We start from the raw sequence: 72,089 nt of genomic DNA on the forward strand, positions 1-72,089 counted from the left end.
GGACCTCGGATTTGTGCGTTGGAGGAGTTCTCAGTAGGGTTAGGGTTGAGGGAGTCGCTGCCGAGGCCGTTGCAGCGGCGTCGCGTCTGAAAAAGTTTCCTTGGGCTCTGTTCGCGGTTAGACGGGGTCCTTGCCTTCGTCTAGGAGCCAGCAGGGTCAGGGTACCCCGGACCTCGCCGAGGTCGCGGGCAATTGTGTCTGGAGGTCCACCGGCACTGGCTTGGTTGGTCCTCGGATGGGTGTCGGTTGTGTGGAGACAGAGTTTTCTTCTTCCTCATCATTGGTATGATTTCCACCTGCGTTTCTTCCTCCTTCTTTGTGCTGCTGCTGAAGGGATATCCTGCTTTGCCCCGGCAGTTGGCTCGACCGTGTCGCTCGAACCGGATCCTAGTTCTCTTCCAGTTGGAAGGGGCACATACATCTCTACTCAAAGCCACAAATGACCAAGGCTGGTGCAGGCACGTTGGATTCATATGCGTGTCCTTGTGTTTTCGGCGTGGGGATGAAGAAAAGGGCGAGCAGCATGGTGGCGATTATACGCAGATGCTTGTGTTGTAGGGGTCTTCTCACAAGATTTAGGGATGATGACATAGAGCTCCTTAGATCTTTGTGTTTTTTTGTGAATTGAACATAAGCATACTTTCTCGAGAAAGACTAGTATATGAAATGCATAAATAAGTGACGTACCAAATTGTGCAAGGTTAAAGAGAGAAGGATTTGGGGGGGGGGGGGGGGGGGGGGGAAAGGGGGGCTAAAAAAATAGCCCACCGGAACAATTCATTAAACCGTGGGTCGCACGGTAAAGGATAGCGGAAGCATACAGTGCACACGAGGCGCAGAGATTACACGGGCGAAGGCTCAAACATACAGGACTTAATCCATCCACTTTCTGGAGGGTGGGACGAGCAAGTGATTTCTGATAATTTTTGGCCTGTTGACGCTGCAAGAATTTTGCGCATCCCATTGCCGTCTCACGGGCTGCCAGATTTCATTGCTTGGTCTTTTACAAAGAACGGTTGCTTTATGGTCAACTCAGCATATCGAGAAGTATGGCGGTCGGAGTACACAGCGAGGGCACATATTAATGAAGGTGTGGGAAGACTTGATCAGAATCTAGTATGGAAGTCTTTATGGGGGAGATGGTGCCTCCAAGAGTTCACATATTCACTTGGAGGGCATTGCATGGATTTATGCCTTGCCTTTGTGTTCTAGCTAACAGGCGAAGACTCCTCTCATATGTCCGGTTTGTGGTAAGGATCCAGAGGACTTACGGTCTTACGCCATATGTCGTTCACATGCGACAGAGCGAAGGAGGTGTGGGATGCATTGGGTTTACAAGAATACATTGACCCGTTGTTGGATGAGCGGGCGGGTTCAGCTATTCTTGAGGAGCTGCCGTGTGCAGAGATGCCAGGGGGTCGGCAACTTCCAATTGCGAATGCAATTGAAACAGTGATGGTGGCTCGGTGGTACCTATGGTGGGACCGATGCAAGAAGTCACATGCTGAAACTGTAGGTTCGCCTGAGAGAATGTCGCTGAGTATAAAAGGCATTCTGGCTTACTCTCTTGCTCTGAAAATCAAAAAACCGAATAGACAGAGTAGGTGGGTACGGCCGCAGCAGGGGTGGTAAAATTAAATGTCGATGGCAGTTTTCTTGTGGATCAGGTGATGGGGCCACAGGGGGCCCTGCTATTGATGCTCCATCTATGGAAGTGAAAGCTCTGATGGAAGGGTTGCGGCTTGCTGAAGATATTTGAATATTCTCGCTGATGCTGGAATATGATTCTATAGAGATTGTTAATGATATACTTCAGCCTTCAGAGTACCAAGCTTCGGGTGCAGTTATCACTGATGATTGTCGACAGACGATGACTTCTTTCGCCAGGGCAACAATTTCACATTGTGCAAGGGAGAGCAATGTCGCGGTGCATGCGTTAGCCCAAGTCAGTTGCCGAAGGAAACATACTGAGTTGTGGTGTGAGAAACCTCCTGATTTTCTTATTCCTTCTATTGTAACAGACATGATTTTGGTTTAATAAAGGTTGCCGAACTTCAAAAGAAAACCAGATACAAAAAAAAAACAAGTAGCAAGCCACGAGGAACATGAAAACGAGAAGGGGGGCGATCCGAAACCCTGGAAGCCGGCACCAAAGCCTCAAGACCAAGCTAAATGAGGAGCAACATGAGAACCTGGCGAACACCGAGAGCAAGAACCACCAGGACGGAGGAATCGATGGGATCAAGCACTAGCCAGTAATCATCACCGGCACGGCCGGAAGGCATCGAATAGCCGAGACCGTGCGACAACACAGGTGTACTATCCGCGAAAACCGAAAGGCGGAGCATAGCCGAGAGCCCGAGACCCCACGACAACAGTGTGCCACCACTAGGTCAAAGGGCGATGCGCAGCGGTAGCCTCCCCAAGACTTTCTATAGGTTGATGCCTAAGCCAGCACGAACACATAAGGTCAGTGCCGAGCCTTGGGCTTGCGAGGAAACCAGAAGGAAGAGCCGCACGATGCAGACCAAACTCCATGGCGATACCTCCAAGAAGAAAAATGATGTGCAAGATGCCGCCATAGGCCGAACTGGCCGGTGAAATTGGATTAGAGATTTTCCTCGGGGTATTGAGTGTGAGGTGGGGAGAAGAGCTAAACAGAGACGCCTCCAAGGTGGAGCGCAACGCCCACAGACACCGCTGTCCACAAAGCCCGACAAAGCTTGCTACACAAAACCGTGAACAACTAGCATCACCAACTCCACAACGACCACCCGATGGCGGGGGTGGTGGGGGTCGCCGCCCGAGTCGCTCAGGGAGAGCGACGAGGGGGCCCTTTTCCATGGGTCTCGCGAGAAGTGAAAGAAGGTTATTCTTGTCTATTATACCTTGCGAACCTTATATCCCAAATATTTAAAAAAACACGCGAAATGTCTTATATTATGGTATGGAGGGACGAGGGAGTATATGGGGCTGTTCGGTAATGCTCCGCTCCACAACTCCGCTCCGGGAGTTGGCGGAGCTCCAGTACAAATTCGCAGAGTTGCAGATTGGCCGCTCCGCAGATTCTGGGAGTGGATGACTACCGAACAGGGCCTATATCAGTGTTTCGGTTTATGCTACTCCCCATATGCAGCATACAAGTATATGCTACTCCCCATATGCAGCATACAAGTATATGCTACTCCCCATGACACTACACTAGTGTTGAAAAATGTCTTATATTATGGTACGGAGGGAGTATATATCAGTGTTTGATACAGTTATGAATTATTTCGCTGTTTACTTGCTTCGATCAAATTGGTAGCGCCTGACCCACTAAGAGGTAAATATTTAACCCATATTCACTTATTAGGAAGCACGTTGCAATATGGTTTGGCAAGTCCACCATCTATGGTGCAAACAGTTTGATCCCAATACAGATCGTTATTGTAGTTTAAAATGGATCATAGACGAGAAATACAAATTCAATGCATTTTGATAAACAAACACAATGTAAAGCAACTCCATAATTAGTTTTTTTAATGGAGGTTGAAACCTCCGGCCTTTGCATCCTTGTGAATATGGGTAAACTCAATAAGTAAACGTAAAATATAAGCATATAAAAAATCATTTGATGAATAACATCTGAAATGCATAGATGAGTGACGTAATAAGATCAAATCATATAAGGTTAAAGAGAAGATAATCAAACAAGTACTTCCACTAATTTTATGTAAGGTACAACACATACACAAAGCAAGGAAATATATACATGTTGCTTGAAAATCTGAGTTAGTGTAGTTACCTCAATTGTTGCTGGGAAACACAGTTTGGGCTTGTTTTGATTCATGGAGACCTCTTGCCCAACAGCATTTCTCACATTTTGCATTGCCTGTTTCTTGCCTTTGATGAATTTAACATGGATATGCTCAAGGGAAGAGAGGTTCTCTAAACCAAATACAAAATCACCAAACTGAAGCAATGTGCCCAGCACATTATTAAAATCTAATCTCAAGGTATGGAGACTTTTCATGGCTCCTTGGGAAAACCTCAATTCCATGGTGTCACACGTGAGACTGAACCTCGTGAGACATAGAAATGGGTAATTACTGCCAACAACCAACCGTCTGTCTCTGGCTTGTGTAGGTTTCTTCATTTGTATGTGCAGTTCAATAAGAGAGGGTATGCTCCCAAGGACTTGAAGGTCCTCCTCTCCCAGTGTTTTCACTGTGATACTTAGGGACAACAGGGAGCACATGGAACACAACAACCTTGGCATTGCACAACCAATGCTATTAAGCAAGTGTACTAACAACAATTGTGTTAGTTGTATAAAGGTTGGCGGAAACTCTGCTATTTCAGTGGAACTTATGTCCAACACTTGCAGAAACTGTAGATTTCCAATCTTTTTCGGGATCTTAGTGACGGAAGTGCTCTTTAAACTCAAATATCTCAGGTGAAACAAATTACAAATATCCTTCCAATAATTATTATCCACTTGCTCACAACCAGTTAAATCTAATACGCGTAGGACTGGTAAACAAGTAAGTGTTGGCAATAAACTGAAAGCTCGACTAGACACCGTAAGTGTCCTCACAGGGGACAAGTTCATGGTTGCCAGCTGATTAGAAACTTCGCCCTTTCTGGACTGCACTGAAAGTCGGCGTATCTTACTTGGTAGATATTTTGGATGCTGACAACCTACTGTTGTTATAAAATTCTCCTCATTTGATAAGGAAGTGATGAGGTCACGCACCATATCATGTATGCGACAAGACCGCACTTTTTTTGCATTGTCAAATTCTACAGGTTGGACCAAGCTTTTATTAATGAGCTCGTCCAAGTAATGCTCTCCTACTTCATATAAGCACCTCCCCTGTTCTATTTTCATAAAGCCTTCACCCACCCATTTCCATATCAATTGCTCACTTTCGATCTCATAATCTCCTGGATACAAACTAAGATGCAGTAAACAAGTCTTTAGGTATGGAGGTAGGTCAGAGTAACTAACAGATAATATCCTTCTCATGTTCTTCACATCATCATGACTATTGTCTAGCCCCGAACTGATAGATTTGTACACCTTGGACCAATACTCATGTGTATGTGCTCTTCCCTTTTTACTGGATAGCAAGCTACCAATGGTAATGATAGCTAACGGCACTCCACCACATCTATCTAAAATTTTCTCAGATACTTCAACCAAATGATTAGGTGGTGATTTGTTCTCGGTCTCATATATTCTTTGGTAGAACAACTTTCTTGAGTCAGCAACAGAAATAGGTTTTAGCCGATAAACACCCCCAGCTTGCTGGGCAACATCAAGAACCCGAGTTGTTGTGATTACTCTACTTGCATGCTCATTCGCAATCAACACATACTTGATATTTTCCCAGACAGATTTATCCCATATGTCGTCAATAACAATCAAGTACCTTCAATTAATAACAGAACACATATATTATAAGGCTATTTAAGTTCTCATGCATTGAGCAGAACTGAGCTATGTAATAAAGTTTAACTTAAATGACAAAGCAAATATAAAACCGCAGAGTTCTGCTTGTGGCGCGCATGTATGAAACATTGAGGAACACATATTCACATGCATACCTCTTGATTTCAAGGAATGTTCTTATCTCATTGATGAGCTGTTCTTCACCCCACGATGCCTCATTAATGTTCTGGTACGTGTGCTTGTCAAGTTGATGGAGCAAGCTCTTGAAAATCCGCTTCATGTTAGGATTAAGAGACACTGAAATAAAAGCCGCACAATCAAATTGCGGTTTTTGTGTTTTAATATCGACTTGCCCTTTCATCTTCTTATACACTGCATTGGCAAGGGTTGTCTTGCCTAATCCACCAAATCCAACAATAGAGACCACCTTGAGCTGTTTCTTCGAAACCTCGTCTCCCTCTGTCAACATCTCGACTACCTCAAGGCTCTTCTCGTCAATGCCGACGAGCTCCGTCGCCTTTTTATACAAGGTTGACAGGCGAAGGGTGTCAACAGTTGGACCAGGTGGCTTGGCAGGAGCCTTACCGTCAATCTGGTACCTTTTACGCCGCTCACTGATCTCCTTGATGTGTCTCTTGATGTCTTCGATATCGATGCCGACCTTGTGCCGAATCTTGCCCTTGGTCAGCAGGCTGAGGCACTTATCAATGAAACCCCTGAAGCTGTGCGACTTCTCTGGCTGTCCATGGGTTTCGATGTGCACCATGAACTTGTCAATGTTATCTTCGAGGTCGTATGATAGGTCCCTCACATCCTTGGCCCAAAGCTTGATCTGCTTGTCAGGCGGCTGGTCAATTGGCGCCTCAGAGATCTCAACCAGAGCCGCCTCCATATGCTCCATCTCAGCTTTGAGGAACATGATCTCGCCTTTGACACCCTTGTGAAGGTTGTACTCCTTGGTGATCAGGTTGGCGAGCTTGGGCAGGAGGGTGCCCATCGCTCCCGTCACGACGGCGGCCATGCTTGGTCGCACACGTTATCTCTCTTGTTTGTGGAAGTTGGCGTTGGTGATCTACTTGGTGAAGTAGAGCAACCCAAAGAGTGGCAGCATAATAAATTAGTCTGGTCCTTTCAAAAAATAAATTTAGTCAGGAATCAGGATGATGGCTAATAAGCCAAAACTTTTGTTAGAAATCCAGGACAAATATATTAAACGTCCTCGGGACCAAACAAAAGGGAGAGTGAACCTATGGTGAAATTTTTGGAAAAACCTGCAGCCCGGTCTTAATTAGTTACAGGGCAGATATACAGCAAATCTGCATTTTTTTTGAGGGCTGACAACAAATGAATCGTACGAAAGCAATGAGACATGTTGCTTTGCGTAACATGAGTAATCAATCCTGTGTAGCATGATGGAACTTAACAGCATCCTAAACAGGATTGCTTAAAGAGCAGCAGCAGATCGGGAGGAAAATTTGCTCAAGGGGAAAAAGAAGAAGAAGGCGATTACCTATCTACTTAGTACATACTACAGCAGCAGATCTGGAGGAGGGCACTCTTAACTTGGACTTGAGAACCGACCGCTCATATCGCCGTCGTATCGAGCCAGAGGAGGGGCGCTGACCGGCCGCCGGCGGAGACCTCGACGGAGAAGGAGGCGGACGCTGGATCTCGCGCGGAGGGTAGGGGGTGGAGAGTGAAGCAGCTAGCGAGTGAGGCGGGCGCTCTCATGAGAATCTAGTTTGGCCGACATGAAATGGTGGAGAGACTGTTGAGAGCGACCCTTTCCTTTCTTTTTCTGATTAGTCTCGCAGCAATGATGGAAAGAAAGATTCCGTGTACGTATCTATCCATCCATAAAGATAGATAGAGCTTTGCGCGGTGGAGTGGAGTGAGGGACCAAGGAACACTGTTCTCCTCGGTCGGAGCAGTCAGGGTCACATGTGCACTCTACTTCATTGCGTTGCATGCACACGACGAGCAGCAATGTTGACACATGGGCAGCTGGGGAGGTGATGTAAGAGGAATTTTATAGCCCTCCTTGTATTTAATTACCCGGAGACTACACGTCTTCTTGATATCTGGCAGTACGACCGGGTCGTACGCACGCACACATGAGACCACCCCAAGCACTTGACATCTGGCAGTACAAATCTCAAAGCATGCAGCATCACCTTATCTAAACTGGAGACCACCCAACCTCTCCCACGCCCCCACTCCTACCGCCGGTGTGCTCTGCTCCGGCTGCTCAACACATCGCCGCCGGTGATCGATGCTCAGGACAAAAAAAGCTCCTGCCGCCGGTGATCGCCGTCGGTGTGCTCCTTGACGCTCGGCATACTCCATTCCCGCATTCGTTGGCGACCCAGGCCGCGGCACCGTAGAAGCTGCTTGCCGCCGTTCTCCTCAGCCACCCTCGCGGCGCGATCGACGTACTATGCAGAACAAGTTCATGTAGATTTTTTTTTGTGTGTGATCTGAGCTGTAAAATATGAATAAAGGTTGCGCCTGTTTATTTTTCTTCTGAATTTTATTCCCATACAAGATGTGGCATATGATGTAAACAAGATCTGCAATGTATATATTGGTGTCCACTCTTGGCATAAGTGTGGTGTGACGTTTCCATATTCTGCTGTCAACTCTTGGATAAATGTACAGATGCATTTGCATTTGCCCTGGTAATCTGATACAGTGTCAACTGTTTGGCATGAACAAACATTCATGATTTGCTACAGAGGAAAATGATAGCTTCAGTTTTATATTGTAGCAAGTAAATAGCACCATTTGCCAGGTGAAATACACACACAGCAGCAGAAGAAAATGATAGCTTCAGGTGAAACACTAGCACATAGCAGTAGAAGAAAATGATAGCTTCAGTTTAACAGAATATATGTCTGATAACAGATGTTCAGCATTGTCCGGTGACACACACACAGCAGCAAAATAAAAGGATAGCTCCAGTTTTATGCTCAACCAAATACATAAACCATATAGCTGACATGCCCGGCTAACTAGCATTGAGAAACCAACAGGACATTATGCATCGACGCACGATCGGGCTCGTCACGGCTGAAACCTTGATGTACTAGCACCATCGTTGAAATCCAGTTGACGAGCGGCCGGCAGCGTTGTGCCATCTCCATGAGCTTCAACTAATAGTCTTGTGAATTCTCCTTGGATAGGTGGACCTAAAAATAATGGATACTCTCCAAATGCCATGGATATTGATGGATTTATAGTACCACCAAAATCATATTCTGAAGGGCCAGCTGCGGACGGAACAAACATGGACTCCTTTACTGGATAGTTTGTATCTTTTCCTGCAAATTGTATGTAGATATAAGAAATAGAAATGAAACATTGCTACTTATTCACACAGAACAAGCAAAGGGTACCCTTTTTTTGCCTTTCTTTGCTCCCTCTAGAACATCTTTTGATCTTTTTTGCTTTGAACCTTTTATTCGTTCAGGAGCCCTAAATGGCACCGTTGTTTTTGCAACTTATCCAGTCATTTCGGAGGAACTTTCAGAGTCCTCATCTTCACCCAAGTTTAAATTGCTAAGTAATTCTAGTGCTTCCAAAGCCAACTTATCAATACCATTGTTGAGATGTGTAAGAACCTCCTTTGATGTTTTGAACTTCAATGCAAGTGAAATCATCTTTCGAGAAGTATGTGCAAACATGGATTCTAAGCTATCATTGCAATTCAGTTTTGATGTAAAAAATTCTTGTTTTGCATACTTCGTCCATCTGTTCGATATGTACTGACTTGGCAGGATGATGATATTGCAGCATGTGAAAACCTTATGAGCGTGCTTGCACAATATACCTACAACATTTAGAACAATTTCAGAAGAATTGCACAATATACATACAACATTTAGAACAATTTTAGGCAAATGAGGAAGCATGTATTACGTACCTACACAACCATACAATTTGCATGAACAAGATATCTCCAAAGTAGCTGGGTTGAAAGCCACTATGGCTTCATCATTCTTGTACTCGAAAGATGTCACCTTGTAAGTGCTAATTGTGCCGTCGGTGCTCAGGAAGATACATGATAAACTGAATTGCTTCTTGAATTCCTCTTGGAACTCGGAATAGAGTGTCCTAGTATATGATTCAGCCGCAGTCTTCAACAAAGGTAGGTTTGGTAGGCAGGGTACTGGAATGGTATGGCGTGACTTGTAGTCTTCATATTTTTCTTTCCGGCAAAGACGAGCAATGGCCTTATCATATGCTTCTATCAATTCTGAAAGACAAAGCCTTTTGCGGAAAGTTTTCTTGAACACGGTGTTCATTCCTTCACTCCTCCGGGATGATGTCATATATGCACTAAAAGAATCCCGGCGATAGCTAGTAGCCCCCTTCTCACGCAACTTGTACAGATTGCTTATCCAAGAATTATCCTCAATCTGATACTTAAGCAATAGCTCATGCCATCTATTCTCAAAATGTGCCAGTGATCTATCTTCATACACACACCTTTTGAATTCTTTAAGAAAATTATCATTGTCGCTGATTATTTGACTTAGATGTTTTGCAGCATTTTGATACAAATGCCATAAACAAAGACGATGTCGTGTTCTTGGTAAAACCCTTCCAATAGCATTTATAATGGCGGCACATTGATCGGTGAATATTGTTTCTGGCTGCTTACCAGACATAGCTTGTAGAAAGGTTCCAGATTCATTAGATAGTAGTGCTGCACCAAAAAGAATAGTCTGCTTGTGATGATTAACACCAATAAACGGAGCAAATGGCATTTGAAACTTATTTGTTGAAAATGTGGTGTCAAAGGAAAGGGCATCTCCAAAGAAAGAATAGTCCATGATAGCTTGTCCATCAGTCCAAAAGATGTTCATTATTGTACCATCATCATCATCTAACTGCATGGCATAGAAAAACGAAGTGTCCTCAGCTTGCTTGTTATTTAGATACTCCATTAATGTTTGTGCATCTTTGGTTTCCAAATACTTTGAGCGCTCACTTCGCAAATAATTGTTGCAATCCATTTGCAAGAAGGGTATAGCATCTTTACCATTCCAAAGCTCACAGAAATCATATATTTCGGCTTGTTTAATTCTCGATGTCCTCATTTGCTTAATCATGTGGCGATCGGCATCTAAGAGTTGATGCTGCAATCTAAGCATGTGCCTCTTATCTGGACTTACAAGCTGGTGATTGTGGTCGAGCGTAACTTTTTGAGCAGTCCAAATTCCCTCTTGGTTGATGCTGAATTGAACTCGAGCCATACAATTAGTCCTCGAAATAGCTTGTTCTTTTGTTGGATTAGCATTTTTCACACATGCCTTGCTACAAACAAAATATCTGGAACTTAAAGTCCTATCTGCTCTAAACTTCAAGTGGCACTTCCTTATGCTAAATCCCTTGGTTTGAGCATAAGAACTGTAAAATTGGTACGCCTCTTCCTCAGACTGAAAGCACTTCCCAACTCTTGGAGCATTATCTGCATCTTGTATGTCTTGATTATTCACTGGTGTGTTGCTCATTCTCGGCTAGCCATTAGTCTCAATTCTTGGCAATTGCTGCAAGGTAATTGAATCAATCAAGAGATGCTTCCAGGAAGAGAGGATCGTGCTAGTTGTTGCATGCGTACTTAGTTACTGAACTTACCATGGTTGGAGTATGTTAGAGTACGTAATGGGCCTAATGGCCTTGGCTGGCGGTATAGCCCGTTAGTCTTAGGGTTAATTAGAGATAAGGGTCGCTTGCTTAGGGGTCAAGTAAGTCTTGCTTGGGAGTCAAGTAAACCTCTCTATATAAAGAGAGGAGATGTATCAATCTAATGAAGCAAGAATTAAGAAGGAAATCCCTTCCCTATTGCCCGGCCTGTGGGCAAAAAGGCCCCCGGCCGGCCCTCTCGCGCCCTCCTTCTAGCAGCGCCATAACAATTTAGTATCAGCTAGCTTCGGTTCAATCATGTCTTCCTTCGTCGCACCCGCCCCCGTCGTCCTCACCCCGGAGGAGGTGTCCGGGACGCTGCGGGACCTAACCCAGGCGGTCCAGGAGATCCCTATTTCTTGGCCGGGTCCTACGGGCCGCACCCGGCTGCGCCGCCCATCGCCGCCACCGTGCCGCCCTGGCTGCAGTGGCAGCGCCGCACCAGACGGCCTCCGCCGCGCTCACCGGGTCGCACCCGGCTGCGCCGCCCATCGCCGCCACCGCGCCGCCGTGGCTACTGTGGCAGCCGCCACACCAGGCGGCCTCCATCGCGCTCGCCGGGCCAGCTACCATCCACCGCCACCACCGCCCCGCCCTGGCTGCAGTGGCAACTGCCGCTCCTGGCGGCCTCCGCCGCGCCCGGCGCTCCGCCAACGCAGCCGTTGCCACTGTCCGGTGCGGCACCGCAGCAGCCGCTGCAACTGCAGTAGCCACCGCTGGTCAACTCCGGCCCCGCATCATCCGCGCCGGCGGGAGTCCCAATCCACCAGATCAAGTTCCCGCCGTCACCATCACCGCTTCCCCAGGGCGTCGCCATCCAGCAGATCAAGTTCCCGCCACCCCCCCGCCGTTGCCGTCACCGCTTCCGGCTTGGATCACTACCCAACACGTGTCGGCGGCGGTAAGACTGCAGGCTGTTGCCCGCGGCCCCCTAGCGCGTCGGCGTGTGCGGGAGATGCGTGATCTGCAGCTGCCGCTCCTCTCAGTTGCGCTTCACTGCGCAAAGGACCTCGCGATTCTCCATCGACAGCCCTCCACTCTTCTCTGTGCGGTCCAGACCAACAGTCGTCCGGTGGGGAGAAGGCATGGTGTCACCGACAAGAGCGCACCATGTAGCACCACTGCATTCCGCCGCTGGCCACCGCGAGGGCGCCTCTGCTGGTCGCTCTTGCGACCACTTCCAGGTGGCCATACACATGCATTCCTTTTGTCCAGATGGTGTCCATGGGATTCAGGCGGCTGTACACGTGCACGTCCGACGTGCGGATGGTGTCCACTTTTTGTTAAGGGGTCCAAAATAAACCACCCCAGTCCATTTTATGTTAAGAGTAATAAAACAAGTCAAGATTGTAAAAGGCTTTGCTTTTAGGTGTTAGGTTTGTGTTGCGGTCGAGTCATGATTAATAAGTTGGTTAGGTTGCAGCTCAAGGACAAGCTGGCATGTCAGGTAGGGTGTAGTGTTAAGAGTACGTAATGGGCTATGGCCTGGGCTGGCGGTATAAGCCGTTAGTCTTAGGGTTAAAATTAGAGATAAGGGTCGCTTGCTTAAGGTCAGGTAAGCCTTGCTTGGGAGTCAAGTAACCTCTTTATATAAGGGGAGGAGATGTATCAATCTAATGAAGCAAGAATTAACGAAGGAAATCCCTTCCCTCTTGCCCGGCCGTGGGCAAAAAGGCCCCCGGCCGGCCCTCTCACGCCCTCCTTCTAGCAGCGCCATAACAGAGTAGCTGTGGGCAGAGAGGATTCTGGAGCAGAAGCCGCCGGCGTGCTGCTCATCGAGGGCTGGCCATTAGTCTCAGTCGTCGGAAATTGCTGCAAGGTAATTGAATCAATCAAAAGAGGCTTCGGGAAGAGAGGACTGTGCTTGTTGTAGCATGTGTACTGATTATTGAACTTACCATGATTGGAGTAGCCGTGGGCAGAGAGGTGGTCTCCCGATCCAATGCCTCGTCGCCCTCGTCGGGCTGCGCCATCTTGGCACGCCGTTGCCGGCGAGATGGAAGAGACGGAGATGGGTTTTTTTGTTTTGGAAGATGAATCAGATTAGAAGCTGAAAGGACGGGGCGTGGGGCGCGGAAAACAGAAGCGGGGTGGGCTGGGCTGGAAGCCAGGTGAACGATGCATTGAGATTTGTATTGCCAGATGTCAAGCGCTCGGGGTGGTCTCATGTGTGCGTGCGTATGACCCGGTTGTACCAGATTTTCTTTTCCGATCATAGTGGTCGTACGTGGTTAGATGCGTGTCGTGTTCGTGTCTGCGTGGTGTTCCGCACAAACAAAAATAAAAATCAAGCTTAAAGTCTGTCTCCACCCTTTTCCGCGTCCCAAATTCTGGCGCCCGGGACACTACTTAGTAATCGAAAGAGGGAAGAAACGCCGAAGTTGAACAAAGAGGCGAACCGAACTTATCTTAGATGGTTGGATTCTATGTGGTCCAAGTTTTGGACATGGCATTGGTGGTCGCATTTTTCTTGATTTATTCCGGGCCTTTCGATAATATGTGTCCATGCCTGTGCGAAAAACACCCATGCGGGCGCGAGTGACCGGACCAACTGCGGGTGGTGAGCCCGCATCCACCGGTGAAGACGTGCCAGAAGGCGGCGAGGCTATAGCTGAGGCGGCGGCGAAGCGTGGCGCCGCGGGAGCCGAGTCCACGGGCGCGGCCGACCCGTCCGGGCGCCAGCAATGATGAAGCGGCGGAGGCCACAGGGCCCACTGAGTCGGAGGGCAGCATCTAGGCAGGGCCCGCGGGGCTGGGAGAAGCCCAGCGCTGGACCCGGAGGCAGCCGCAGGTGGTGGGTGACGCGCCTCAAAGCCAGGGGCGGGCCGAGGGCATCACGCGAGCGCCCCAAGCGAGGCGCCAATGGTCCCACATCGGCAGTGACTGGTGATGGAGAGACGGCCAGCCGGCCAGGGGTACCTGCTGAAATGAAAACACATGCTCATCAAAGTGAACGTGCCAGGAAGTGAACACGCGATGGGATACGGGATCGTAGCACCAATAGCCCTTGGAGTTGGAAGGGTAGCCGATAAAGATGCATGCAACAGAACGTGGTGCAAGTTTATGAGGAGAAGTGCCGGCATTGCTAGGATAACATAAACACCCGAAGACACGCATACCATCATAAGAGGGTGGCATACCGAAGAGAGATGATGAGGCGTGTAGTTCCCGCGCGGGCGACATGGCTGGAGGTTAAGAAGCGACGCGGTAGCAAGTGCGTCCGACCAAAAGCGAGGCGGCACGTTCGCATGAATCAGGAGCATGCGAACGCAGTCATTCAGAGTGCGAATGACGCGTTCGGCTTGACCATTTTGCTGTGAAGTATACGGGCAAGTGAGACGAAAAATTGTGGCATGATGCGACAGAAAAGTGCGGAAAGCAAGATTGTCGAACACTTTTCTATTGTCAGTCTGAAGAGCAAGAATGGGATGCACAAACTTCGTGCTGACACAGGAGTAAAAAGCCGTCAAGATGGAAAGTGCATCCGACTTTTGTCACAAAGGAAAAGTCCACCCATAATGAGAATAGTTATTAAGGATAACCAGATAATATAAAAACTCTGATACCATGTATGATGATGGAATTGCACGATGTATTGATCAGGTGCAATCACACGTATATATGATGTACAGCGGTGGACAACGACCTGGACTATACAAGAAACTAGGAGGTGGACCCAATACACAATATGCGCATAACACATATACTCAACAACTCCCTCTGCCATGAACACATGCCTAGCCTAGATCAATCACAATTTCAAAGTGGTGGCAGAGTTGGAGCCAATGCACCACCCAAAGCACGCTAGTGTGAACAAACCATCTGCAGTAAAGTAAAGTATATATCCGGGAAAACAAGCTTGATCCCCAATGCTTCCCCCCTGTTTCATATTCAATAGCTATGCTCATGAAAATATACAAGTGCTATGCTTTGCTAGTAAATGTTGACAAAAATTGTTCAAGTAATAAGATGACATATTGCCCGATAATTCGCAAACGTAAGAAAATATAACAATACATGGGGTATTTTCAACATCAACATCCGAAAACAACTCAATATGAACGTGGAAAAATGACAATTGTGCAGTCTGGATGTTGGAACAGGAGCACGCAGACTGCTTCAGCTGAGCCCTTGAGGCTATCCAGGGGCGGACTTACATATAGGCCAGTGGGGGCTATGCGCCTATGCCCCCACTCCATTTTCAAACTTCAGTAAAGTTTGCTTTTATTTCACTGAAAATTACTTCAGATATTGTTCAAGAAGTGATAAAACGCTGATTTGCCCCCCACTCCAATTTTTTTCTGGGTCCGCTCCTGAGGCTATCTATTTGTCCAGGTCCGTCCCTTAGGCTATCTTGTTTTCTGGGTCCGCCCCTGAGGCTATCTGTTTCTTGAGCTGACCAAATGACAGAATTACGTCAGTGCCTTCATTTCCAGGAGCAAAGACAGGTTTATTTAAGCTTCGACAGCTACCTCTTACCTGTGCTCTTCGTAGCGTATCGCGATACCGCATTAATGAATCTATCCTCTGCTGCTTCAACTGACCAAACAACACAATTAGGTGGTTTCTAGATAAATACAATCTTAACAAAATTATTTGAATCCACAAAAGCAGGTGTACACAGTAAGCTGCTGGTACTACACTATCACTCTTTCGTTATGTAGGCAGGGAAAAAATTACAATTCGTTTATCATGCATGTTGTTCTTTCCTTCCCTGGGTGAGGTGAGACCCCTTGCATGCTTATAACAAAATGCAAATGACATGCGTGTTGTGACAATTCCCATATCGGCTAATTAAAATTTATCGGTTGCTAGGCAACTACTGTTACAATAGCAAGCCTCTACAAATAATTGAGAGGCTATGTTCAAGCTTTCAGGAAGTTTTTCTGGCACATAAAAGGCTAGCCATGTACGATTAGCATTTTTCAATAATTAAGGAATTTCAAATATAAAAATAGAGCTAGCCATAAAAGGCCAACAAAAGCCTACTCTCCGTGCATGGGGTTACAAGTGTTTTGCCCCGTATTTGATCAGAAAGACTTCATTTTGAATAGAAAAGCAGAAAAGCATCTTCTCCTTTTGAATACAATATAACTGGCTTGATTTGGATGTAATGCTTTGAGAGGTTGTTGAGTTGTACCTGATCTCTGGCCTTATTGATGAAATCATCAGCTCGTGCCTATCATAAAAAAAAGAAACATTATAATGTTTTGTAGTGTCTATGTTTTAGTGTGATTAGCAGAAAACATTTCAGCATGCAATCAACAACATATCATGACAGTCTGGTTACGCATGTGTACTTGGTTACTGTAGATGTGTCAATCTTATGTGACGAGTAAGAACTTAACAATGCTCTATGATACCCTTCATACCTCCTCAGGCGAATGATGAGCACTTAATCTTAATCATGCATTGATCCAGGACAATTTAGCCATGTAAGCACACAAAGTATAACATGTTTTAAAAAGAATGCAAACAAATTTAATTATGTCATCATAGTGTATATGAACGACTTCTCCGGTATCCCTTATATGCTATATCTAGAAATATGTTTTTCTTCACTTAAATGTAGACCAAGCTTCAATGGTACAGTGACTTTGGCAGGTCCCCAAGAGAGAAACACTGGGGACGCGTCATCTCAGTGGTATCCAATCTAGCAGCAGCGTGTCTCCGAGCTTGTGATGGTGCTTCAGGGACCAGATATCAGGCAATAACAGCAGATCGAGCCCACAGCCAAGCTGTCTTGAAATCCATGTCTAGTGGTTTTATTGTTGCATTGTGATCTCCATATCTCGCATAGGTATCAATCATGGTTGTACTCATAACTGACAGGGATGTTCTAACAGTCGTGAAATCCGTCAGAGATAGAGGGTACTTCACCCATCACTAAAAGGTGTAAGTGTACCAGTGGTAATCACATGTTGCCTTAATATGCAGCAAAAAATGCACGATATAAGCATTATTTTATAAGTTATTTCCTTGTAACAAATCTCATGTAATAGAATTATTGTTTTCCTGTCTGATTAAAAAGAAAAGTTTTGCGCAGCAAAAACAAGTCAGAAAATAACTTCCTTGTTAGGACGATGTGCAAAGTCTAGTTAATAGTGAATAGGCTCTTATCCATAAGATATAACACTAGAATCATATTATCTCATTACAAAACATGTTATAGTGGGAATTTGCTAGTTGCTACCATATGGGCTTACAAAGGGTGGTCTGACTTCATTCTGGGTAGTTCACCACCCATTGTGCAACCAAGTCGATTCCAGTACAGTTTATTATTGTGGTATCATAGTGGATCACATATGATAAGAACAAATTGCATAGATAAAAAATAGAACACCAAGCTAAATTTATAGTGAACTTATAATGTAAATGATAGAAATATTAACTTATGAAAAAACACTAGATGACAATGTTTCAAATGCATAAATAAGTACCGTAATACGATAAAATTATGTAAGGTTAAAAAGAATAGAAGCAAGCGTATACTTCCACTAATTGCATATAAGGTTTAGAAATATACACAAATGTAAAGAAATATTTTACATGTTGTTCAAAAATGTGAACAACTATACTTACATATTCGTCACTGCCTGCTTCTGTGAATGTTAGTATGGGCATGTTTTGATTCATCTCGACCTCTTTCTGAATAGCATTTCTCACCTTTTGAGTCTCAGTGTCTTCTCCGTGGAAGGGTAGCTCAACAACAATATGCTCAAGCAAAGAGAGATTATTTAAACCAAATACAAGATCTCCAAGCTGAAGCATTGTGTCATGCACATTCTCTAAACCGAACAGGAGGGTATTTAGACTTTGCATGGTTCCTTGTGCAAACTTCAACTCCATGGTGTCACCCTTGACACTAAACCTCTTTAGACACCGAAATGGATAAGCATTGTCAATGACCAACCGTTTGTCTCTACCCTGTGTAGGTTTCTTCACTTGTATGTACAGTTCACTGAGAAATGGTACATTCCCAAGTACATGAAGGTCCTCCTCTCCAAGTGTTTCAAGTGTGATACTTAGAGAGAAGAGGAAAGACATGGAGCACATCCACCTAGGCACTGCACAAGAGATGCTATCAGGCATGCAGAATAACAACAGTTGTGTTAGTTGAATCAAGGTTGACGGCAGCTCTTCTTCTATTTCAGTGCACCTGATATCCAGCACTTGCAGAAATTGCAGATTTCCAATCTCTTTCGGGATCCGAGTGATACAAGTTCCCTTTAAACTCAAATATCTCAGGTGAAACAAATTGCAGATATCCTTCCAACTATTATTATCCACCTGCCAGCAGTCAGTTAAGTCCAACACACGTAGGACTGGAAAACCCGACAGTGTTGGCAATAAACTAAAAGCTGGACTAGACACACTAAGTGACCTCACATGGGCCAAGCCCATGGTTGACAACTGATTAGCTACTTCTTGAATGCAGGGCTGGATGGACAGTCGGCGGATCTTACTTGGTAGATACTCTGATTGCGGACCACCTATTGTTGTTAGGAAATTTTCCTCATTTGACAAGGAAATGATGAGGTCACGCACCATATCGTGCACACGACAGGAGCGCACTTTATTTGCATTGTCAAATTTTACAGGTTGGACCAAACTTTTATTAATGAGCTCATCCAAATAATCCCCTCCTACTTCATACAAGCTCCTCCCCTGTTCTTTTTTCACAAAACCTTCACCCACCCATTTCCATATCAGTTGTTCTGTTGCAATCTTATAATCCTCTGGGTATAGACTAAGATGCAGTAAACAAGTCTTTAGGTGTGGAGGTAGGTTAGAGTAACTGACTGATAATATCCTTCTCATGTTCTTCACATCATTATGATTATTGTCTAGCCCTGAACTGATAGATTTCTGCACCTTGGACCAATACTCAAGTGTATGTGCTCTTCCCTTTTTGTTGCACAGCAAGCTACCTATTGTAAGGATAGCTAGCGGCACACCCCCACATCTTTTTAAAATGTTCTCAGATACTTCAACCAATTGACTAGGTGGTGACTTGTTCTCCATATCATATATTCTATAATAGAACAACTTTCTTGAGTCCACAACAGAAAGGGGATTCAGCCGATAGACACCACCAGCTTGCTGGGCAACATCAAGGATGCGAGTTGTTGTGATTACTCTACTTTCATATTCATTGTCAATCAACGCATATTTGATGTTTTCCCAGACGGACTTATCCCATACGTCATCAATAACAATCAAGTACCTTCATTTAGTACCAAAACACATATATTATAAGGCTATTTAAGTTCTCATACATTAAGCAGAATTGAGATACATAATAAAGCTTAACTTTAATGGCAAAGCAAATAGAAAACTTGAGAGTTCTGCACTATTGTAGTTTTTATGCCGGTGACACATATGCACATACTTACCTCTTGTTTTCAAGAAATGTTCTTATTTCACGGATGAGTTGTTCTTCGCCCCACAATGCCTCATTGGTGTTCTGGATCCTATGCTTGTCAAGTTGATGGAGCAAGCTCTTGAAAATCTGCTCCATGTTAGGATTAAGAGACACGGAAATAAAAGCTGAACAATCGAATTGCAGTTCTTGATTATCGTCTTGCACTTTCAGCTTCTCATAGACTGCATTAGCAAGGGTGGTCTTGCCTAATCCACCAAATCCAACAATAGAGACCACCTTCAGCTGTTTCTTGGAAACCTCGTCTCCCTCAGTCAGCATCTTGATTACCTCAACGCTCTTCTCGTCAGTCCCAACGAGCTCCGTGGCCTTTCTATACAAGGCTGATAGGCGAAGGGTATCAGTAGTTGGACCAACGGGCTTGGCAGCGGCCACACCGTCAACCTTGTACCTATCACGCCACTCGCTGACCTCGTTGATGCGGCTCTTGATGTCTTTGATATCAATGCCGATCTTGTGGCGAATCTTGCCCTTGGTCAGCAGGCTGAGGCTCTTATCAATGAAATCCCTGAAACCATGGGACTTCTCTGGTCGGCCATGAGTTTCAATGCGCACCATGAACTTGTCGATGCTATCTTCCAGATCGTATGACAAGTCTCTCACAGCCTTGGCCCAAAGCTTGACTTGGATGTCCGGTGGCTCGTCGATTGGCGCCTCAGAAATCCTGAGGAGAGCTGTCTCCATGCTCTCCATCTCGGCTTTGAGGAACATGATCTCGCCCCTGACACCCCTCTGAAGGTTGTACTCCTTGGTTATTAGGTCGGCTAGCTTGGGCAGGAGGGTGCCCATCGCTCCAATCACGGCCTGGGCCATGCTCGGCTTGAGCTCTAGCTCAGCCTCTCAGCATGCTGCAGGTGTTTTCGGAAGCAGCAGGAAGGGAGATGGCCGTAGCAATCTGCTCCGTGGATGAAGCTTCGTCTAGCACTACAACACCTAAAGAATCACACATTGGGTAGTCAGGACCTAACAAGTCAAAAGTTCAGAATGAATTCAAACAGACCGACATCTTGCCTGAGAGAGAGGTGGAGAGTGAATGCACCGATGGAAAAAAATTGGGGAATCTAAAGCTCGGCCTTAGATTCAGAGAAGAGATAGAGCAATCAGAAAGAAAAGAAAAAGGTTGCAACTGAATCGGTTGCGAAAGCAATGATTTCAAGACATTCATCATATGACAAACTAACAACACTTGGGATCTTTCCTGGGTAACATGATGGAACTTAACAGCATCCTGAACATGATTAAGCAGCAGCAGCAGCAGCAGTTTCTTAAGTTAACAAGCTACAATCATGCAACAAGAGCATATGCAAGAGCACCCAACTTAGTTTATCCTGAGAGTTTTTCTCAAAGGGGAGATTACCTAGAGAAGCCCTGCAGCGTGTGAGCTCGGAGATAAGAGAACGGGCACTGTTAGAGGATGATGAAGCTGAGATCAGCCTCTCAGCCGGTTGCAGGTGCGTCAGAAAGTATCATTGGGAAGATGGCGTGTGGAAGAAGCGCGACCTTGGGGATGTACACCACACCACCTGAAGAATTGCGGCATAATCAATTGGTCAGCATGATAAATTAGTCAGGTTGGTAGCAACTAAGTCAAAACCTCTGTAAGAAATTCAGAACAAACGTCCTCTGGACCAAACAAAAGGGAGAGTGAGTGCAGAAGAGTTTGGGGAAATTTAGGGAACTTGCAGCAGATAGATATTCAGCAATTAATCTGTTTTTTTTAATATAGCTGGTAACAGAAAGAAAATTGTGAGAAAGCAGTGATACCAAAGACATTTTGCTTTGCTTAGCACGCCTGATTGGCAACAATATGGAACTTGACTGCATCCGAAACAGCAGCAGCAGATCTGGAGGAAAATTAGTAAGGGGAAACTTAAGTAAGAAGAAAAACGGTGCGATTACTTAGAGAAGGCCTGCTACGCTGCCATTGGATCGAGCGAGAGGAGCGCGCTGACCGGCGGCGGCGGGGATGGAGAGTCGGAGACCTCCGCTGGATCTCGGACCGAGGAAACGAGATGGAGAGTGGAGCAGTGGCTGACTGGAAGTTGCAATGATTGATTGGGGGAAGAGCAGAGACTCTCTTCTTCCCTTATCTTTCACCTGTAGCTACAGTAGCTGTGTGAGCTGTAGCAAAATCTGGTCTTGGTTGGTTGGCAAATCAATCGCCTGAGAAACCAATGGTGTCTTCCATGACGGCAATCTGCGAGGAGAACGATTTCAGCTCTGCCGCCGCCGCCATTGCTCTCCGGCGCTTGAAGTGTCGGCACGCGGCTGTGCCTAGGCGGACGACGGACGTCGAGATTAATTTCCCTCTCCTCTCCTCTGGCTCTGTCTGGGCTCAATCTATCACTGATCCTCCAGACCACCTAAAACCAGCCCGGCCCAGTGCCATTGTGCCAACTCCACCTGCTTCCGGACCCATGACACCAACGGAAGTGCTGCCATTGTCTCAAAAAAACGGAAGTGCTACCTCAAAAAAAAAGACAAAATTTAGGGCCTGTTCTGAACCTCTCTGAGCTTCTCAAACTCCACAAAATCAGCTTCTGGAGCTTGCTTCGAACTTCACATGGCGATTCCATTCGTTCGGCGATGTTCCTAGCTTCTCTCCACGATTTGGCCCAGCTGAGAGCCTATTGGGCTGTTGGGTGCCAGTTTAGGCCGGATGGAGGCAGCACACCTTGTATCGTTGTGTGGAGGAGGACTGGCCACGTGCGCTCGCACAGGATACGAGCGAGGCGAGCATCCCACGAGCGGCTGGGAGTTGTTTCGCGAATCGTTTTTTGCACTTCGCGGTGGCATCCTCTTGTAATTAGTAGGAACTTCTCGCTTCTTCGTATTGTGGAGCTGGGCTTTCGTTGCTTCTATTTTTTGCACTATGGGATCGCTCAGCTTCTGGTTTTCAGCTTCTACGAGCTAAATCGTTCGGGACTGCTTCACTCGAGAATTTTGAAAAGATAAAAGTTGAAGGAGATCAGAACAGGCCCTTACTACAGAAAGATAACAAAACAAAGACCGGCGTTTTTCCCTATGAAAAATGCACCCGGCTTATTGTTTTGGTTTCTGTTAAAAAAAAGCATGTGTTCATTCTTTAAGTAAAAACTTTCGATCTATTCATCGATAGTCATGATAGTACAAAGAACATCAGAAGTAACAGAAATTACGTCGAGGTCTGTAGACTACCTAGCGATGGTTACAAGCCGAAGACACGCTGTCGTCATCGCCCCTCCTTTATTTATAGTAAATGGCTGGAAAGTCGCCGTGCTAAGTCCCTATAGGACCAACACACCAAATCAGCAACCGCCGTTGGTGAAGAGAAGGGTAGATCAGAAATAACCAACATGTAGACATATGAAGGCCGATGAACAAAGATCGGATGCAAGTAAATCGAAGGCAGACACCGACCGAATCCTACCAGATCTTGCAGAGAAATGTTTTCGCACGTCCTTCAATGATGTTAAACATGTTGCTGGGACACGGGCTAGCCGTCTCCACTTGAGAGATAGCATGCCCATACGCATGGCTTCTTTGAATGATAACCTCGACAATATATCACGCGTACCGTCCTGTAGTTAATAGAGTGATAAGCCAAACATTGGTATACACTAGTAGAAAAAGGGTCAAACGTGAAGCACATTAATGCCGGTTTGTATTTGAGCCGGTACTAATGGTACCATCAGTGCCGGTTCGAATGGATTTGCATTAATGCCGGTTCGTGTTGAACCTTTAGTACCGGTTCGTGGCACGAACCGGTACTAAAGGGGTGGTGGCAGGCTGGCGTCAGGCCGGGGCCCCACGATCACCTTTAGTACCGGTTCGTGGCACGAACTGGTACTAAAGGGGTCTGACCTATAGTACCGGTTGGAGACACAAACCGGCACTATAGGGCAATTTTCAAACTCTACCCCCCCCCCCCCCCCCCCCGGCGGTGGATCGCCTTTTCAGTTTAAAAAAAATAAACGAAATGATGGAAATGTCAAAAAAATAAAAGAAATAAGTTTCCCATAGTGATATGTGGTCTAGTTGTTGGGAAATTTGCAAATGGTGAATTTGACTTTATTTGCAAATCTCTTCGAAATTTGTAAAATGGGGCATAACTTTTGCATTACTAACTTCGGATGAAAAAAGTTTTTTATATGAAAAAATCATCTACTCGAAAAAGTTACATCAATTTAACCGGGGGAACCCCGTTAAAACATTTTTAAAATCTCAAAAACCTAATAGAAAAAAGTTACGGGCTTAAGATTCTAGAGTTGGAAAAAATTTAAAATATTCAAACAGTGGGCCAAACTGTGGTCAACAATGGTCAAACTAATTACTCTAGAAAATATTAGTGTTACTAAAATAATATTTAGTTATTTCAATTTTGGGTCAAATCTGGGTCAACCTTGGTCAAAACTATGGTCTCAAACTAATGGTCAAAACTAATTATTCAAGAAATATTAGTGTTACTAAATAATTAATTGTTTTTTAAAAATAGTTTTAAAACTCCAAACAGTGAAATGTGTCCACTCATGCTCAAGCAAAATTCCTGAAAGGTTAATAGGATTGACATCTTTACTATTGTCAGGAAAACAATAAGTGCAGACTTGGAGCGAGGGAGAATAGAACTTGGAAATTAAGCGTGCTCGGGCTGGAGTAGTGAGAGGGATGGGTGACCGGTCGGGAAGTTAGATGATTTGATGAAATGAGTGATCCACACTTGAGCAATTAAGAGAGGTGATTAGAGACTAAATCTTCAAATAATTCAAAAAAATTAAAAAACAAATTTTTTTCCAAAATTTTCAAAAAAAAAACCTTTAGTACCGGTTGGTGTTTCCCCCGTACCAGGGCGCGAGCTCACGCCACGTGGTGGCACTTTAGTGCCGGTTCGTGCTGAACCGGTACTAAAGGGGGGGGGCCTTTAGTGCCGAAATAATAGTGCCGGTTCCATAACCGGCACTAAAGACCCTTACGAACTGGTGCTATTGCCCGGTTTTCTACTGGTGATATGCATGCACTAGCTTGACGACATCTTGTCAATGCCATGATATTGTATGGTTCAGCTACTTTGGCGCGGCCCGAGCGCTGTGAACAGGTCATGCCTTTGATTTCTCATCTATAATCTATAATATCTAAATAATTCATTCTTATTATATTATTTCTCTTGACATGCAGCCTATCCATCTCAGCACAGCTGTCACATCAACATTTTTTGATTGACCTACATATGGGACCAACCACTACAACACCCCTGCCACATAAGCATCAGTTACTTGCTAAGGACCCACCGCAACCAGCCGACAATCCTGTTTATGGCCTGTGGAGAGAATTCCCCATCTCATCGTTTTTTTTCTGTATATAGTACAACTCCACTCAATTGATCCCGACGCAACGCCTCATGTCTTCCCGACGACAGTGGATTTCGTTTGCTCTTCACCTCCCCATCAAATCCCACTACTACTAATTTGCAACAGAGACTGATCGATTTCCTACTCTGACGATTTGGTTGCACTTCCGGTCGTAATTTCCGGGGTTCCTTTTGATGATCCAGCGTGATCGGAAAACTATAGCTCCGTCTGATAAATACTAGCAGTGTTGTTATATTAGATCCCATCTCACAGAAAAACACTATGAGATGTCTCCCAGCGTCCGTCCCCGCCCTGACACCGGCCTCCCCGGCGCAGGCGCCCTGGAAGAAGAGCGCCTCGCGGAGGATGCTGCCGCCGGCATCGCCCCCGTTACTCTTGGTGATTACCTTGCGGTCGAGCGCTGGGTGCCTTGGCAGAAGGCCGGGAAGGCTCCGTGCGGCGGCGGCGAACCCTGCTCGGAGCCGGCGCGTCCTCCGCTCATCTTCCCTATCCCGCAGCAGGCGGTAGCGCAACGGAGATGTGGAAGCCTTTTCCTGTTTGCCGGAGAGGATAGGGGAGGTGCTAATGGCGGACGGCAGCGGTGATGATAGCGAGGTCTCGGAGAGAATGGAGGTCGAAGTGTAGGTTTTTTTTGTCTCGTGGTAGTAAATCACAAACCCACTGTAATTTACGGCTAATGTTGCACAACTAATTAAAACAGGCTTCAAGCATAGATTAGCGATTCTCGTATGTATGGATTAACTTTTGCTGAAATTTAAGAACCGAATAGGTGGCGATCATCCGCCACGGGGAGCAGCTCCCATGGAATGATTCGTTTGCCATGGGGCAGCTCCTAGTGATCATTTCTAACTGTTCGCTGAGGTGACGGGCCACGGGGAGCAGCTCCCATTGAATGATTACATTACAAGTTTATTTATACCCGTGCGTTGGTTCTGCCTAGAAAAAAAGGATGGTTTGATCTTCCCAACAAAAAAAATGGTTCAATCTTGCCACTAATAGAAAAATGGTCAAATGTGAAGCACAATAATGCAGGTTTGAATTTGAGCCGGCACTAATGTGTACATTAGTGTCGGTTTGTGGCGGCGATCAATAGTACCGGTTCGTGGCGAACCTTTAATACCGGTTCATGCCACGAACCGGTACTAAAGAGGCTGTGTCAGCCTGCGGTCAGGCTATGGCCCCACCATCACCATTTTAGTGCCGGTTCGTACCACGAACCGGTACTAATGAGGTTATGGCAAACTGTTTTTAGTCCCACCTCGCTCCCCTAACAAGCCTTTTACCACCTTAAATATGTTATTTCTCAAACTATCACAAGCACTTGGTCTTTATTGAACTCTATGTGTAGAATTTGTGGCCGCAATATGAGTCTTCATCGGTTTATAAATCGTTGATGACTCATATGGACAATTCAGATTGTACACACAAAGATCATTGATGATCAAAGTATTTTTTTGATGTATAAGATCATATTGACAATTTAGACTGTAAAAAAATATAAGATCATGATCTAAATGCTCTTATATTTTTTGTGTTCAGTATGCACCATTCAAAGCGACGCCATCAACTTTCAACCGTTTATGCCTTCATTTGCTATTTTTCATGCATTTAATAATTTGTTTTGAGAACTAAATGACCTGGAAATTGAAAAGCACTATAAATGAACTCTGAAAAAGTTGAAACTTGGCATGGTATCATCATTTCACCCGCATATCATGTTCAAAAAAGTAGAGAGGGTTACGGCAAAAACTGGATGCACTTCGTTTACAAACTGGACAATCTTTTTCGAAGTATTCGGGTTTCTGACGAAATTAAACTCATATGTTACAAAGGCATTTCATTTTTTTAAACTTATTACAACTCCAGACTTTTTGTGCATTCAGTATGCACCATTCAACTGCTAGGCGGGAGGAGCTCTTTAGTACCGGTTCGTGGCGAACCTTTAGCACCGGTTCGTGCCACGAACTGGTACTAATGAGGCTGTGTCAGGTAAGGCTGGGGCCCCACGAGCACCTTTAGTACCGGTTCATGGCATGAACTAATACTACAGTTTCTTAGTAAGCTGTTTTTTAGTCCCACCTCGCAAAGAGAGAGGGACTAGGAGCGGCTCACAAGCCTGAGTGCAGAGACGATGAAAAAGAGGCTCAATGCTCACGTTGCTTAGCTTCAAGCCTTCAGGAATATGGTAGACTGCACGAAGCTATGTGCAGTGTAGTTTACACTATTCCAAAAGGCTTGAAGCTAATTAACAAGCATTGCACCTCTTTTTTATTTTTAATAACTTATTACAACTCCGGACTTCTTCTGTTATGGCAAAAACTAGTTGCACGTCGGCATTTCATTTTTTTAAACTTTGGTTATAACTCCAGACTTTGACCATCAAGTTTTAACCATCAACTTGGCATGGTATACAAAAATAAATGAATAGAAAAAATAAATAAAGCAGAAAAGAAAAAATATAGCAGAAAAGAAAAAACTATATAAAAAACTACTCAGAAATAAATAGAAGAAAATAAATATAGCAGAAAAGAAAAAACTACTCAGAAATAAATAGAAAAAAAAATAAAGCAGAAAAGAAAAAAAATTATATTTGCTATTTTTCATTCGTTTACAAAATGACCGTAAAATTGAAAATCACTACAAAATGAACTCTGAAAATGTTGAATTTTGGCAAACTAGATGAAAAACAACTCACAAATAAATAGAAGAAAATAAATATAACAGAAAAGAAAAAAACTATACAAAAAACTACGCAGAAATAAATAGAAGAAAATAAAGCAGAAAAGAAAAAAACTATAAAAAAAATTGGGGCGCTGCCCTGTGGGCCTGCTAGGCCACGGGCGTGCAATTACAGGCCCTAAAGGCCCAGCAGACTCACAGGGCAGCGCGCAGAAGTTAGGCCAAGCCTGCTATATAGAGGAGTTCAAAGAGGCAGCCGCGGCTGGGTTTATAAACCAGTGCGGCTGCCCTTCGCCCGGCGAGGTGGGACTAAACTTTGGCGGTGGCAGCGCGAGGCCTTTAGTACCGGTTGGTGGCTCCAACCGGTACTAAAGTCTTAGTACCGGTTGGAGCCACCAACCGGTACTAAAGGCCTGCTCTTCCCGCCTCTTCGCCTGGCCAAAGTTGGCCTTTATACCGGTTGGTGGCTCCAACCGGTACTAAAGGCTCATCCTATATATACATCACTTTACGAAAATTTCAGTTACATCTCCCCACTTCGTCTCCAACCTATCGCGACATCGCCGCGCGCCGCTGATCCCGTCGTCGCCGCCGTGCCCGTCGTCCGTCGTCGTCGTCACTGTCCCCGCCGCCGCCCGTCGTCGTCGTCTCGCGCCGCCGCCCCGAACGCCGCGCGCCGCCGTCCGTCGTCGTCGCGCCGCGGTCCCGTACGTCTCTCGCTCTCGCGTACCCGCGCCGCGCGCGCACCCGGCCCGTACGTACGCCGCCGCCCCCGCCCCGTACGCCGGCGCCCCCGCTCGTACGTACGGGGCGGCGGCGTACGGGGCCGCACTGCAGTGTATACATACACACACACACATACACACACACACACACATTTTTTTTACATATTTTCTGTTTTCTGTTTTTTAGAAAAGTTAATTAGATGATCGAATGTTAGATTAATGTCGGAATGTTAGATGAATTAGCTAGATAGAAAAGTTAAATATATATTAATGTCAATTGTTAGAGATGAATATAGCTAGATATTAATTAGCTAGGTATATGAGATTTGAACTAGTTGAATAATTAATATAACTAGTTTATTTTTAGTAAGAAAATTGTCGAACTAGTTTATTTAGGTATATGAGATTTGAACTAGTTGAATAATTAATATAACTAGTTTATTTTTAGTAAGAAAATTGTCGAACTAGTTTATTTAGGTATTTAAGATTTGAACTAGTTGAATAATTAATATAACTAGTTTATTTTTAGTAAGAAAATTTAGGTATCTGAGATTTGATTATCTAATTAAAATATTATTTGTCAATGAGTTTTTCTGTTTATTTAATTTTTTATATATATTTTGAGTTTATATAAATGTTAGATTAATGTCGAATATTAGATGAATTAGATAGAAAAGTTAAATATATAGTAATGTCAATTGTTAGAGATGAATATAATTAGATATATTAATGTCAAATGTTAGATGAATATATATTTGAATTGGCTAGATATTAATTAATGTTAGATAGTAATATGTTTAATGTTTCACCTATATAAACATAGGAAATGTCATCTGACGACGAAAAAGATTTCATTATGTGCGAACACTGTGAAGACCAGCGCGGCCTGTGCGATAGAAATTTCCTTGTTGATGGTAGGCGCTTAAGCATCAAGCTGAATGAGACATTCGAAGTGGATACAGTAAGTCACAACGGCAATTATTATTTGAATGCAAAACTTATGCTTCATTTGCTTCAATTTATAATTTTAAAGCATGACTTATGCTTCATTTGCTTCAACTTATAATTTTAAATTTTCACTATTCTACTAGTGCATCCCCTGCCATGCAAGAATTTTTGTCTTGGATAAGATAGGTTTTAGTGCTATAGATGATATAGAGGTAAAGAGAGTTTACTTGAAGACCGAGCATGGGTATACTTTCAACTTCAAATTATATAATGGAGACACATACACCCATTTTGAATGCAAAACTTGGCAAGCACTATGCAAGGCTTATGCATTTGAGCCTGATATGGTTATCACCTTTGATATTCGTCCGGAAGATGATATTGAAGGTAATATAGACATCTGGGTCGATGTGCAAACGCCTCCAGTTCTACCATTATGTGAGTTTTTCTCAACCATGCATGCATATGTTTATGTCTTTGATACAGTTTATTCAAAAATAGTTGACAACTAATTTGTATTGTCAGCTTATTTTGGTTCAAGCAAACATGTCCGGCGCTTGGTAGACAGGACCTACTACTGCCCCGGGGCTCAACTAAACTGCGAGGAGATAAGTCATTATGTTTCATGGCTTGAGGATCTCCATACTATCAAGACAATTTTTTTTCCTGAACTTAGAAATGTTAGTACTCAAAACGTGCGATCAATGGTGATCGTATTGAACTACGGTCACATCTATAATCGAAAGATGGTAAGATTTTTACTATTTGTCCTTAATCAGTGCATCTTTTGCATACATTATTTTTGAAGCTAAACTTTCATTGCTAAGTATATTAATTACTATACGATGTTCTTCAACAGGGACTTCCGATGACAGTTGTGCCTCAGTGGATCGAGACAAAAGGTCGCATGTCAATGGTTAGCTTACGACCAGGATTTCCTACATTGCACATGAGTGCATTCAGGATTTTTGAAAGCGAAGAATGCTTAATAGTGAAAGATTGGAGCAAAATTGTTAACGATCACAGAGAAGTACTAGGGGGCAACAAGGAGAAGCGCAACCCAAGATTAGGAGACAGATTCATCTGCATGCTCCAGTATGATGAATCAGGAGAGCTATACATGTTCTATGCTATTCTACCTGAGAGGGAGCAGCAGGAGTGATTTAGCTAGTTCATGCTCTTAGTACTTGGGGCGATTTTATAATTTGCCACCCCTTACTTCCCCCTTTCACAATTTGTCACCCATTGTCTCAATGACGGGCGGGCCCGGGCCCCACCTGTCATTCTCGGGGGGGGGGGGAGGCAAATTATGAAAGGGGAGGTAAGGGGTGGCAAATTATCAAATTTTCCTAGTACTTGTCCTCTCTCATGTCCGTATTGTCCTGAACTTCGATGTTGGTGATGATTATGTTGAACTCGATGATATCTTTGCTTCTGTTACAAAGTGAATGTTTCTTCTTTAGCTAGCCAGTGTTGGTGATGATTAGATAGCGGTAATGACTATGATGATTAAATAGTGGTAATTAATGACGACTACGATGATTTTTAGCTAGCTAGAGTTTATTTATTTATTAATATGTGATGATGAGTTATTAATATTATATATATCATTTATGAAAGAAACCGCAAATTAGTTTGAACTGGATGGATCCTAGCTAAGTGATCTATATTGTTGGGGAACGTAGCAGAAATTCAAAATTTTCCTATGTGTCACCAAGATCTATCTATGGAGAGACTAGCAACGAGGGGAAGGAGAGTGCATCTACATACCCTTGTAGATCGCTAAGCAGAAGCGTTCAAGAGAACGGGGTTGATGGAGTCGTACTCGTCGTGATCCAAATCACCGATGATCCTAGTGCCGAACGGACGGCACCTCCGTGTTCAACACACGTACAGCCCGGTGACGTCTCCCACGCCTTGATCCGGCAAGAAGAGAGGGAGAGGTTGAGGAAGACTCCATCCAGCAGCAGCACAACGGCGTGGTGGTGCTGGAGGAGCGTGGCAATCCTGCAGGGCTTCGCCAAGCACCACGGGATATGAGGAGAAAGAGAGGGAGGGCTGCAACAACGAGAGAGATCAAATCGCGTGTCATGGGCAGCCCCTAGGCCTCACTATATATAGGGGAGAGGGAGGAGGGTGCACCCCCTCTAGGGTTCCCACCCCTAGGGGGGGGGCGGCAGCCCTAGATGGGAAAGGGGAGGCGGCCAAGAGGGGAAGGAGAGGGAGGCACAGCTAGATGGGCCCTAAGGCCCATACCCCCTTAGGGTTTGCCCCCTTTCCACCACTTAGGCGCCTTGGGCCCTTGTGGGGGGGCGCACCAGCCCACCTGGGGCTGGTCCCCTCCCACACTTAGCCCACGCAAACCTCCGGGGTTGGTGGCCCCACTTGGTGGACCCCCGGACCCTCCCGGTGGTCCCGGTACATTACCGATAAACCCCGAAACCTTTCCGGTGACCAAAACAAGACTTCCTATATATAAATCTTTACCTCTGGACCATTCCGGAACTCCTCGTGACGTCCGGGATCTCATCCGGGACTCCGAACAACATTCGGTAACCACATACAAACTTCCTTTATAACCCTAGCGTCATCGAACCTTAAGTGTGTAGACCCTACGGGTTCGGGAGACATGCAGACATGACCGAGACGTTCTCCGGTCAATAACCAACAGCGGGATCTAGATACCCATGTTGGCTCCCACATGTTCCACGATGATCTCATCGGATGAACCACGATGTCAAGGACTTAATCAATCCCGTATACAATTCCCTTTGTCTATCGGTACGATACTTGCCCGAAATTCGATCGTCGGTATACCGATACCTTGTTCAATCTCGTTACCGGCAAGTCTCTTTACTCGTTCCGTAACACATCATCCCGTGATCAACTCCTTGATCACATTGTGCACATTATGATGATGTCCTACCGAGTGGGCCCAGAGTTACATATCCGTCACACGGAGTGACAAATCCCAGTCTCGATTCGTGCCAACCCAACAGACACTTTCGGAGATACCCGTAGTGCACCTTTATAGCCACCCAGTTACGTTGTGACGTTTGGCACACCCAAAGCACTCCTACGGTATCCGGGAGTTGCACAATCTCATGGTCTAAGGAAATGATACTTGCCATTAAAAAAAGCTTTAGCATATGAACTACACGATCTAGTGCTATGCTTAGGATTGGGTCTTGTCCATCACATCATTCTCCTAATGATGTGATCCCGTTATCAGCGACATCCAATGTCCATGGTCAGGAAACCGTAACCATCTATTGATCAACGAGCTAGTCAACTAGAGGCTTACTAGGGACATGGTGTTGTCTATGTATCCACACATGTATCTGAGTTTCCTATCAATACAATTCCAGCATGGATAATAAACGATTATCATGAACAAGGAAATATAATAATAACTTATTTATTATTGCCTCTAGGGCATATTTCCAACAGTCTCCCACTTGCACTAGAGTCAATAATCTAGTTCATATCGCCATGTGATTAACACTCACAGGTCACATCGTCATGTGACTAACACCCAAGAGTTTACTAGAGTCAGTAGTCTAGTTCACATCACTATGTGATTAACACTCAATGAGTTCTAGGTTTGATCATGTTGCTTGTGAGAGAGGTTTTAGTCAACGGGTCTGAACCTTTCAGATCCGTGTGTGCTTTACAAATCTCTATGTCATCTCCTAGATGTAGCTACCACGTTCTATTTGGAGCTATTCCAAATAACTGTTCTACTTGGAGCTATTCTAAATTGTTGCTCCATTATACGTATCCGGTATCTCTACTCAGAGCTATCCGGATAGGTGTTAAGCTTGTATCGATGTAACCCTTTACGGCGAACTCTTTTACCACCTCCATAATCAAGAAAAATTCCTTAGTCCACTAGTTACTAAGGATAACTTTGACCGCTGTCCTGTGATCCACTCTTGGATCACTCTTGTACCCCTTGACCGACTCATGGCAAGGCACACTTCAGGTGCGGTACACAGCATAGCATACTATAGAGCCTACGTCTTAAGCATAGGGGATGACCTTCGTCCTTTCTCTCTATTCTGCCATGGTCGAGCTTTAAGTCTTAACTTCATACCTCACAACTCAGGCAAGAACTCCTTCTTTGACTGATCCATCTTGAACACCTTCAAGATCATGTCAAGGTATGTGCTCATTTGAAAGTACCATTAAGCGCTTTGATCTATCCTTATAGATCTTGATGCTCAATGTTCAAGTAGCTTAATCCAAGCTTTCCAGAAATTCTACATCATTTCTGATCAACAATATGTCAACAACATATATTTATCACAAATTCTATAGTGCTCCCACTCACTTCTTTGGAAATACAAGTTTCTCATAAACTTTGTATAAACCCAAAATCTTTGATCATCTCATCAAATTGTACATTCCAACTCCGAGATGCTTACTCCAGTCCTTAGAGGGATTGCTGGAGCTTTGCATACTTATTAGCATCTTTCAGGATTGACAAAACCTTCCGGTTGTATCATATACAACCTTTCCTCAAGAAAATCGTCGAGGAAACAATGTTTTGACATCCTATCTGCAACATTTCATAATTAATGCAGTAATCGCTAACATAATTTCAACAGACTCTTAGCATCGCTATGAGTGAGAAAGTCTCATCGTAGTCAACTCCTTGAACTTGTCGGAAAAACATCTTAACGACAAGTCGAGCTTTCTTAATGGTGATACTTACCATCATTGTCCGTCTTCCTTTTAAAATCCATCTATACTCAACAGCCTTACGACCATCGAGCTGTTCTGCCAAAGTCTACACTTTGTTTTCATATATGGATCCTCTCTCGGATTATATGGCCTTGAGCCATTTATCGGAATCCAGGCCCACCATCGCTTCTCCATAGCTCGTAGGTTCATTGTTGTCTAGCAACATGGCTTCCAAGACACGATTACGTACCACTCTGAAGTAGCACGCATCCTTGTCATCCCACAAGGTTTGGTAGTGACTTGATCTGAAGTCTCATGATCACTATCATAAGCTTCCACTTCAACTTGTGTAGGTGCCACAGGAACAACTCTTTGTGCCCTGCTATACACTAGTTGTAGTGACGGTTCAATAACCTCATCAAGTCTCCACCATCCTCCCACTCAATCCTTTCGAGAGAAACTTTTCCTCGAGAAAGGACCCGATTCTAGAAACAATCCCTTATTGCTTTCGGATCTGAGACAGGAGGTATACCCAACTGTTTTGGGTGACCTATCAAGATGCATTTATCCGCTGTGGGTTCAAGCTTATCAGCCTGAAACTTTTTCACATAAGCATCGTAGCCCCAAACTTTTAAGAAATGACAGCTTAGGTTTCTCTAAACCATAGTTCATACGGTGTCATCTCATCGGAATTACGTGGTACCCTATTTAAAGTGAATGTGGTTGTCTCTAATGCCTAACCCATAAACTATCGTGGTAACTCGATAAGAGACATCATGGTATGCATCATATCCAATAGGGTGCAGTTATGATGTTCGGACACACCATCACACTATGGTGTTCCAGGCTGTATCAGTTGTGAAACAATTTCCACAATGTCTTAATTCTGTGCCAAACTCGTAATTCAGATATTCATCTCTATGATCATATCATAGATCTTTTATCCTCTTGTCACGACGATCTTTCAACTTCACCCTGAAATTACTTGAACCTTTTAATAATTCAGACTCGTGATTTATCAAGTAAATATACTCAACATCTACTCAAATCATCTGTGAAGTAAGAACATAATGATATCCACTACATGCCTCAGCACTCATTGGACTGCACACATCAAAATGTATTACTTCCAACTAGTTGCTTTCCATTTTACTAAAAACAAGGCTTTCAGTCATCTTGCCCATGTGGTATGATTTGCATGTCTCAAGTGATTCAAAATCAAGTGAGTCCAAACGATCCATCTGTATAGAGTTTCTTCATGCATATCTACCAACAAACATGGTTCGCATGTCTCAATCCTTTCAAAAAATGAGTGAGTCCAAAGATCCATCAACATGGAGCTTCTTCATGCGTTTTATACCGATATGACTTAAGTGGCAGTGCCACAAGTAGGTGGTACTATCATTACTATCTTATATCTTTTGGCATGAACATGTGTATCACTACGATCGAGATTCAATAAACCATTCATTTTAGGTGTAGGACCATTGAAGGTATTATTCAAATAAACAGAGTAACCATTATTCTCCTTAAATGAATAACCGTATCGCGATAGACATAATCCAATCATGTCTATGCTCAACGCAAACACCAAATAATTATTTAGGTTTTAATACCAATCTCGATGGTAGAGGGAGCGTACGATATTTGATCAACCTTGGAAATACTTCCAACACATATCGTCATCTCACCTTTAGCTAGTCTCCGTTTATTCCGTAGCCTTTTGTTTCGAGTTACTAACACTTAGCAACTGAACCGGTATCTAATACCATGGTGCTACTATGAGTAATAGTAAAGTACACATTAACACAATGTATATCCAATATACTTCTATCGACCTTGCCAGCCTTCTAATCTACCAAGTATCTAGGGTAATTCTGCTCCAGTGGTTGTTCCCCTTATTACAGAAGCACTTAGTCTCGGGTTTGGGTTCAACCTTGGGTTTCTTCACTAGAGCAGCAGCTGAATTGCCGTTTCATGAAGTATCCCTTCTTGCCCTTGCCCTTCTTGAAACTAGTGGTTTCACCAACCATCAACAATTGATGCTCCTTCTTGATTTCTACTTTGGTGGTGTCGAAACATCGCGAATATCTCAAGGATCATCATATATGTCCCTGATATATTATAGTTCATCACGAAGCTCTAGCAGCTTGGTAGTAATGACTTCGGAGAACCATCACTGTCTCATCTGGAAGATCAACTCCCACTCGATTCAAATGATTGTTGTACTTAGACAATCTGAGCACAAGCTCAACAATTGAGCTTTCTCCCTTAGTTTGTAGGCTAAGAAAAATCATCGGAGGTCTTATACCTCTTGACGTGGGCACGAGCCTGAAATTCCAATTTCAGCCCTCGAAACATCTCATATGTTTCGCGACGTTTCAAAAAACCGTCTTCAGTGCCTCAACTCTAAACCGTTTAACTGAACTATCATGTAGTTATCAACACGTGTATGTCAGATGTTCGCAACATCCACAGATGACGTTCGAGGTTCAGCACACTGAGCGGTGCATTAAGGACATAAGCCTTCTAAGAAGCAATGAGGACAATCCTCAGTTTACGGACCTAATCCGCATAATTGCTACTATCAACTTTCAACTAAATTTTCTCTAGGAACATATCTAAACAGTAGAACTGAAGCGTGAGCTACAACATAATTTGCGAAGACCTTTTGACTATGTTCAGGATAATTAAGTTCATCTTATGAACTCCCACTCAGATAGACATCCCTCTAGTCATGTAAGTGATTACATGATCCGAGTCAACTAGGCCGTGTCCGATCATCATGTGAGACGGACTAGTCAACATCGGTGAACATCTTCATGTTGATCGTATCTTCTATACGACTCATGCTCGACCTTTCGGTCTTCTGTATTCCGAGGCCATGTCTGTACACATGCTAGGCTCGTCAAGTCAACCTAAGTGTTTTGCGTGTGTAAATCTGTCTTACACCCATTGTATGTGAACGTAAGGATCTATCACACCCGATCATCACGTGGTGCTTCGAAACGACGAACTTTAGCAACGGTGCATAGTTAGGGGAGAACACATTCTTGAAATTGTTTATGAGGGATCATCTTATTTACTACCATCGTTCTAAGTAAACAAGATGTATAAACATGATAAACATCACATGCAATCAAATAATAGTGACATGATATGGCCAATATCATATAGCTCCTTTGATCTCCATCTTGGGGCTCCATGATCATCTTGTCACCGGCATGACACCATGATCTCCATCATCGTGTCTTCTTGAAGTTATCTCATCAACTATTACTTCTACTACTACAGCTAACGGTTAGCAATAAAGTAAAGTAATTACATGACGTTTATGTTGACACGCAGGTCATAAATAAATAAAGACAACTCCTATGGCTCCTGTCGGTTGTCATATTCATCGACATGCAAGTCGTGATTCCTATTACAAGAACATGATCAATCTCATACATCACATATATCATTCATCACATCCTTTTGGCCATATCACATCACATAGCATACCCTGCAAAAACAAGTTAGACGTCCTCTAATTGTTGTTTGCATGTTTTACGTGGCTGCTATGGGTTTCTAGCAAGAACGTTTCTTACCTACGCAAAGACCACAACGTGATATGCCAATTGCTATTTACCCTTCATAAGGACCCTTTTCATCGAATCCGATCCGACTAAAGTGGGAGAGACAGACACCCGCCAACCACCTTATGCAACTAGTGCATGTTTGTCGGTGGAACCGGTCTCACGTAAGAGTACGTGTAAGGTTGGTCCGGGCCGCTTCATCCCACGATGCCGCCGAATCAAGATAAGACTAGTAACGGCAAGCATATTGTACAAGATCAACGCCCACAACTACTTTCTGTTCTACTCGTGCATAGAATCTACGCAATAGACCTAGCTCATGATGCCACTATTGGGGAACGTAGCAGAAATTCAAAATTTTCCTACGTGTCACCAAGATCTATCTATGGAGAGACTAGCAACGAGGGGAAGGAGAGTGCATCTACATACCCTTGTAGATTGCTAAGCGGAAGCGTTCAAGAGAATGGGGTTGATGGAGTCGTACTTGTCGTGATCCAAATCACCGATGATCCTAGTGCCGAACGGACGGCACCTCCGCGTTCAACACACGTACAGCCCGGTGACGTCTCCCACGCCTTGATCCAGCAAGGAGAGAGGGAGAGGTTGAGGAAGACTCCATCCAGCAGCAGCACAACGGTGTGGTGGTGGTGGAGGAGCGTGGCAATCCTGCAGGGCTTCGCCAAGCACCACGGGATATGAGGAGAAAGAGAGGGAGGGCTGCACCAACGAGAGAGATCAAATCGCGTGTTATGGGAAGCCCCTAGGCCTCACTATATATAGGGGAGAGGGAGGAGGGTGTGCCCCCTCTAGGGTTCCCACCCCTAGGGGGGGCGGCAGCCCTAGATGGGAAAAGGGGAGGCGGCCAAGAGGGGAAGGGAGAGGGAGGCGCACCAAGATGGTCCCTAAGGCCCATACCCCCTTAGGGTTTGCCCCCTTTCCACCTCTTAGGCGCCTTGGGCCCTTGTGGGGGGGCGCACCAGCCCACCTGGGGCTGGTCCCCTCCCACACATAGCCCACGCAAGCCTCCGGGGTTGGGGGCCCCACTTAGTGGACCCCCGGGACCCTCCTGGTGGTCCCGGTACATTACCGATAAACCCCGAAACCTTTTCGGTGACCAAAACAGGACTTCCCATATATAAATCTTTACCTCCGGACCATTCCGGAACTCCTCGTGACGTCCGGGATCTCATCCGGGACTCCGAACAACATTCGGTAACCACATACAAACTTCCTTTATAACCCTAGCGTCATCGAACCTTAAGTGTGTAGACCCTACGGGTTCGGGAGACATGCAGACATGACCGAGACGTCTCCGGTCAATAACCAACAGCGGGATCTGGATACCCATGTTGGCTCCCACATGTTCCACGATGATCTCATCGGATGAACCACGATGTCAAGGACTTAATCCAATCCCGTATACAATTCCCTTTGTCTATCGGTACGATACTTGCCCGAGATTCGATCGTCGGTATCCCGATACCTTGTTTAATCTCGTTACCGGCAAGTCTCTTTACTCGTTCCGTAACACATCATCCCGTGATCAACTCCTTGGTCACATTGTGCACATTATGATGATGTCCTACCGAGTGGGCCCAGAGATACCTCTCCGTCACACGGAGTGACAAATCCCAGTCTCGATTCGTGCCAAACCAACAGACACTTTCGGAGATACCCGTAGTGTACCTTTATAGTCACCCAGTTACGTTGTGACGTTTGGCACACCCAAAGAACTCCTACGGTATCTGGGAGTTGCACAATCTCATGGTCTAAGGAAATGATACTTGACACTAGAAAAGCTTTAGCATACGAACTACACGATCTAGTGCTATGCTTAGGATTGTGTCTTGTCCATCACATCATTCTCCTAATGATGTGATCCCGTTATCAATGACATCCAATGTCCATGGTCAGGAAACCATAACCATCTATTGATCAACGAGCTAGTCAACTAGAGGCTTACTAGGGACATGGTGTTGTCTATGTATCCACACATGTATCTGAGTTTCCTATCAATACAATTCTAGCATGGATAATAAACGATTATCATGAACAAGGAAATATAATAATAACTTATTTATTATTGCCTCTAGGGCATATTTCCAGCATATATATATATATATATATTATATATATATATGCCATATCCATATCATATCAAGTATAACAACTCATTATAACGTAAAACAATCCTAAATTAAATTGATAACACAAATTTAAATGAAAAAGAAAAAATAAAACAAAAACCCACAAACATTTAATACTGATTGGTGTTACCAACCGGTACTAAAGGGCTTCCGGCCCCCGGAGCTGGCTCGTGCCACGTGGTTGCCCTTTAGCACCGGTTCGTGCTGAACCGGTACTAAGGGGGGAGGGCCTTTAGTGCCCACACTTTAGTGCCGGTTACGGAACCGGCACTAAAGCGCCTTACGAACCGGTGCTATTGCCCGGTTCTGCACTAGTGTGCCAGTGAAAGAAAAAAACATGGTTCAGTCGGCGGTGTGCCTTCATCCCTTCTGGGACCAATCTCCCCGCCTGTATGACAAACCGACGTGATCCAGGCAAATCATGTGTGCTTGTAAATTGATTGCGGTATTACAGATCCAGGTAATTAACCATCAAGTAACAACTGTGATAGCTAGGTACAGTATATATATGATGAACGAAAATGTAGCAGCGCGCAAAGCCTCATGCTTCACTTGGTATGGGAATAAGGAAAGAGGAAACTGGTGTACTACACACATACATAACACTGATATGTAGTAGGGCCGAACACATGCCAGTATCAATGACGAGGCTGATGCGCTCCTCGTGCTGCTACCATGGAAGCAGAGTAATCCTTCTTGATATTCTTCAGCCTCACAACCACGTCGCTCATGCTTGCTCTCTGATCAAGGGAATCACTTGAACACTCAAGACCAGCTCAAATATCGACACAAGGAAGTCCCCGTTGCAGGCAGTGGAGGACGATGCTGATTCAGCAGTATTTAGTTGGTGATGGAAAACACGACTACTTATCTCATCATCTTGCAGCAGCTTTGCGTCGATGATATCGACAAGCTTAGCCGGAAATGATAGTAAAACCCACTGCCTAAGGCTGGATTCTCTGATGAACATGTGGTCCGTGGGCCTCTTCCCGGTGAAGACTTCCGAGAGCCATGCGCGGTCCCCCGCCCGATGCACCTGCCCACCCCCCACCCCCAACCCCAGCCCATCCCCCTCCACATTATGCAAAGCTAAACACGTCCTCTTCCGTGATGCCTTCCCCATGTAAGCAAGCTCTGCTCAAAAGAAAAATTCAACAGTCAGATAACCAAACTACTAGCTAACCTCTTGGCAAAGGAATTACAAGAGCAAGGTCGTAGCAAGTGCATACCTGGGGCCATGTACCCAATTGTCCCTGGCATACTCGCTGAAACCATGGAGTTGTCATCACCTAGAAGTAACTTTGCAATGCCAAAGTCTGCAACATGCACCGTCATGTCCTCGTCGAATAAGACATTGCTAGGCTTTAGGTCGCAGTTGTAGGATAACTTGATGGTGACGGTGGTGGAGATATTCCATTGCCTCCGACACACCAAGCATAATGTCCATTCTCTTGATGAATCCTAGTGGTTCACTATTTCCAGTGTGCAAGTATGCTTCCAAGCTACCATTGGGCATGTATTGAAGCAGCAGTGCTCTGAAATCCAAATTGGAACAGGTATTCAATATCTGTATCAAGTTGCGATGCCGAGCCAACCGCAACACCTGACATTCAACATCAAAGCTCCTCACAGCTTGCTCAAATTGCATATTGAGCACTTTTATTGCAACCATCAAACCATCATCTAATTGGCCCTTGAAAACTTTGCCGAAACTTCCAACTCCAAGTAGGTTGTCCTCGTTGAAATTTCCAGTGGCACGAGCAATCTCATTGTAGGATACCAACCTATGGCTGATCGGATCAGCCATGTCAGTAGGAGTCATAACATTTGGTTGCTTCTTTTTCTTTCCCAACATTAGGTATAAAAAGGCAGCAAAGGCAACAATTGTTATGGTGACAGCAGGAAGTATAAATTTGAGGAAGCGTTGACCATGAGTCTCGTCTAGACATGGTGAGAACCCTAGATGAGGAGCACCACACAACCCAACATTCCCAATCAAAGATTGCAGTGTGAGGTTTGTGAAAACACCTCCATATGGTATTTGCCCTTCTAATTTATTAAAGGATAGGTTCAGATAGGTAAGGTATGTGAAGTTGGCCAGGAACTTTGGAATTGAGCCTGAAAGATTGTTTGATGATAGGTCCAATGTGGCTAAGTTGGCTAAGCGTCTGAAAGAGTCTGGGACTAAATCCTCGAAAGAGTTGTATGAAAGATTTAGTCAGGTTAATGTCATTGCCCCGTAACAAAAAAAGGTTAATGTCATTGCAGCCACCTATCCAGATGAAATTGGGAGCCTACCAGCCATGAGGTTACAAGAAAGATCTATTCGGACCATAGTTTGTATATGGTTAAGGTAATGTACCGGTTAGGAGGTTATTGGACAGTTCGAGTCTGGTAAGGTTATTAAGGTAAAACAAGGTTGATGGTATGGGCGAAGATAGACGGTTATTAGATAGATAAAGGAAGTACAACATGGTGAGGTTGCCAATGCCTTCTGGTATGGAGCTAGACAATATATTGTCGTCGAGGTGTAAATGTACAATATTACTTAGATTTGATAGTGTAGCTGGAAGCCCTCCTGTTAGTTGATTGTTTTGAAGGCGTAGATCAGTGAGTTGTGTCATTTTGCCCAATTCCACCGGAATCTCTCCAGTTAGATTGGAGTATGAGATATCAATGAAGTTCAGCACGGTGAGATTACTGAGCACAACAGGGATTGGACCAACAATACCTTTGCAACCCATAGAAATTCCCGTAAGATGTGGCAGCTCACCCAACCATGTTGGCACGACATCCTCAAAGAGGTTTCCTCCTATATTAAGTATCCGAAGGTGCTTGCATGATGCAAGGCCCAATGGAATTTGACCTGTCAATCTGTTCTTAAAGATATCAAATGTTTGCAACATGGGGAGACTAAAACTTCTGTTGAAAGGTATAGGACCTATAAGATTGTTGTTTCCTAGGCGCATCTCCACAAGCCTGGACATGTTGAAGATGGTACGAGGTATCGGACCTGATAGCTGGTTATATCTCAAACCAAGAAACTGAAGCATGAGCAACGAACCAATACCATCTGGTATTGGCCCAGACAGATTGTTGTTCCCAATGTCTATCTGGCACAGTGAAGGTGTGGTGTCAAATGAGAAATTCGGTGTGAGGCCTGTCATGTAATTTTTTTTCATAGAGAGGTACCTAAGGCTACCTAGGTTGCGTAGCTCATCTGGGATTTGTCCAGAGAGTTGGTTGAAATCTAGGACGAGAAATTGGAGCCTCGAGAGGTTTCCAATTGAATGAGGGATGATATCTAATAAAGTATTATGGCCAAGATCCAAATATCTAAGGCGTGGTAACCTTCCAAGATCAGCTGGGATGGAGCCGGTGAGGGTCGTGTTGGTGAGGTTGAGTACATGGAGGAAAGAGAGGTTACCGAGGTGAGGGCTGAGCTCTCCTTGGAGGGGCACGTTCGGCAGCTCCAAAGCAGTGACACGCTGGTGGTGGCGGCGGCTGCATGACACGCCGGTCCAGTGGCAGAAGGACACATCACTTGTCCAGTTATTTGCAAGGATGCTCAAAGGATCGGATAACTGGGATCTGAAAACCAGCAGCGCGGCAAGGTCAGTGTTGTTGCTCGGAGCCGGAGATGAAACAACCATGAGCGGGGTCATAAACAAGCTGGTGGCCATCAGCAGCATGGCCAGAGTGTATGAAGGGATTGTCATTTCACTCGAGTGTCGGATGTGTGGTAAGGTCAATTGTGTATGTTCGTTGGCTCAGTACGGGCGGAGTCGGTCTATTTATGACGTGCAGCAACGTCTGGAGCTGTGGCCCATGTTAATCCCAGCTGATTCCTGCCCTTGCCCCTCGGCACCGGTACAGGGACATCGGCATGCCTAACCTCAAGTATATCTTTGTTTGGTTCTACCTAGACGCAAGACCTTGACCACGACCTTGATTTTAAACTCAAGTGAGACAAGTATGTCTTTGCTTGGTGACTGTAGGCAGCACGCATCAGGAAATGGCAGCCACATACTCCTGCTAACGTTCCTCCAGGAGCAAAGAATTTTCTACAGCAATAACGTACACCCAACGATGAGTTCTGTTTGGCCGGAATTTCCTTTTTCCACACATGATTCCAAAACACGCAGTAGGATATTTCATCGCCACTTTGCCATTAAAATGATGATTAACATAGTAAAGTAAAGCAAAATGTGTCGTTAGATTTTAGTATCAAACTGATCTCAACTTTAAAACCAACTTCTAGAGACTAAAACTGAACCGACTGTACCAAAATGTGTTGTTAGATTTTACTAGTACCATACAGTAGGGTATCACTTATATGCTTTCTATATATTTAGCATATGTCGGCCAGTGATATTCTACCTGTAACATAAGTATTCTGTAACCATTTAGCAACCACATTTTAGGGCATCTCCAGCCGCGCCCCCAACAGGGCCTCCCCAGGCGATTTTGCCGCGCCGGCGTCAAAAAAAGGCCCCAGTCGCGTTTCCAGAAGGCCGTTTTTCGCCGGCTCGGGCCAAAACTGGTGCCGGCGGACCCAGGCCGAACCCGGCGCCCTAGGGGGCGCTTGGGGAGCCGGCGCAAGCGAAAAAGGCGCGTGGGCCCGCCCTGGAGGCGACCCGAGGGCCTTTTCCCGCCGTTTGTTGACGCTTTTCCCTCGCATCTCTCCCGCTCGCTCGCCTTCCTCCCGCCATTCTCCCCCTTTCTCCCGCCAAACCCCCTCCCGCTCGCCTTCCAGTCGCCGCCATGCCGCCGAAGAAGTACACCATGCCGCGCGCGGCGGCAAACGCGACTGGCGCCGTGGTCCAGCCGAAGCAGAGGAAGCCGAGGGCGCCGCCATCAAAGCCGCTGGGCATGTCGAACGCCGAGTGGAGGGTGGAAGTTCAGCGGCGCGAAGCAGTCACCGCCGACAGGCGGAACAGGGCCATGGCCAAGAAGGCCCGCGACAACGCGGCGCGCTTGGCGGCGTCTTCCTCGGTCGACCAGGCGGGGATGAATCCACCCGTCGTCAACCACGCCCAGTACGCGCCCCGGGGACAGCAAGGCGCCGGATCTCCATGGGGTTCATCGTCGCCCGGCTACGCCGACGGCGACGCGCACGGTGGGTTCAACCCGAACGTGACCTTCCCTCATGGTCACGCTACGCGCACGCCCCCGCTCGCCTTCGTCGGCGTGCAGTACCCTCCATACAACTACTCGCCGCCCGCCTCCTACGCGTCCACGCCGACGCCCCATCTCTACCGTGGACCTCTGCCCTTCTCGCACCTCGGCGACGCCGACGACACGGGAGCAGACATGGACGACATCATCGCGACAGGATCGACCGCGGCCGCCGCCTCTCCCGGGTTCGCCACCCAGGACGAGGTAGTGGATCTCAGCGGCGACATGGAGGCCGAGCTCGGCTACGTCTACGGCGAGGACGCGCAGGAACCCGAGGAGGAGGAGGAGGAGGAGGAGGAGGAGGATGAGCCGGCTCCTGTTCCGGCGAAGGGGCGCCAGAAGAAGAAGAAGCGGGCGGCCAGGTCAGGCGAACCGCGCATCAAGTGGACGTCCAAGGAGGAGGAATGCCTCGCCGAAGCATGAAAAGTCGTCTGCCTCGACCCGACCACCGGCGCGAACTAGAGCTTGGAGACGTACTGGGACCGCATCAAGGCCGAGTTCGACGAACGGAAGCTCGTCGACCCCTACTTCAAAGGCGTCTACATGCAGCGCGGCTCCAAGGCGATGGCGAACCATTGGGGCCGTGTCCAGTTGGCGTGCAACAAATGGCATGGAATCATCGAGGAGGTCGCGGCTCGCCCAGAGAGCGGCGCCAGCGTCGAGGATCAGCTGATGTGTATGTTCGCCATGTATCGGGGCGACAACCAAGACGCCGACTTCAAGCACCTCCACGTCTACAAGCGCATTGACAAGTGCGAGAAGTGGGCGGAAGTCCGGCGTGCCCTCGACAAGGCCAAGGAGACATACAAGCCGGACGCGTCGACTCCGGGCGCGTCAGAGGGGCGGCCGGACGGCCACAAGTTGGCGAAGAAGGGGAAAAACGCCGACGCGGCAACCGCGCGAGTGCAGGAGTCCATCGAGCATTGCCTCGCCGACGCGCAGGCCCGGGCCGTCCTGCGCGAAGAGAAGACCGAGGCGCGGTGGTCGTCGCTGATGAAGAACAACGCCATCAAACTCGACCTGCTCCGGACGAACGTCGCCGCGAAGAAGAGGAACACCGACATGGCTTTTCTGATGGGCGGGGCGGACATGCTCCAGAGCAACGACGAGAAGCTCAAGGCGTGGTACCTGGTGCAGCGCGGCCTCATCCTGAACGAGCTGCCGACGGCAACGCCGACGACGCCCACGACGCCCACGACCACCCGGACGCCAATCCCAAATGACGCCTCTACGTCGCCGCCCAGCAGTGCCGAAACCGCGCCGACTCAGCCCAGCACCGAAGCAGCACCGACACCGCCGAGCCCGCGCACGCCGACTCCGCCAACGCCTGGAGCAGACCCCGCCGAGTGAATCATTGCGCAAGCGAACTCTGTTTTTTGTAACGCCAGACTACGTTCGATCGCCGGATTTGCAGCGTCTTTTGTGAGCGGGAACGACCAAGTTTAAAATTCCTGCATCCTGGGGCCGGCGCGTGGGGGCGTGACTGGGTGCTAGGTCGCCCCCAGGGGCCGAACTACCGCCGGCACGCCCCCAGGCCGCTCTATTTAGGCGTCCTGGGGGGCCGAACGGCTGGAGATGCCCTTATGGCGTAGCTCTGCAAGTTTTGGCCCTGAGCCTGAATGCCGCTCTGTTTGAGAACCGACATGAATTTTTAGAGCATCTGCACCCTGGCCCTGCTATCCTATCTTTCCAATATTGATTTAAGATCCGTGCGACACAACTAACTTTTTATATAATTTTTTTTCTTTTTTGTTTCTCTCATATAAAACATATCTTGAAGTTTAAACCTTTGCAGCGTGGTAAAGCTTTCTAACTAGAATTTAGGATAAATCTTTCAAATTTTTTTGTCCGACATAAATACTAAAAATATGATTTTTTTTCATCATACAAAACATATTTTATATATTTATGTTTGACAAAAAAATCTGAAAGATTTATCCTCGATTCTATTTAGAAAGCTTTGCCACGCTTTATAGGTTTGAACTTCAAGATATGTTCTGTGTGGGAGAAACAAAAAAAAATATACTTGCACGAATCGCGATGCGAAAAATGGATGGCTAGATGGAGAGGGCATGCTCTATTATATATTTTTCATTTGAGAGCTTCAATGTTTTATGAATTCAGTAACTGAAAATCGATTTTGATAGAGGTTCAGGTGTTGACCACCCAAATATGTTCATAGAGACGATCACAAAACGATCCTAACCTCAAGCTTTCCGTCTCCTAGCGGTGACGACGAGAAGGGGATCAGAGCTCAGAGGGAGAGAGATCATACCAGGAGATTGGACAGTCAGGCAGTCCCGACACTGCATCGACATGAGGTGGTCGATACGTCGAGTGGCAGCAGCCCCATGATACCTCCGCTTCATACTTAGGCCGAGACGAGGCGCGAGAGGGAGGAAATAGCTCCGCCGCCGCCGCCATCGCGGGTCCCTCCGTCCTCCTTTCCCTGGGTGTCGCTTCCTCGGCGGCCTCTGCACCGTACACCCAGCGGACAACGGACTCTTCAAGGGAAAATCCTATTGGCCGCTCATTGCGGCAAAGTGCCGGCGCTTAGCACAGGGGCGAGCGCCGAGCGATGCTTTTGGGCCGGCCCACTTACAAACTGCCCACTCTGGTTTTGTGAACCTTCAAGAAGGTTCCATGAATTGTCTTTTTTCTTTTATTAGTTTTCCACTTTTTTTGTTTATTTTCTTTTCTTTTTTTCTTTTTTTCTTTTTCATTTTTTCGTTTTGTGTTTCCTTTTATTTTTATTTTTAAGAACATGTTCGCAGTTTCACAAAATATTTTGGATTTCCTTTTTCATTTCTTTTTCTTTTCTTCTCTTTTTAAAAAAAATCAAAAAATTCAGATTTTGTTCGTGTTTCCAAAAAATGCTCTCGAAATAAAAAAAAATTCTCGTCACAAAAAACAGTTCAAAACTTCTGGAATTCAGAAAATGTACTGGATTTCAATTTTTTGTTCACATATTCAAAAAATGTCCGCTTCCAAATTTGTTCGGGATTTTTCAAAATTGTTCTCCATTTCAAAATTTGTTCTCAAGATTCAATATATATTCGTTCTTTAAAAAATTGTTTGTGCTTCCAAATTTGTTCGGGATTTTTCAAAATTGTTCTCCGTTTCAAAATTTGTTCTCAAGATTCAAAAAATGTCCATGCTTTGAAAAATAGTTCACGCTTTCAAATTTGTTCTCAAGATTCAAAAAATTGTTTGTTTTCATAGAATTTGTTTGTTCTCATAGAATTTGTTTGCATTTTTTGAAAGAAAAAAACGTACGTTCATAAAATTACTCAAATTTGGAAGAAAAAAATGGGATTTTGTCAAACTGTGTTCGCAATTTTAAACAATGTTAATAATTTACGGTGCTTCATGTTCAAATACGTTTGGTAGCTCAACCGGTAGGAGCGCATGATCCTTTGTTCGATCCTGTCGGAGGGCGCCTTTCTTTTTTATGCGCGCTGCCGATTTGTTTCCATCATGGGCGGTCCCAGGCAGAGAAACAGTGAAATACGCACGTCGCGGCCCAGAAAGCCCGCCAGTCAGCTGCTCTGTGCGAGAATGAAACGCGCGTGACCCCAGGGATCGAACCTCAGACCAGCTGCGTACTAGCACGCATTAGTAGCCACTCCATCTAACCAGTGCTGTTTCAATAAAGCAGTGCATAGCTTAAAGAACTAACCATAAATGTAAAACACAAACGGTATCCTGTAGCGAACTGGAACCAGTACTGTAGCAAATTAGCTATTGTAGCGAATCTGAATTAGTTACTGGGGTGAACGTTTTTTAATGTATATTTTGAAAAAGTATCAACATTTCTTGAATTCCTGAAGAAGAAAAAAACGGAGACAGGAACATTTTCTGAATATGTGAACAAAAAAATTGAAAAAGCTATGCACTGCTTTATTCAGTTTCCCTGCATGCTAATGATTACAAGTTTTCAATTGTCCGATTTACAACACTAATATCTAAGAATAAAAAGAGTGCCAGAACAAATCTTGGAAATTATGAACAATTTTAAGGTAAGTAATGTGCCAAAGTTTGAACATTTGTCAAACAACACGAACAAATTTTTAAACTCCAAACAAATATTTTGAATACGTGAACAATTTTAAAAACAGGAACATTTTTGAAAATTTCTGAACAATAAGTTGAAAAGCTGACCATTTATTGAATCTGTGAACAATTTTTGAAAATGCGAACAAATTTTTGAAAAACACGATTTTTTTTTTAAAATGGGAACAAATGTGAAATCCAATAAAAATTAAAAAAATGAACAAATTTGGAAATGCAAACATTTTTTGAAAATCACAAACAAAATTTGAAACTACGAACAAATGTTGGAAACACAAACAAAATTTTGTACATTTTTTGAAAAGAATGATTTTTTTTGAAACCTGAAAAAAAATGGAACATCTTTTTTAAAACCGAACAAAGTATCGAATATACTGAACTTTTTTTAAAATTGAGATTTTTATAAAAAAATAAAGAAAGAAAGAAACAGAAAAACAAAAACGCGAAAAAAAAGAAACAGATAATAGACGCCCTCTTGCATGGCATGACACTAGCGTTGTTAAGCTGCAGTGGCTAGCAACCCACCTCCACGAGTGGGGGGAGGTCTGAGGTTCGATTCCTCGCTCGCTCTCTTCGTTTTTTGGGGAATTTTCTCTATAGGAACCATCCGTCATGGGCCGGCCCACGAACGATCGATGGTGTGCGGCAGGTCGACACTTTGCCGCATAATGCGGCAAATAGGGATTTCCCTGTGCGAGGCCGCACCTACTTGACGCAGAATGCTCCCTATGCGACGCCGCACCTACTTGACGCAGAATGCGTCACATAGGACGTCCCCTCTTCGAGGATGACGGCCGGTCCAAGAAAAGAGAAGGCTGGGCTACGTGCGATGGGGTCAGAAGATGACTGGGCCTGGACAATAACAAATGAGGATAGTAGATGGGTTGTGCTTACCTGAAAAATAAAAGAGAAAGTATAGATTTCCCCCTCAAATGTGGCTCTTGGCATCAAATACCCTCCAAACTCTAAAACAGGTTTTTTACCCCCCAAAAATCTGGGAAATCAGATAAATGTCCACCTCTAAGTGGTTTTAATCACTTGATAGGTGGTATTGAGTCGAAGATGACGTCATCTATGGTGTTCATGTTGCACGGCAGATGTTTGACGAAATGGTAGGCGGTGCTGGACGTGTGCCTGACAAGCTTAGCACAGACCAGGTGAAGGAACGATGGTATCGCAGCGGCATGAACTGAGCCGGCGGGCAGGTGGACGACGAATTGCAAGGGGTCCCCGAGCTCGGCGGCGAAGTTGGCGAGGTTCTCGTGGATGAGCTGCACCTCGAGCGGGTGATGCGTGGACGGCAGCACCCTTGAGCGCGGCGGCGCCGGGGCAGTGCTGGGCCAGCTCCTGCATTAGCGACGCCCACTGCTAGCCGACGCTAATGTTGAAGTCAAGCACGTGGATGTAGCCGCCGTGGCCGAGCTCGTCCAGCACAACCTGGATGCAGGTGAAGTCTGGAGCACCGGCGTTCAGACACCAGGGTGAACTACTTGTGCCGTTGCCCATACAAATGGATGCATGTGAACTGCATGTGCCGTTGCCTCAGCAGACTTTCTTTCCTTCGTGATTTGTTGCTAGCTGTATGGACATGATGGTTGCTTTATTTATAAAAGTGAGGCGAAAGCCTATTTCAAGAAATTGCTTATTACATCGAGCTGCAATCAAGTTAATGTCGAGCTGTACCTTGTTTTCCGGGATGGATACTTCCTCTGTTCATTTTTATAAGACTTTGAAGACATTTTAGACGATGTGCAAAACAACCCATTTTGAGTTGTCTGAAACGACTTACAAAAGTGAACGGAGGGAGTAGATTTTTTCTAAAGGAAATTTTTGCAGTGTACAGCAGAGCTACTAGCTATATTTAACTTACTAATATTGTATACGTGACTTGAGAGCCTTCTTAATCAAGCCTGCTTTGCTTTTTGAAGACAGTGGGATTTCGAAAGTAATTAAGGAAAACAACTTACTGGTTTGCAGGGTTTAGAATACTCTTGTGTGTGTATTTTTTTTTCTTCCACCAGCAAAGCACCACTCTTGTTGCATATTTCAGAATACTCAGGTATTAGAAAAAATATAACTAGTGGAGTTGCAGTAATCCGAGGAAGAGAGAAGTAGAGTAGAGGCTAACAAGCAGAGCGCTCCTATGTTTTAATTCCATATAGTGCTCACAAGTGAATAACATTATTTCCAGTCACTTGCAAAGACATACTATAACATTTTAACATAAACTCACTTGAATACTTTAGGTACATGATTTCTAGTGACAGCAAAGTATCTTTGTCCACAATTACAAAGACATACTATAACATTATAATTTATGCTAATGTTTCCTTAAAGAAGGTTAGATCAGGAAGGGGTGTGCTCTTACAGAGAAGAAGGAAGCCAGACAAAACGAACAAACTTGAGCTTCACATTGTGGATGAGTGCTTTCTGATTGATGGGTGGGCTTAATTATTTAGTGTCTGGTGGCTGATACAAATGATGGCTGATACAAAGCTGCTCGCTGCAGTTTGATACAAAGCTGCTCGCTGCAGTTTGAGTTATTTTCCTTGTAGGGGGCTTTATGCTATTTTGCAGGGACCTTATTATAAATTATACTACTGACTATTTTTTTTGCATGGTAATACGTGTCTCATTTATATGATAAAGATCAGAATACAAGTCACATAAAAACCAACATGACAAAACTGAAAAGATAACAGAACATTTCTGAGTTTGACATCAACGTCTATCACCTGCCTCCGGCACCACCAAAGCAGCCACCGAAGAATAGAATGACGAACCACCTCCTCACCCGAACTCGACGCGGCTCCATCGCTAATAAGCAGCTGCTGTTTTGCCAGTCTGTCTGTCCCCAATAATGAACTCTCGCTGACCGCGCCCTGTCTTATTTTAACCTCCATCTTGCTCTTGTGGCTCCTCCTCGACTACCTCAGGTTGCTCTTGTGGTTCTTCATCCAAGACCACTAGCGGTACAAGAAGAAGGGGTCCCGGCTCGGGGGCGGGGGTATCTTACTTCTTTTCCTCTGCGTTCGTGACAAGCTAGTAGGCACTCTTGTGTGGGTTGGCTCATTCCCCTGGAAAACGAATATCTTTGAGGACCTCCAAGGTGGCTCCCTAAAAATGAAGCCACTGACGTTGAACAAATCAGGCCGAGGCAAAACCCCGGACACGTCATCAAACTCCAGATCTGACACCCCACCATGACTAAGACGCTGAAGGAGGAAATCACACCTGCCATCCATCAACCATGAACCCGGCACACGTTCCGTCTTTCAGATGTTGTCGATGCAGACCACAATATGCATCCGCTCCTGGATTATCTTCCAAACTCCGCGCCGACGCTGGAGCAGACGCCGTCGCAACGGTGGAGCCCGAGGACACATATCCACCACGAGGATGCCGCCGCCACACCATCTTTGCTTGAACAGACTGGATTCCAAATTCATCCCCAACGATAGGACCAATCATCTCATCTGAGGAGGATTTGAAGAATTTTTTCGCCACCATCGCCGTCGCCGAAGGCAAGACAATGAACAGCCTAAAAAACTAAGGTATTTCGGCCTAAAACTATCCACACGCGTGGATCCGACGACCCTTCCTCACCGCCGACAACCAGGGTCGTTGACGAGGGGAGCCGCCGGAGAACGGCGGTGGAGCGCGAGCCGAAAGCTAGATCACTTTTCCTTTCGTCGGGAGGAAGATAGGAAAACGATATGGATAGGTAATTATACTACTGACTAGTGGGCTCCACACTTGACGTGAAGGATTTATACGGGATCTCTTCTGTACACACGTTATCCAGTAAAAATATTGTAAAAATGTTTTACAGCATATTCTCTAAAACGATTTTAGAGATGCTGTAACCCGCGCATTAGCGGGGCGATTAGCGAGCGCACGGGAAGGGAAGCGTCCACGAATACTTTTCTGCTAAGAAAACACCAGCCATATATTTCCTGGGTCTTGGGCGGCCGCTCTCCGTCGCGCTAACTCCACCGCCGCCGGACTGATTCTTGGAGGGCTGATTCTGGCGCACCGGTTTGACGGGGAGGCGAGGCGGCGCAGTCTGGCGCCATCGTCCGTCCCCGATTCGCCCTCACCGCAGGCAGGGCAGGTACACAGATCCCTTTCCTTCCGTGATTGCTAGCTGCGAATTGATTTGGGTAGGTGTTCACCACCGATCTCGTCTCATCTGGCCGTCGTCTCCGTCACGCCACCAGATTGCTAATCGTTTTCGGAATCCAACTCATCCACTCCCTCCAATTCCGATTCTAACACTCTGATTTTGCAGGGCGGCAGCGGCATCATAAATTCAAGGCTCGAACGCTTGATTGGTGAACACAGAGCTGCAGCAGGAGGAGAATTATTAGATAGATTACTGTGTTATTATTATTAGGTCTTCTGTCAAGTCGCAGTGGGGATGTCTAATAAGCGCCGGGGACATGCCGGCGATGGTGGTGAAAAGAGGTCGCGGCGGCTCAAGCATCTGTACCTCGTGTTGGATGACTGGACCAAGGGGTACAGCATCCACAAGATCCAAGCCGACAGCTTCGACTCCAACTCTGACTCTGACGACCAGCACAGCAGCGCTGCCCGGCACCTCCCGGAGCCTCCGACCCTGCGGTTAGAGTGCCCGGTTGGCACTGTACCCCATCCCGGCATGTCGTTCTCTGCCTTGGGCACCAAGATCTTCACCTTCATGAACCAGCGATGCAGCCTCATCTACGACACCAAGACGGCCGCAATGACGATTGGCGCCCATGCCCCTGCTGACATGGTCTGTGGCTTCGGCATCACCGTGGTCGTTGATGAGATGCTCTATGCATTATCTTACCACTTCCGCGTGAAACAACACTCCTTTGGGGTCATGTCATGGGGGTCCACCGCCCCGGATGTGCTGCAACATCCAACCGAGGGCTGGTCCTGGAAGACTCTGCCGCCACCACCGCCAACGTTCCACCGCCGAGTCAACTCCTATGCACTACACCCGGATGGATGCACCATCTTCATGTCCACAGCTAACTTCATGACGGCACCTAGCAAAGGTTGCATGTGCACCTACTCATTCAACACCAAGGATTCTGTGTGGAGATGGCATGGGGAGTGGGCCTTGCCATTCACCGGCCAAGCTCACTTTGACAGGGAGCTCAACGCTTGGGTTGGCCTTGGGTGGGATGGCTACATCTCTGCTTGCCAAGTTGCCTCCCCCAGCTGCCACAGCACGACTCCAACGTTGCAGCTGGACTGCCAGACAACCAAGGAGAAGTTGTTCTGCAAGGACCGGAAGCCGCACATGGGAGCCTCTCTCACCTACATGGGCACGAGCAAGTTCTGCCTCGTCGAGTGCGTGAAACGGGAGGAAGTGGAGGAGGAACAGGATCTCGGAGACCATGATGGCTGTGTGCTCCATATCACCATATTTGGGCTCAAGTTCAATCACAAGGGAGAGCTGCGGATCACAGATCACCGCTCCACGCGCTCCTTCATAGTGTCTAGTCATAAAGATCACTTTATGCCTGTAGCATTTTGGATGTAGAAACCCGTTTGGCTTGTTCCAAAATCCTTGCTTGACTGTCACTGGTTCATGTTGTGCTTTGTCCTCCTAGAAAGTGGAATCAATAAAAAGTTCTGTTTGCTTGGAAGTTGTGCGATACTTGATCCGTGTATTCTATTTTTTGGTATGCTAGTTATTGATGTACTCCCTCCGTCCAAAAAATAAGTGACTCGGTTTTGAGTCACTTATTTTGGGACGGAGGGAGTATTGTCACTAGATCTCTTGCTGAAACATATATATGTGGGAAGATGGCCATGGTCCTATGGTTGAACAAAACTAACTAGATCTCATATTGAACCTTATTAATCATTGATCCTAGTGCACCTAACAGTGGATAATGTTGTACAGGTATGTGTGGCTGGGCCATCGATCTATTGGGCGCTCATGCGAGGAGCGGTTGAAGGATGTGCAAGGGAGGGAGGGAGGGTGGAAGCGCATGCAGAAAACACGACAACGGCAAAACGCTGGAAGCTGCGCCTGCAAAGGAGCCTGTTGCTGTTGCTAGAGTATATCAAAGGGCAAAAACAAGAGAGAAGAACATGCAAGAAACGTGAGGTGCTTGTAGATGGCAGGTTGTATATGTAGGGGGGATCACAAGCAAACGAGTCCGTGGTCAGACTACTACTGACTATTCATCTTGCAAAATTCGCCTATAGCATGTACAGTTTCAACTAGCAATATTCACAAGCGAACGAATATGAATATGAATCAGTTGGCTAAACACTATAAATCCTGCCGTGAGCCGGAGATTCTATGCATTTCTTCCCTTTGGAGGTCGCCATGATCTTCTCAAGAGTTCCTGCGAGCGCAGATTAGCCCATGCATTATGGCCTCAAGGTTGAAAAGGTGCAGTAGCCCAGCCCTAAACAAGGTGTGCTGATGGCGTGCCACGAGCCCAGGGAAGTCGAACTCTATGATGAGCACCATGAACCGCTCCATGAACCTGGACGCGTGCTGGGAGTTGTTCCTGCACAGTGTCAGAACTCAGAACCCCCGTGACGTCGGGCTCAAAGACAGTGGGCTGTCCGGTTTGCCGGTCGATAAAACCCCGGGTCTGGGTCAGGAGGGTGTTTAGGCAGTAGCTGTCGTAGTCCCAGTCACCCATGTAATCATGCACCCTAGGGATGAAGTTGAAGTTCAGTGGATCGCTATTGTCAACAAGGTAGACTTAGTGAAGGTAACGGTCTTTTAAGGGTTTAGTCCTGTGAACCTTGTTGTACAGTGTGTAAGGTCTCTTGTTCTGTCTTAAGCTTTCGTGAGGCAGTGGCCGTAATGGCAGTAAGATGTTTTTTCTTCCAGGGTTTTTCGCATGATAGTACTCCACTGGTTAATGGAGGCATCCTGCAAGTGTAGGTACCCTCAGCATGTCGTTATAGTCGTAAGCTCATCAAAGTATCAGTCACGTAATTAACCATATCGTCTATGAAATAATAGTGACAGAACCCCTAAGAAACTTGTTTGCCCAGAAGACAACTTTAATTCTATCGATTATATATATATATATATATATATATATATTATACAAATTCGGAAGGGTTGGATAAACTTTTTTTAATAAAATCCCTAAAAAAGAAGTTTTACCTCTCATTTGTATTTTTGGATTTATCCTTTGATGGGTGGGGGTCATAATGGCAAAAATTACCTAGGAAAGGACAGTCCTGTTGTTTTTATTAAAAATTCTTATTCTAGAATTTTCTATTCACAAAGCCTAATCATAATCTAGACATCGCTGTCAGGATATTTTTCGAGACCATAAATTCATACCAGAAATGTATAAACTCTATTTATGCAAGTATCATCAATGAATCCATGAAAACATTCAAGACTGTATTTTTTTGTTCTTATTTTCTCTCATATATGGGATTGGATTTAAATCTTTAAGGTGTAATGTGTCAAAACTATCTAATGTCACTTATATTACAAACACAATTAAATTGTGCACAGTGGATGCATATTTTAAACGACGAACAATACAAATGTAACATGGGTTTGTTATTATGTTTAACAACGTTATCACATCATGTTGTCATAAGTTATTAAAACTATATTAGCTCTGAATGTGATATGATAAAATGAGTTAAAAATAAGCATAAAGGTTTAGTATAAACATGTTCAAATTGTGGCTCCTCAACCTCACAAACCATTTTTAAAGATCTCTGTCAAGACGGAGTTCTGGGCCTACAAAGCCATGTCCATGTTCTAGACTTGGCTGTGGAGGGAGTGGATGAAGTCCTGGGATGTCGCCGAGGAAAAAAAACAAAATAAGAAGAGGGTTTTTAGTGCTGCAATGCGTCACAAAGAATAGCCAAGAACAACTCCGAATAATAAACAGACAACAAGAACAGGTGCTCGTGCATGCCGCTCACCTCGCCAAAGCACCTCACCGCCGCTGATTGGATGGCCCGGGATGACCGGCCAATCACTCGCGAGGAGGTGCCGTGGCAAGGTGCACGGCGTGTGCAAGCACCGGCCGCGAGGTGGTCGCGCCCTTCCACAAATTTCCCCAAACTTTCATGGTCGACCTCGTGCGGAAGTCCAAATTGCTGCAGCAAATAACTCAACTCACCTGAATGCCCGGGTCGAGGGTGACTCCATACGCGCCCTTCGGATCTTGGGCGGCCATCGGGAAGGAGGCGCAAGGAAGTCCAAGAACACGGCGGCGTGTCAAAGTAAGAGCCTCCAAGAAGACGGCGGCGGGGAAGAGCAGGCGCCTCCAAGAACACGGCGGAGCGGAGCAGAAGCCCACGAAGAAACCAGCGGGTCGAAGAAGGCGGACTCCAAGAAACCTGTCGGGGCAAAGAAGTGCCCGCCAAGAAACCGGCTGGTCGGAGATGGCGCCCTCCAAGAAACAATGGTGGCGGAGATGTTGTCGGCCGCGGAGCCTGCGGGGTGGACCAAGAACCCTCCGGGCGGGACGATTCGTCAGCGAGCACGTAGTGAGCGGGGAAATGGATGGCGGGCTACGACAGGTACTCGCAGGGCGCGTGAGCGGCGAACTGGATGGAAGGTGAAGGCAAGGACTCGTTTTCCAAACGAAAGGGAGGATTCGATCGGTTTCAAAGCGAGGAATATATATACACTTTCCTTTTGGTTCCGCCCAACGGCTAGGCTGGCTAGCCGACCTTAGCTTCCTACTGCTAATTACATCGCCGGTACATTTTGATACACTAAATGCCACAAATTGATTGCTCCGCAATGCAAATTGACTCTGCATTAGCCAAGTGGGATGCCTGCCACATCGGCTCGAGGCACTTGGCCGTCACTCCAACATTTTCGGAAAACCCTCCGATGCATGCTGAAATTACTTCACACGGTCCCTAACGTTGGAAAAACAAACCTTCCATTTCTCCAACGCCCGAAATCCCTAACCATGTTGCGGGATGCCACATCGGCTCGCGGCACTTGGCCGTCACCCAAACATTTGCGGGAAACCCTCCGATCAAGGACTTCCTCGTCCAGCAAGTCCTTTATCGTACGAGGCTATGGGGGAGCAAGACCAGATTTGGTCGGCGCCCTTACCTCCACGGGGATGGGAATGACTGGCGGCGAGGTCGCAGAGGCACACTGGGGTGGCGGGGTAAGGGCACGGTGAGTTAGGCAAGGTCAGGGATGGGCTTCGGCGAGGCAGCTAGCTCGGGTGCTCAGAGCGGGCATACGCAGGAGAGAAAGAGAGGAATGTTTTTTGAACCGGGCACTGCCAGACGCCTTAATGCTCTCACTATTGTGAATGTTTTTTGTTTTCTTGTCATTCCGGCGCCAATTTGTTTGTAATTCATTCACACACATAATAACTACTGTTCTTGGAACATCTCATCTTTCTTTCTAACGTCCAAACCTTCCCTGGAGTTCATCGGCATGGGCAACCTCTCCTCTCTTATTTCACCGTCTGAATGACAAGTTACATGCTATGAATGACAAGTACTACATGCTAGGTAGCGTTCACAAGCAAGAAAATCCATTTATTTCGGGTCAATAGCTCATGTGCGACATCTTTGAGATGAATTGGATGAGGAGCGACATAGTTGACGAAAATATCTCTGGTGCGACCTATTTGGGGCCAACAATAGCTCCAACGTGACATGGCCCTGTTTAACCATGGAATGCAAAACACAAGGGGTTAGTGGTTTGAGTTATGACACGCAGGACCCATCAGTTATCCACATGAATGTGGGACCCACTACTTACTCACATGCGTGCAGGACCCACAACTTATCCACATAAGCATGCTCGTGCTCATCAGCGTGCCCCGACCCGAGCCATCCACGAGCCCGAGCCAGCCCACCCCCCATTGCCTGCCCTTCCCCTTTCCCCTTTCCCCTTTTCCCCACCTTATTCTTCCTCTTCTCCGGCAACGAAGCGCGCCGCCGACGAGTGATGTCTAGCTCAACTTCGGCCTCCCGCCAATCATGGCCGCAATACGGTCCAGTGCCATTGACAAGATGCCCCGATTGCCCGTGCATGGAGCCTCTGAAGCATTTGACTTGTGTGAAGGAGGAAAATGGAAACCGTGGGCGCGAGTTCGTCAAATGCTTGAGTAGGCCATAGCCGAGGCAAGTTAGATCCGTGTACCGCACCAAGCAGCTTATCTAAATTCTCCCTATTTCTTTATTTTTCCGTTGAATTTGGGCGGTAGATATGATCTAGGGTTCATGCCGCCGTCGACCCCTGCTTACCCTGTTTATCAGGTTCTGAAGAAATGTGGGCATTTCGAGTGGATCGATGAGTACGTTGAGAGGTTGAAAATGCAGGCTTCAGCACAAGATCTCAATTTCAATTTTGGGGGGCAGCTTGGTGTGGAAGACGCCTCACATTTGGTGGACAGAGCCGATCCGATGATGGACAGTGTTGAAGTGAAGTGTGAATTGAAGAAAATGGGCACGCAACTAAAGCAGCTGATCAATTTGAAGCAACAAGCAAATATGATGGCTGGAGCATTTTATTGTTGTGTCATTGCTATGGGTTTCTTTTACTTGATGTTCATCACTCGCTAGAAATTTTTACCGTTTCATTTTGTGTTTCAAGCTAGTTTCAGAGTCAGGGGTCCCTGGTTTCAGTTACTGTTAGCTGAATTTGAATTTGTGTGGAGCAAATCCTAAATTCTGGTAACGATATTCAGACCCAATGATATTCTCAGTTAACAGAGTGCATGTGTGAAGCAATTGATGAATGAAATGTAGCAATTCATATAATGCAGCAATTCTAGTAATTCATAAAACGCATCAAAAAATGCAGTAATTCTTCAGTTAACAGAGTGCATGTGTAGAGTTCACAGTAAAAAAACGTTATTGGGCCGTGGGCTGATGAGTACTGTGACAAAAAGCAGGCCCAAATAGAAAACAAACCCACCCGCTTGGTGCAGCAAATGTAGCAATTCATAAAATGGCTGCATGAACACATGCATGTATTGTAACTTTTTTGTTTTGCTTTATATATTTGTTGCTTGTCTACGGTTCCATGAAACCCAAATTAAACGGGGATATGTGAAAGCCTCATAAATCATTTTTGGAATATTTATTTGGGCATTTGAGTTAATCCAATAATTATTTGCACAAATAAAATTGCACCCTAGACCTACTAGCTAGGGTGGCTCTAATAGCCAGGGCCTAGATACATGCATGCCCACATGCAGCACACCAATATAAGATTTTTTTTCTTTTTGCAAAAACATTTGAGTACCCATACACTTGCATGTCCATAGTGGAATCCTCCTTGTATTAGTAACATAAGTCTGAAACATTTAAAAAGTTCAAAAAATTTCAGAGTGAAGTGGAAAATCATCGTAACAAGAAAATAAAGTTTCTACGATCTGATCGTAGAGGCGAATATTTGAGTTACGAGTTTGGTCTTCATTTAAAACAATGTGGAATAGTTTCACAACTCACGCCACCCGGAACACCACAGCGTAATGGTGTGTCCGAATGTCATAACCGTACTTTATTGGATATAGTGCAATCTATTGAAGGAAATATGCCCTAGAGGCAATAATAAAGTTATTATTTATTTCCTTGTATCATGATAAATGTTTATTATTCATGCTAGAATTGTATTAACCGGAAACATAATACATGTGTGAATACATAGACCAACAGAGTGTCACTAGTATGCCTCTACTAGACTAGCTCGTTAATCAAAGATGGTTATGTTTCCTAACCATGAACAAAGAGTTGTTATTTGATTAACGAGGTCACATCATTAGTTGAATGATCTGATTGACATGACCCATTCCATTAGCTTAGCACCCGATCGTTTAGTATGTTGCTATTGCTATCTTCATGACTTATACATGTTCCTATAACTATGAGATTATGCAACTCCCGTTTACCAGAAGAACACTTTGGGTACTACCAAACGTCACAACGTAACTGGGTGATTATAAAGGAGTACTACAGGTGTCTCCAATGGCAGATGTTGGGTTGGCGTATTTCGAGATTAGGGTTTGTCACTCCGATTGTCGGAGAGGTATCTCTGGGCCCTCTCGGTAATACACATCACATAAGCCTTGCAAGCACTGCAACTAAATAGTTAGTTGTGACATGATGTATTACGGAACGAGTAAAGAGACTTGCCGGTAACGAGATTGAACTAGGTATTGGATACCGACGATCGAATCTCGGGCAAGTAACATACCGATGACAAAGGGAACAACGTATGTTGTTATGCGGTCTGACCGATAAAAGATCTTCGTAGAATATGTAGGAGCCAATATGGGCATCCAGGTCCCGCTATTGGTTATTGACCGGAGACATGTCTCAGTCATGTCTACATTGTTCTCGAACCGTAGGGTCCGCACGCTTAACGTTACGATGATAGTTATTATGAGTTTATGCATTTTGATGTACCGAAGGTTGTTCGGAGTCCCGGATGAGATTACGGACATGACGAGGAGTCTCGAAATGGTCGAGACGTAAAGATTGGTATATTGGAAGCCTATGTTTGGACACCGGAAGCGTTCCGGGTGAAATCGGGATTTTACCGGATTACCGGGAGGGTTACCGGAACCCCCCGGGAGGCTAATGGGCCTATTGGGCCTTAGTGGAAAAGAGAAAAGAGGCAGCCCTCTAGCTGGCCGGCGCCCCCTAGAGTCCTATTAGGAATAGGACAAGGGGCCGGCCCCCCTTCTCTCTCTTTCTCCCCTTGAGTCCTAATTGGAATAGGATTGAGGGGGGGAGTCCTACTCCCGGTGGGAGTAGGACTCCTCCTGCGCCCTCTCCCCCTAGCCGGCCGAACCCCCTCCCCCTGGCCTTTATATACGGGGGCAGGGGGCACCCCAAGACACACAAGTTAATCGTTCCTTAGCCGTGTGCGGTGCCCCCTGCCACCAAATTCCACCTCGATCATACCGTTACAGTGCTTAGGCGAAGCCCTGCGTCGGTAGTACATCAAGATCGTCACCACGCCGTCGTGCTGACGAAACTCTTCCTCGACGCTTTGCTGGATCGGAGCCCGAGGAACGTCATCGAGCTGAACGTGTGCTAAGAACTCGGAGGTGCCGGAGTAACGGTGCTTGGATCGGTCGGATCGGGAAGAAGACGTACGACTACTTCCTCTACGTTGTGTGATCGCTTCCGCAGTCGGTCTGCGTTGGTACGTAGACAACACTCTCCCCTCTCGTTGCTGTGCATCACCATGATCTTGCGTGTGCGTAGGAAAATTTTTGAAATTACTGCGTTCCCCAACATCTATGATGTCTCTTACCGATTTACCACTATAGTTTTTGGGGTTATGCATTAGAGACTGCTACATTCATATTAAATATGGCACCATCTAAATTCGTTGAGACGACACCTTATGAATTATGGTTTGGCAAGAAACCCAAGTTGTTGTTTCTTAAAGTTTGGGGTTGCGATGCTTATGTGAAAAAGTTTCAACCTGATAAGCTCGAACCCAAATTGGAGAAATGCGTCTTCATATGATACCCAAACGAGACTGTTGGGTACGCCTTCTATCACAGATCTGAAGGAAAGATCTTTGTTGCTAAGAATGGATTCTTTTTAGAGAAGGAGTTTCTCTCGAAATAAGTGAGTGGGAGGGAAGTAGAACTTGATGAGATAATTGTACCTTCTCCCGAATTGGAAAGTAGTTCATCACAGAAATCAGTTTTAGTGACTCTTACACCAATTAGTGAAGAAGCTAATGATGATGATCATGAAACTTCAGATCAAGTTACTACCGAACCTCATAGGTCAACCAGAGTACGGTCCACACCAGAGTGGTACAGTAATCCTGTTCTGAAAGTCATGTTACTAAACCATGACAAACCTAGGAACTATGAGGAAGCGATGATGAGCCCAGATTCCGCAAAATGGCTTGAGGCCATGAAATCTGAGATGGGATCCATATATGAGAACAAAGTATGGACTTTGATTGACTTGCCCGATGATTGGCAAGCCATAGAAAATAAATGGATTTTCAAGAGGAAGACGGACGGGGACAGTAGTGTTACTATCTACAAAGCTAGACTTGTCGAAAAAGGGTTTTGACAAAGTTCAAGGTGTTGACTACGATGAGATTTTCTCACTCGTAGAGATGCTTAAGTCTGTCCGAATCATATTAGCAAATTGTCATATTTTATGAAATCTGGCAAATGCATGTCAAAACTACATTCCTTAATAGATTTCTTAAAGAAGAGTTATATATGATGCAACCAGAAGGTTTTGTCGATCCTAAAGGTGCTAACAAAATGTGCAAGCTCCAGCGATCCATCTATGGACTGGTGCAAGCATCTCAGAGTTGGAATATACGCTTTGATGAGTTGATCAAAGCATATTGTTTTATACAGACTTGCGATGAAGCCTGTATTTACAAGAAAGTGAGTGGGAGCACTACAGTATTTCTGATAAATATATGTGAATAACATATTGTTGATCAGAAATAATGTAGAATCTTCTGGAAAGCATAAAGGAGTTTTTCAAAGAAAGACCTCGGTGAAGCTGCTTACATATTGAGCATCAAGATCTATAGAGATAGATCAAGACGCTTGATAAGTTTTTTCAAATGAATACATACCTTGATAAGATTTTGAAGTAGTTCAAAATGGAACAGTCAAAGAAAGAGTTCTTTCCTATATGACAAGGTGTGAAATTGAGTAAGCCTCAAAGCCCGACCACAGTAGAAGATAGAAAGAGAATGAAAGTCATTCCCTATGCCTCAACCATAGGTTCTATAAAGTATGCCATGCTGTGTACTAGATCTATTGTATACCCTACACTGAGTTTGGCAAGGGAGTACAATAGTGATCTAGGAGTAGATCACTGAAAAGCAGTTAGAATTATCCTTAGTGGAATAAGGATATGTTTCTCGATTATGGAGGTGACAAAAGGTTCGCCGTAAAGGGTTACGTCGATGCAAGTTTTAACACTGATCCAGATGACTCTAAGTCTCGATCTGCATACATATTAAAATTGGGAGCAATTAGCAAAAGTAGCTCCGTGCATTGTAGACATAGAAATTTGGCAGACCCGTTGACTAAACTTCTCTCACAAGCAAAACATGATCACACATTAGTACTCTTTGGGTGTTAATCACATGGCGATGTGAACTAGATTACTGACTCTAGTAAACCCTTTGAGTGTTGGCCACATGGCGATGTGAACTATGGATATTAATCACATGGTGATGTGAACTATTGGTGTTAAATCACATGGCGATGTGAACTAGATTATTGACTCTAGTGCAAGTGGGAGACTGAAGGAAATATGCCCTAGAGGCAATAATAAAGTTGTTATTTATATTTCCTTATATGATGATAAATGTTTATTATTCATGCTAGAATTGTATTAACCGGAAACGTAGTACATGTGTGAATACATAGACAAACAGAGTGTCGCTAGTATGCCTCTACTTGACTAGCTCGTTGAATCAAAGGTGGTTAAGTTTCCTAGCCATAGACATGAGTTGTCATTTTTATTAACGGGGTCATATCATTAGAAAATGATGTGATTGACTTGACCCATCCGTTAGCTTAGTATTTGATCGTTTAGTATATTGCAATTGCTTTCTTCATGACTTATACATGTTCCTATGACTATGAGATTATGCAACTCCCGAATACGGAGGAACACTTTGTGTTCTACCAAACATCACAACGTAACTGGGTGATTATAAAGGTGCTCTACAGGCATCTCCGAAGGTACTTGTTGAGTTGGCGTATTTCGAGATTAGGATTTGTCACTCCGATTGTCGGAGAGGTATCTCTCGGCCCTCTCGGTAATGCACATCACTATAAGCCTTGCAAGCAATGTGACTAATGAGTTAGTTGCGGGATGATGCATTACGTAACAAGTAAAGAGACTTGTCGGTAACGAGATTGAACTAGGTATTGAGATACCGACGATCGAATCTCGGGCAAGTAACATACCGATGACAAAGGGAACAACGTATGTTGTTATGCGGTTTGACCGATAAAGATCTTCATAGAATATGTGGGAGCCAATATGAGCATCCAGGTTCCGCTATTGGTTATTGACCGGAGACGTGTCTCGGTCATGTCTACATAGTTCTCGAACCCGTAGGGTCCGCACGCTTAACGTTCGGTGACTATGAGTTTATGTGTTTTGATGTACCAAAGGTAGTTCGGAGTCCCGGATATGATCACGGACATGACGGGGAGTCTCGAAATGGTCGAGACATAAAGATCGATATATTGAAAGCCTATATTTGGACATCGGAATAGTTCCGGGTGAAATCGGGATTTTACCGGAGTACGAGGAGGTTACCGGAACCCCCCGGTAAGTGTATGGGCCTTATTGGGCCATAGTGGAGAGAGAGAGAGAGAGAGGAGACCAGGGCAGGCCGCGCGCCCCCTCTCCCTCTGGTCCGAATTGGACTAGGAGGGGTGATGACCCACAAGTATAGGGGATCTATCGTAGTCCTTTCGATAAGTGAGAGTGTCGAACCCAACGAGGAGCAGAAGGAAATGATAAGCGGTTTTCAGCAAGGTATTCTCTGCAAGCAGTGAAATTATAGGTAACAGATATTTTTTTGATAGGATAATTTGTAACGAGCAACAAGTAACAAAAGTAAATAAAGTGCAGCAAGGTGGCCCAATCCTTTTTGTAGCAAAGGACAAGCTTGGACAAACTCTTATATAGAGAAAAGCGCTCCCGAGGAAACATGGGAATTATCGTCAAGCTAGTTTTCATCATGTTCATATGATTCACGTTCGGTACTGTGATAATTTGATATGTGGGTGGACCGGTGCTCGGGTGTTGTTCTTACTTGAACAAGCATCCCACTTATGATTAACCCCTATTGCAAGCATCCGCAACTACAAAAGAAGTATTAAGGTGAACCTAACCATAGCATGAAACATATGGATCCAAATCAGCCCCTTACGAAGCAACGCATAAACTAGGGTTTAAGCTTCTGCCACTCTAGCAACCCATCATCTACTTATTACTTCCCAATGCCTTCCTTTAGGCCCAAATAATGGTGAAGTGTCATGTAGTCGACATTCACATAAAACCACTAGAGGAGAGACAACATACATCTCATCAAAATATCGAACGAATACCAAATTCACATGACTACTAATAGCAAGACTTCTCCCATGTCCTCAGGAACAAACGTAACTACTCACAAAGCATATTCATGTTCATAATCAGAGGAGTATTAATATGCATAAAGGATCTAAACATATGATCTTCCACCAAATAAACCAGCTAGCATCAACTACAAGGAGTAATCAACACTACTAGCAACCTACAAGTACCAATCCCAGACTTAGAGACAAGAATTGGATACAAGAGATGAACTAGGGTTTGAGAGGAAATGGTTCTGGTGAAGATGTTGATGGAGATTGGTCCCCTCCCGATGAGAGGAGCGTTGGTGATGATGATAGCGATGATTTCCCCCTCCCGGAGAGAAGTGTCCCCGTCATAACAGCTCTGCCGGAGCCCTAGATTGGCTCCGCCAAGGTTTCGCCTCGTGGCGGCGGAGTCTCGTCCCGAAAGCTTGCTTATGATTTTTCTTCGGACGAAAGACTTCATATAGCAGAAGATGGGCACCAGAAGGCTAACAGGGGGCCCACGAGGCAGGGGGCGTGCCCAAGGGGGTAGGGCGCGCCCGCCACCCTCGTGGCCAGGGTGTGGGCCCCCTCTCATATTTCTTCCGCTCAGTATTTTTTATTATTTTCAAAAACAATTTCGTGGAGTTTCAGGACTTTTGGAGTTGTGCAGAATAGGTCTCTAATATTTGCTCCTTTCCATCCCAGAATTCCAGCTGTTGGCATTCTCCCTCCTTATGTAAACCTTGTGAAATAAGAGAGAATATGCATAAGTATTGTGACATAATGTGTAATAACAGCCCATAATGCAATAAATATCGATATAAAAGCATGATGCAAAATGGACGTATCAGGGGGCGGCGTCCCCCCTTTCCTTCCTCTCTCTCCCCCTTCCTTCTCTCCTAGTCCAACTAGGGAAGGTGGGGATCCTACTCCTGATGGGAGTAGGACTCCTCCAGCGCGTGCCATAGAGGGCCTGTCCTCCCCCCTCCTCCACTCCTTTATATACGGGGAGGGGGACACCCCATAGACACACAAGTTGATCATTGATCTCTTAGCCGTGTGCGGTGCCCCCCTCCACCATAATACACCTCGGTCATATCGTCATAGTGCTTAGGCGAAGCCCTGCGCCGGTAGCTTCATCATCACCGTCATCACGCCGTCGTGCTGACGAAGCTCTCCCTCGAAGCTCTGCTAGATCGTGAGGTCGTGGGACGTCACCGAGCTGAATGTGTGCAGATCGCGGAGGAGCCGTATGTTCGGTACTAGGATCGATCGATCGTGAAGACGTACGACTACATCAACCGCATTGTCATAACGCTTCCACTTTCGGTCTACGAGGGTACGTGGACAACAATCTCCCCTCTCGTTGCTATGCATCACCGTGATCTTGCGTGTGCGTAGGATTTTTTTTGAAATTACTACGTTCCCCAACAATTTACAGTACTTCTAGCACTTATATTGTTCCATTTGAGTTTTCCCCTAATGAGTAATGAACAATTAAGTCAGTCTTCATGTCAAAAAATGACTATTTCCAGTATTTACCCTAATAAGAAGAAAACACATTGATGCATGACCATCAATTTTGTTGATCCATTGGAAACTCCTGAAGAAATGGCAACAGGAAGATATGTATACAAGTGATTAAATGATCCAACTTAATCATTATAACATGGTCATGGTTAATAAATTGCCTTATCTGACACCAACTATTGACATTATTGCATAACTTATGTAAGTCATGATTGCTGAGAAGAGGAACTCTCCTATTGTAGTAAAAGCTATGTAACATCCCAAATTTCAAATTTGGATGTTAATCATTAGGTTATCATATGCATACATACTTTGAGCATTTTGAATTTGGTTTATTTGGACATTTTGATCCTAAAGACCTTAAGCAACTCAAGGACCATTCGAGAGAGTTGGAGGTTTTCATAAAATTCCATTTTTGAATTTTCAAAATTGGTAAATTGGATCAAGGTGATTTTTATTCGAAATTGTTTTTCCAATTATTTAAAAATAAATAAAATAATGAGAGAAGATAATATGACTTCTTTAAAACAGAGAAAATAATGGAAATTTGATTTTGAATAAAAATATATTTTTATTTGAATTTTTATTTGGGATTTTATTCCATTAAATTAGGAGAAATTGCATTTTTAAAAATTGTGTTTTAGCCCAGAAAAATGTTCATGTTGTCCTAAATATTAGGAGAAGACCGTGAAAATTATTTCTGGAATTTTAGGATTATTTTTTTTCTTTTGGATTTTTCTTCTCTGAGGAAAAATTATTTTTAAAAAAAGTTTTCGGACCGAACTGGGCCAAAGGCCTAGCCGGCCCGAGCCGCCGCCGCCTTCCCTGCCGTGCGGGAACCAGACTCGCCGGAGTCCGGGAGCGAACCGCCGCGCCGCCCGACCCCCTTCCCAGGTCGGCCTCGCCCCCCTCCTTATAAGCCGCCACCCTGTCCCTCTCATCAGTCGCCGCCGCCGCCCCGCGCCGCAGCAACAGCGGCCAGTCGCCGCTGCCGCGAGCCGCTGCCGCCTGCCGCGCCGCCTCCCGCCGGCGCAGCCGCCTCGCCTCGCCGCCCGCGCCGTGTAGCCCCGCCGTCGCCGGAGCCGCCGTCTCGCTTCGCCGCTGCCGCGGTCCGATCCGCCGGAGCCCGATCCGCCGCCGCTGGTTTTTCTCACCGAACCGGTATAACCGCCAAAAAACCTGTCCCGGTTTTTTAAGTTTCGGTTTCGTTTAGATCGGTTAATTTGTTAGGTTAGTTAAATTAGCGAATGTTCGCTCGTTTAGATCTGTTAGTGAATGCTTTCGTTCGTTAGGTTCTGTTAGCGAACGTTCGTTCATTAGATTTTCTTTTTAGTTTTATTTTGTCGGCCAGGAACCTATCCGCGAATAGTTTTCTTACAGATTAGTCCCTGATCTCTAAAACCTCACAACTTGTTGCTCGTTTATCCAAATCTAGTGAAACCAATGCCAAATTCTTCGTTACAATCCCCTCTGTTCAGATAAACAACTTGGAAATGATTTTGAAAATTTTAAAATTTGGTTTCAAGAAGATTTGATTTCGAATTTCTTTTGATCATAGTTCGAGTTTCGTAATTCCGATTTGATCGATTTTTTTTGCAAATCGAAGTTCTTCACTTGTACTTTTTTTAGATCATTTATTTTGGTTTTTCCTTTGCATCTTATGCTTGAGTGCTTATGTATGCTATTGTTTGTTCACGATAGTGTTTGCGGAGTGCGAAGCTTGCTACTACGAATCTCTAGGGTTTTCCGATCGTCGGCAAGGCAAGTAACACTTTGATTATATCCCTTTATTACCCAGATTTTATGCATTAGTTTCAACCCTCGAACATTGCATGAGTAGGATTTGATAACATGTGGGTACTGGGAAGTAGTTGATGAGGTAGGAATCTATTGTCTTATATTCAAACCCTTGGGTGTTACTATGTTATGCTTATACTGCTATGCTATGCTCGTATACGTGGTTTGGTTTGAGAGAATTCATGAAAGATGTGAGAGATATTGTTAATTAAGGGTTTAACTTAAGGTGGCTACTTTAATACACATCTGGGTGGATTGGTTGTGGGCACCTGGAGCAATCCAGTGTTGTCCTAGGATATCCCGGAGTACCCGTGTGATCATCCTATGGTTTGACACCCAGACTCAAAGGGATCATTAGATTATTCATGCTAGAAACTTCCGTGTGCAGCCACAAGCCATTATGGGCTCTGGCATAGTTGAGTATGTTGTTTGACCTTTTTCAGTGGTAGGCTAGCAGATGTAGGAGAAGTAGGTGGTACTATCTACCCAGAGTAAAGAGTTAATGCTTCGAAAAGACTGTGTCTCGATCATCCGTTTCTCAAAAATCATGTAGTGCGAGAAATCCAATGGAGGAGATCGAGTCTTGTGAGAAAAAGTGTGCAAACCTCTACAGAGTGTACAAACTAATCATGATTAGCCGTGTCCCCGGTTATGTACAATCTTGAGTATCTAGTACTTGAATTATTTATTTGATCTCATCACTTTACCTAATAAAATTGTTGTGTTGTAATTATTATTTTGGGATTGAGTTGGAGGAACCTTCTCAATATTTAAACAAACTTTGTAGTTAAATAAAATATATTCCTTTGTCGTAGGGAAAAATTGGCTTTATGCAAAAGATAACCTTAGAGCCTCCACCAGCCATATTTGCATGTAGTGATAGCTGCTATTTGTTCATTACTCTATAGTGTTATCTTGCCAGCATATTCCATGTGCTGACCTACACGGCTACAACGTATCATGTTGCAGAATTTTCAGAAAAGGAGTAAGGTGTGCTAGGTCATTGTCGTGCACTCAGTATTGCCGTGGAGTTGGATGGACTCATTTATCTTCGATGCTTCCGCGGTTATCTTATTTAGATGGCCTTCAGCCATATTATTGTAAAAGTACTCTTTTTGAGACACTCGATATAATAAATGTGTGATTGAACTCTGTTATAAATCCTCGAGTACTTTGTGTGTCAGCAATACCGATCCAGGGATGACACTTAAGCACAAAGACTTGACCGTCTGAGGTCGGGTCGCTACAAGCTACCTTGTGCAAGTACACTATTTAAATAGTTCCATATATGTTCAAACTGACATCGCTACTCCAAGTGTAGATGCAAGAAAGATAAAATTATACTTAGATAAATTTAGGAAGCAAATGGCTGACATATGGCACCAGACACAAGTTAAAGATATGGTCAATCAATGTCACAAGTGTTTTTAAAAATGAAAGCATTTTCAACATCATCTTCTATCAATTAAAAATAATTATTAGCAAAACATCATTGAGTAACGTTCTTCGGTGGAATGATGATGAGAATTTACGAGACAAAGTCTAAACAGCAAAACGTACCTTCCAACTCCCAAACAAGACTCTTACTAACTTTCATATGCATAATCACATGGCCATTTTCTGTGTGTATATGACTATCCGATGGGTGTGGCGGTGCTCTGTTTAAACTATGGGGCCGGTTGATCCTGAAAGTTACTATTCACAAGGCAACTAATGGCACATGGTGCTACTCTTAAAGAGCACTGAACTAAGGGGAGGGGGTTCTTTTCTTTTCACAATCACATCCAAGCAAATGTTTCAGCGTAGCTCAGAATGGGGAGGAGTTTGGGAGTAGAGCCCTAACCTGATATCGTGGAGTAAATTGCAAAAAACCACCACAATTGGGGACCCTAATTCAGAAAACCACCACCTTTCATTTTTTTTCTTTCAAAAAACCGCCACGTTTGTGCTGACAGTTTTCAAATGATGCTGCTTCGCTCGTTTGCTGCGTCTGAGTGCAAACCTTATCGGTTGGGCCTGCTGTCAGGGGCCACGTGGACAGGAGGCGACGGCGCGCGTGACGGGCGCCGTTAGACGGCGTCGCACAAGACCTAGCTGTTGGAAATATGCCCTAGAGGCAATAATAAAATGGTTATTATTATATTTCTTTGTTCATGATAATTGTCTATTGTTCATGCTATAATTGTGTTATCCGGAAATCGTAATACATGTGTGAACACATAGACCACAACACGTCCCTAGTGAGCCTCTAGTTGACTAGCTCGTTGATCAAAAGATAGTCATGGTTTCCTGACTATGGACGATGTCATTGATAACGGGATCATATCATTAGGAGAATGATGTGATGGACAAGACCCAATCCTAAGCTTAGCTTAAAGATCGTGTAGTTCGTTTGCTGTAGCTTTTCTGAATGTCAAGTATCATTTCCTTAGACCATGAGATTGTGCAACTCCCAGATACCGTAGGAGTGCTTTGGATGTGCCAAACGTCACAACGTAACTGGGTGACTATAAAGGTACATTACAGGTATCTCCGAAAGTGTCTGTTGGGTTGGCACGAATTGAGACTGGGATTTGTCACTCCATATGACGGAGAGGTATCTCTGGGCCCACTCGGTAATGCATCATCATAATGAGCTCAATGTGATCAAGTGGTTGATCACGGGATCATGCATTACGGTACGAGTAAGGTGACTTGCCGGTAGCGAGACTGAACAAGGTATTGGGATACCGACGATCGAGTCTCGGGCAAGTAACGTACCGATTGACAAAGGGAAT

The 72,089-nt window shown here is 45.1% G+C and overlaps 4 protein-coding genes across 6 annotated transcripts in view; 1 reads left to right on the forward strand and 3 right to left on the reverse strand.

The window, feature by feature from the left end:
• Positions 1–7,372, reverse strand: part of LOC125527507 (disease resistance protein RGA5-like) — a 9,055-nt gene extending 1,683 nt beyond the window's left edge. The window contains exons 1-3 of one of the 3 annotated variants that reach the window (XM_048692020.1): positions 6,948–7,372; positions 5,593–6,509; positions 3,788–5,417 (exon numbers count right to left, since the gene is read on the reverse strand). In XM_048692020.1, coding sequence (XP_048547977.1) covers positions 3,788–5,417; positions 5,593–6,458 — 2,496 coding nt within the window. In that variant the 5' untranslated portion in view covers positions 6,459–6,509; positions 6,948–7,372. Of the gene's footprint in view, positions 1–3,787; positions 5,418–5,592; positions 6,566–6,947 lie in introns of all 3 variants that reach the window. The other 2 variants (XM_048692018.1, XM_048692019.1) reach the window with 2 other exon arrangements.
• A 10,208-nt stretch (positions 7,373–17,580) lies between these two features.
• On the reverse strand, positions 17,581–20,403 carry LOC125527505 (disease resistance protein RGA5-like). The gene is made up of 3 exons (XM_048692014.1): positions 19,522–20,403; positions 17,708–19,352; positions 17,581–17,622 (listed from the first exon to the last, which is right to left on the reverse strand). Exons 1-3 carry the CDS (start codon positions 20,379–20,381, stop codon positions 17,581–17,583), a joined length of 2,547 nt encoding a protein of 848 aa, XP_048547971.1. The 5' UTR covers positions 20,382–20,403.
• A 20,677-nt stretch (positions 20,404–41,080) lies between these two features.
• On the reverse strand, positions 41,081–43,416 carry LOC125527508 (LRR receptor-like serine/threonine-protein kinase RGI5). Its single transcript, XM_048692021.1, has one exon. The coding sequence runs from the start codon at positions 43,393–43,395 to the stop codon at positions 42,025–42,027; it is 1,371 nt and encodes a 456-aa protein (XP_048547978.1). The 5' UTR covers positions 43,396–43,416; the 3' UTR covers positions 41,081–42,024.
• A 9,477-nt stretch (positions 43,417–52,893) lies between these two features.
• Positions 52,894–54,567, forward strand: LOC125527506. Its single transcript, XM_048692017.1, has 2 exons — positions 52,894–53,039; positions 53,217–54,567. Exon 2 carries the CDS (start codon positions 53,346–53,348, stop codon positions 54,459–54,461), a length of 1,116 nt encoding a protein of 371 aa, XP_048547974.1. The 5' UTR covers positions 52,894–53,039; positions 53,217–53,345; the 3' UTR covers positions 54,462–54,567.
• Positions 54,568–72,089: the final 17,522 nt, after the last annotated feature.

This window comes from Triticum urartu, unplaced genomic scaffold (genome assembly GCF_003073215.2).
Source record: "Triticum urartu cultivar G1812 unplaced genomic scaffold, Tu2.1 TuUngrouped_contig_4149, whole genome shotgun sequence".
Taxonomy (NCBI): domain Eukaryota; kingdom Viridiplantae; phylum Streptophyta; class Magnoliopsida; order Poales; family Poaceae; genus Triticum; species Triticum urartu.

Bases quoted from the DNA above. Each gene is read 5' to 3' on its own strand.
- LOC125527505 (XM_048692014.1), bottom strand. From the start codon at position 20,381: ATGGCCCAGGCCGTGATTGGAGCGATGGGCACCCTCCTGCCCAAGCTA. The intron at 19,353-19,521 runs GTAAGTATGTGC...TACTAAATGAAG, and splicing joins ACATTTCTTGAAAACAAGAG to GTACTTGATTGTTATTGATG. The intron at 17,623-17,707 runs GTAAGTATAGTT...ATATGCAATTAG, and splicing joins AAGCAGGCAGTGACGAATAT to TGGAAGTATACGCTTGCTTC.
- LOC125527508 (XM_048692021.1), bottom strand. From the start codon at position 43,395: ATGACAATCCCTTCATACACTCTGGCCATGCTGCTGATGGCCACCAGC.
- LOC125527506 (XM_048692017.1), top strand. From the start codon at position 53,346: ATGTCTAATAAGCGCCGGGGACATGCCGGCGATGGTGGTGAAAAGAGG.